Source organism: Limanda limanda, chromosome 7 (assembly GCF_963576545.1).
Source record: "Limanda limanda chromosome 7, fLimLim1.1, whole genome shotgun sequence".
Lineage (NCBI taxonomy): Eukaryota > Metazoa > Chordata > Actinopteri > Pleuronectiformes > Pleuronectidae > Limanda > Limanda limanda.
In genome coordinates, this window is record NC_083642.1 from 12,824,871 (window position 1) to 12,896,959 (window position 72,089).

The 72,089-nt window shown below is 41.7% G+C and overlaps 4 protein-coding genes across 4 annotated transcripts; 2 read left to right on the top strand and 2 right to left on the bottom strand.

Annotated features, from left to right (window-relative positions):
* The first annotated feature begins 8,011 nt into the window (after nt 1–8,011).
* On the top strand, nt 8,012–9,712 carry LOC133005013 (thyrotropin subunit beta-like). Its single transcript, XM_061074601.1, has 3 exons — nt 8,012–8,022; nt 8,257–8,419; nt 9,413–9,712. Exons 1-3 carry the CDS (start codon nt 8,012–8,014, stop codon nt 9,710–9,712), a joined length of 474 nt encoding a protein of 157 aa, XP_060930584.1.
* Nucleotides 9,713–11,811: 2,099 nt separating this feature from the next.
* Nucleotides 11,812–14,180, top strand: slc25a55b (solute carrier family 25 member 55b). Its single transcript, XM_061075351.1, has 9 exons — nt 11,812–11,834; nt 12,069–12,194; nt 12,387–12,442; nt 12,888–12,978; nt 13,065–13,183; nt 13,275–13,470; nt 13,566–13,723; nt 13,831–13,906; nt 14,021–14,180. Exons 1-9 carry the CDS (start codon nt 11,812–11,814, stop codon nt 14,178–14,180), a joined length of 1,005 nt encoding a protein of 334 aa, XP_060931334.1.
* A 4,245-nt stretch (nt 14,181–18,425) lies between these two features.
* Nucleotides 18,426–31,743, bottom strand: LOC133005338 (CD9 antigen-like). Its single transcript, XM_061074995.1, has 8 exons — nt 31,556–31,743; nt 23,306–23,408; nt 20,546–20,643; nt 19,798–19,872; nt 19,600–19,683; nt 19,444–19,500; nt 19,224–19,307; nt 18,426–19,138 (listed from the first exon to the last, which is right to left on the bottom strand). Exons 1-8 carry the CDS (start codon nt 31,622–31,624, stop codon nt 19,073–19,075), a joined length of 636 nt encoding a protein of 211 aa, XP_060930978.1. The 5' UTR covers nt 31,625–31,743; the 3' UTR covers nt 18,426–19,072.
* A 6,163-nt stretch (nt 31,744–37,906) lies between these two features.
* Nucleotides 37,907–46,228, bottom strand: ngfa (nerve growth factor a (beta polypeptide)). Its single transcript, XM_061075542.1, has 3 exons — nt 46,213–46,228; nt 39,783–39,890; nt 37,907–38,808 (listed from the first exon to the last, which is right to left on the bottom strand). Exon 3 carries the CDS (start codon nt 38,795–38,797, stop codon nt 37,907–37,909), a length of 891 nt encoding a protein of 296 aa, XP_060931525.1. The 5' UTR covers nt 38,798–38,808; nt 39,783–39,890; nt 46,213–46,228.
* Between the last annotated feature and the right edge of the window lie 25,861 nt (nt 46,229–72,089).

Sequence of the window (72,089 nt, forward strand, 5' to 3'; positions counted from 1 at the left end):
CTCAGAAGAGGAGAATTTAATTGATGCAGCTATATTTAAGTTGTAATGTAGGGATGGAAATGCCTCCTTGACTCCAGCGCTGGGTTGGGACAAATTTACATACCTTTAAAAAGCAATAGAAGCCTGATAAAAGATTTCACCAGCGATAATGGAATAAAAGCATCAAAAGAAAAAAATGAACACAAAGGAAAGAGTTGTGACTTCAGTGGGTTGTTTTTCCTCAAACCTGTCTCTTAGATCAGGTCTCGGTCACGCTACCGTTTTCCCTTATTTTCCCCCTGAGACCGCATCTTAACTGGCAGGACGACTCATTAGTTAAAGGTTGTAACAGACAGGAGTGGGGACTGTTTGAAGTTCGTCAGCTGGATGCATCGCTGGAAACACTGTCGCTAATTACCCAAACTAACGAAGACGAGACGTTTCAGCGTTGGCCATAGGCCAGCGTCCTGGAGCTATTCTTATCCCTGGTGATCAGGGATATTTCTTCAGCTGTCTGAGGGGTTACAACTTACTGAGACAGGGTCAAGCAATTATGGGGCGCCAATAACTTTTATTTCCGTCCTTTTTCAGAAAAGAGGCCGGTTTTAAACACACACGCAGAGTTGGTGAGTCATTTTGCACTTACACTCACATTACATCACCAAAGTATATCGGTGAATTCATGCATGAGTCCAGTAGGTTTGCTTTTTTTGGAATTAGTGACCATTTGTTTTGATATGAGTAAGCACATAAAAAAAACAGATGTTTGTTTGTGTGTGGTTACTGTGACAAATAAAAATAATTAGAACAAAATTCTACAATCCAGCAATCTAACTTGAAATCTAAACTATAAAGATGAATTGTGAGCTAACACAAAAGTTTGAATCAAAGAAATTGAAGAAAATCTAATTAGAGAGTGCATATCTCTGCCGACGCTAAAGCTGTACATGTTAAAGAAAGAGAAACCCAGGATTCTGTTAGACTCATCTCTTGGGTAAAGAGTTTTTGATTTTTGTTGGACTGTTCGAATTATGGACTCTATTGGTTATTCAACTTTAACCTTTACTTGTTTTCAGAGATGTTTTCATTTTGTGTTTTATTCTGTGTTTAGATTTGCATTTCATTCCTTTGTGTGTTTCCCTTCAGTTTTGTTGCCTTGATTTGGCATCGGATCAGTTTGTATTTAAGTCAAGTCCTCAGTTCTGGCTTTGTCGAGTCGTCTGTTTAGTCAGGGTCTTAGCCTCTGTAACGTTTGTCTCCAGTGTCTCCTGCCTTGTTTTCTTTTCCTGGACAGTTTGAGTTTTGCCTGCTCCTTGTTTGAAGCTATTTGGAATAAATGCGTCATTCTTTTACTGGATCCTGCCTTGCTCCTACTATTTGGGTCCACCCGCTCTCTTCACAAACCCTGACAGAGAAAAAACAACCAGGGTCTGCCTGCTTATCTTGATCAATCAGTCAGACAGTCCCGTCATGAAACCACATTTAAATTCACTACATCTGGGTTTTTCTTTGGATCAGCACCAAATCGCACACACTCATGAATATCAGTCCTCTTAACGTGTTTGATTTTTCAAGATCCACCAACTCTTTCTTGTCTCACTCTTTCTTCCCCCTGATGAGGCTCCAAACCAAGATATAAGAATTTGTTTCCTTGGGTCATGCCCCGCCACTCCATAAAAGGTAATAGAAACCAGTTAAGTAGTTTTTGCTTAATCCTGCAAACAAACAGATAATGCAGGTGAAAACATAATTCCCTTGGCAGAGGTAATAATTGCTATTGAGACCAGCACTGAAATAAAAGGAAAGCAGAGGCAGTGAGCTATTGTACACGTTACTGTTAAGCCCTCCTCCTCAACTAGGTTGATTATTTTAAGCACTGTGAGACAGATTTTTGACACCCTGTGGGGGTCTTCTGGGTGTGTGAGATTGATTGTGAAGGTGCACACACACACCCCCAAAAAAGGGAGGCACAATGAGAGTTAGGACAGGAGTGTGGGGTGGGATGGACGGTAGAGGATACAAGATTCCTCAGGTTATTAAGTGTGTGTCTTCGAGGACACCGGTGATGATTTGGGTCAAACTATTTCTTCGTCCTCCTGAGGTGTAGCAAGGTCACTCCAACAAACGGCCCTGGAAATATCTCCCTCCCACTCCCATCTTGAGATAGTCACCTTTCTTGTCATGTTGGCAAGGAAGCAAAGCGAATGCATTAGCAGCTGGTATGAGCAGAATCCTATAGGTGACACACACACAGGCATAACAAGCTATTATATGACTATCATACACTGGCCTTGAGCGATGCTCCATATTCTCGGAAAGCTTGCCGCAGCTCAACAGTCCCAGTTTGCTCTATCAAACCAGTTGGAAATGTGCTCTTTGTGGCTCTGGGACTTCGACTTGGTCATTTGTATATGAATAAATACAGGTGAATAATGAATTATTAACTGTATTGAATGCAAGATGTGATCGGGTCATGTTCTGACCTTCTGCGCAGGTGAGTGAGACTGTTTGTTTTTTGCAGTGGACACGACTTGAACAACCTGATGGAACGATGCAGCCTCAGCAGGGCATCTTCTTCATGTTCCTCACAGTCTGTAGCTACAGTTCCACAGCAGAATGGGAGAGAGCGTTTTTCTTCCATCTGGTGGCAAAATTAAGTCACAACAGGGAGCATGTGGGACAATGACTGACTGCTGTACGCGAACTGTTTCTCCTACAGTCGGTTCAAAATCATTGAATTTTATGTAAATATTAGAAAATATATCCCGTCAACCCTCAACTTTTTTTACCTAGAGTTGCGAAAAATAAGTTTGGAGGGTGGAATTATGATTTGTAAAAACTGTTGTTTCTTGAGTGTTTTCTTTCTCTTTATTTATTATACCATGTAAATAATAAATAAAAGATAGATGAAAGCTACAATAAGCACCATGCTCCTGAAGTCGGTGTGTTCTTTACACAAAAAAAGCTGTATATTACGTTTTATGTTTCATTTGTAATTTACAGACGCCTCCTGCTTTAAAGGGAGGGGCTCTAAGGATGGTTACAGCTGTATTTCCCAGCATGCCACGGAGTTCATGTCATGTTAAGTTAGAAAGAATTAGAATGCAGAAAAAGTAAAACTACAAATCAAACTATGTTTATAATGTTTTTTTGGATCTCGTACATCTTCACTGTCACGATATTAGACACATTATTGTAACACCATAACAAAGAGTATGTGTAAACTCACGGTACTATATATTTCATGTTGAGCCTGTGTACTTCCGTGGGCGGAAGCTCATTGTAGAGGTCACGTGCTGAGTGCTCGTCACTCCGACCAATCACCTCGGGGAAGGTCTGAGACAAGAGCCAATAGTTGCCCTCACAGGGTGTCACCTGATTCGGGTGAGCGAGTGCCCAGACATAATGGTTCCTGTGGACTGTCTTAACAGGAGATATCAGGCGGTCCGTTAGCGCCGCCTGGTGGATGTGACGTCCACCGGATTGGAATCACTCGCGGCTGGCATATGAGTGCGATGTATGAGGTGTTGCACAGCTCCACAACCCAATTCAGACTACTCTCCCCCCACTTTTACCTGACAAGTTAATACTTTTTACAGTACTTTTACTTTTATCAGACCTCAAAACAACAAGTTCAACGGTCTTAACGCACACATTCTGAACAATTTTAGAATTTTTTAGATTAGATTCAACTTTATAGTCATTGCACAGTACAAGTACTTATACACCGAAATGCAGTTTAGCATCTAACCAGAAGTGCAAAAAGGCAGAAGAGTATTGTGCATATTTAAAGTGGAATATGTAAATAAATAAGATATGTACAGTAGAAATATATATGGAATAGTACAGTATTAAGAGGTATTTTATGATATAAGAATGATGAATACACTATGAGCAAGATAAATATGAATACAATACAGTCGGGATAATACAGTAGTAAAAAAATAACAGTCTGGTGCAAATGTTCAAATGTTCAATGTATCACTGCCGTCGTCGATTAATTTGTCTTTCGATACGATTCAAAATTAACAAACATGTCTAATTTCGGAGTGAGATCATAGACCGACAATTCCTCCTGCTTTGCTGAGAGCGCCAGTCCCCTCCCTCCTTCCTACTATCACAGCCGATTATCTTTTGATTAATCAGAAATAACAATTAACAATAAATTCTAAGTAAATTCAGAATTTAAGAATCAAAAGCATCCCGATTAATTAACAATCTTGTTAGAATGGATTTCATAATAAACACTAAGAATTGGCTCTATCAGGCTGCAACAGGTGATATTTTTTATCTTGTGCAGACAAAAGAATTCACCAAAAATCCATATGCATCTCTACGACTACAGACGCACCCAGCCACCATGATGGAGAGAACTCTGTTGAGAGAGTTTTATTTTTTTCTTTAAATTTCATATCGTTAAATTGCATAATGTTGACTTGAAAAACCTGCTTTATCTGCAGCTTAGGTCTGTTATTTGTAAAATGTATCATTTTTGCAAAGCATTGGCCATTTCATGATAAAAGTTTTAAATTGCGGCAATTCACTTTTTCTTTATGTAATATGAATAAAAGTGGGAGAACATGTGTTCACATATCCCAACTTCTTTTTCAAACATTAACTTATTTATTTTGAAAGTTCACATGTTTGCAGCCCCTCTTTCTAAGTGCTGTGTATTCATTTCTATTTCATATCTTTTAGTATTTTTATTACACACAACTAACAACTAACAATGATGCCTTTACTAAATATATATTAACTTGTTCCCACAATGGAACTATATTGTAAAGAAAACATAATATAAACAAAATTAGTCTGTTAGTCTAACCCTAACCCTAAAAAAGCCGATGTTCTATGTTTATTTAATGTTGAATTTATAATTCTATGCAAACGCCTCCTGCTTTACAGGGAGAGGCTCGGATGCTTAGAGCTGGATTTCCCAGCATGCAACGGAGTCCATGTCACGTTATGGTAGAAAGAAAAGAGGAAAAGGAAGAAAAATAATAAAACTACAAATCAAACTATGTCTGTACTTGATTACTGTATCTCGTACATTCTCACCGTCACAACAGTCGACAAAACAATCCAACACCATAACAAAGGCTATACGTGATTTCCCTGTGCATTATACCCGTCGTGTTGCACACATCTACTTCCGTGGGCGGAAGCTCATTGTAGAGGTCACGTGCTGAGTGCTCGTCACTCCGACCAATCACCTCGGGGAAGGTCTGAGACAAGAGCCAATAGTTGCCCTCACAGGGTGTCACCTGATTCGGGTGAGCGAGTGACCAGAAATCATGGTTCTCAGTGGGCGGTCGGAGCAGGAGAAGCCAGGCGGTGTAACAGTGCCTCCTGGTGGATGTGACGTCCACCGGATTGGAATCACTCGCGGCTGGCAGATGAGTGCGATGTATGAGGTGGTGCACAGCTCCACAACCCAATTCAGACTACTCTCCCCCCACTTTTACTTGACAAGTTAATACTTTTTGTCAACAACAACTAACAGGATAAAGGACATGTCTACATCCTGCAGATATGAAATGAACATCTGGAAGAATAATCACAAACTACTCTCCCACATGTGTATTTACTGCTTACTCATATCAACTTTTCACGTAAATGTTTCAAGGTAATGATTGTTCATTTCAACTATTTGATGTTTCTAGTTTTAGTATTGTTATTCCCATGCAATACAATATTATTGATAAATGTTGAAAGTACGACATCCAATAATAAAGAATATGACATGGATCAACTTCCAGAAGCACATTTGCAACTGTGAATCATAATAATCATTATGATCACTTTAACTATTTCTTCCTACCTCATCCTGTGATGCTGATCTGCTCATCACAGATGATTTGAGTTATACTGTAGCTTCCCTGTCACCTCTGACCTCTCTCATCCACCAGGAGTTTCCATGTGACTCGATGTGGTTTTGCTTTTTGAATCGTCCTCAGTAAAATTTTGAGAGATGTGAAATCTCTGCAGTTTCTGTCAAACCATCCAGCAACAATTCATCACATCGGCGTCAAAAGATTCTGTCTTTCCCCTGTCTGATGAGTGATGACTCTTTAGTGGCGATCCTGATCTGTGTCTGCTTGATTTTATACATTAAACATTGTAAATTAAAGGTTTCCTACGTCTATAAAAATGACTTGATGACTTGGTAGACTTGGCGGAGTGACCTGTTGACCTGGTGGCGTGGCTCGGACATGGGACCCATAAAACAAAAGAGATTCATGTTTCTGTCTGACCCAGTTCAAGGTCCTCATTGGGGCGTGTAGAGTTACCTCCATCAGTACGATCTGAAACGGAGCGCACGTCACCTGCAGACATCATGATAAAAAGACGGACAAGGGTTGAACAAAAGGGCAATCAAAGAATCAAACGCTGTCTCGCCATATTAAACTCAAATAAATATGAATCCAGGACAAGGGAGTTGGTGAACTGTCCATGACCCAGTTTGTGTTGTATTTATCTGATGGATTTGTTACGTAGCTCTGACCCACTGTGAAAAATGTGGAGCAAAAACAAACAGAAGGTGACAGAAACGTGGCTCAGGTCAGTCACAGGAAACAGCGGCAACGTCTCAAAGCAGTAGTCAGGTTTATACAGCGAGAAGAAAGTATACGACCTAAAAGATTAAATACATGGAAAAGTTGATCAAATTACTATAATCCTAGTGTAGACGAACGGAAATTAAATAGTGTGATCAGATTTTATATAATACTTGACAATCAACACTTCAATTAAGGATAACTGGAGATTTTTCAAAGAGCATTCTACATTTAACATTGATTTCGATCATTTGGCGCAGAAATACGACAAAATAGTCAGTTTTCAATGGTCAAACGCACAACTTTAAACTCAGGTGCCGCTGAATATTGTGGTCACAATAAAACTACCACAAATAAAATCATAGAACGTCACAGTTCCTGACTCTTGGTTTACCTGAGGTGCTGCAGAGATTTATGGGTCGTCTAAGTCTTAAATGTTTGCTGAGCATGTTCATTGACTAGTTTGTGAGGGCAGATGGTCCCTCCCTTTAAGAACAGATGGGAATAATGGGAGTATTAACGGCTTAGATAAAGAGGGCATAACCTTTTCACTCAGGGACAGAAACATGTGAGTGCTGACCCAGCACTCGCCTGAGGAAATCACTAATAACACTTAATGCAGAACAATTTTAGAACAAATCAATTAAATTTAACTTTAATATACATTACTAGTAATGCTTCATTTATTTGTATATTATAAATGTATAATATTTTTTTACATCTTCATATATTTAGATTATATGCCCACAAGTTGCGTTCATTCTACAAGTGAATTCAAAATATTGTTCTAATGAGTCACCAATCTACTTAATAACATGGGTGAGTTTGTGACCAGCCAAACACGTGTAAGGGTTGGGGTTGCAACTCTATAACTTGTTGTTGTCCGAAATATTGTCATGCATCTTCGGTCGGTGACATTATGTAACACCTCGTATGATTCCCTTCTCCTCACAAGTTGCATGGTACACGGCTGAGCCCGTATTCTACAGTTTGACCGGCGACAAAGGAAAAAAAAGCACATTCATAGACACACACACACACACACACACACACACACACACACACACACACACACACACACACACACACACACACACACACACACACACACACACACACACACACACACACACACGCACACTCACACACACACATATACACACACACACCCCGCAAGCAAGTAATACCTGCATCACATGCACAAACACACACGAGTAAAACCTGGACCACATGTGCGCAGACACACTCTAAACAAACCTACGTCCTCTGTGTTTTGAGACCACCTCTGACTGTAAACACTAGTGTCGCTGAGTGAGCTGACATGTGATTTGTGGAATGATGTTGCAGACTGAAGTCTCTCAGGGCAGTCAGGGGGGGGGGGGGATTAGGGTTTCCATAAAAGAGGAAGGACACCCATGATATTTTTCAGATATTCCCAGCAGAACAGGGGAGAGTTGGGGAGCAGAGAAGCCACAATGAGAATAAGGTAAAATACAAACATTATTCTTCTTACATATTTGAACTCTTCCCATATACATGCATTTTGTCGTCTTTTGATATCTCTACTTTTATGAACTACAAATCATATTTCAATTATGTGTGCTGTATGTGTGCTTTTAAATGCAACTCTCATGTGAAAATAACAAATTAATATCATTGCAGTGATTTGTCTTTTTTAATTTTGACATGTCTCCCTGCGTGTTTTTTTATGCACTTCCAGCATGCCTATGTTTGTGTCACAATGCACGCTGCTGTGTGCGCTGATTGGTGGGACAGCGTGTGCCTGCATGCTGAAGAATCACACCTTATGGATTGAGAGACACGACTGTGCCCAGTGTGTGGCCATCAACACGACCATCTGCAGTGGCTACTGTTACACACAGGTGACCCCCGCCAACAAAACACACACATTTTGCACATGATGCAAAAAACTAAGACATGATCGAAGGTCCAGTGTGTCAGATGCAGAGGGATCGATCGACATAGATTGAAGATAATATTCAAAATATGTTTAGAGGAGAGAGGTAATCATGTGGCAATCTGAAAATTCCCCACTAGATGTCACTGAATCCCACACGCTTTACCTTGAGTAATGTAGGCAAAGTAATGCACATTATAAGAATATTTGACACTTTTGTTGCATGGATTCAATGAGGCATGAAGGTCAATGCATTTGTAATTGAGTATGGTGTTCTCTGAGTTGTAAGTTTCCTACCACAATGACAGTAAAATGTCCTACCTCAAAGCTTTTGTTTCATATAAATGAGAAAGATAAATGGAGGAGAGTCTGCTTCACCCTCACAGACACCATCACAGTATGAGTTTAATAAATTGGATGGAAATACCTTAATATCACCACTAGATGCCACTAAATGCCTCCTTCACGCTGAATCTTTTAGCGATGTTGGTAGATTGATGAACAATCTAAGAATATCTCCTTTAACCATTGTTGCCTGGATGTGGAGGGTAAATGTTTTTAAATGTATCTATTTTATTTCTTTACTCTTGTGGGTTTTGCTTAGTTACAGATTCACTATGTTGATGACAATGAAAAAAATACCTCAGAGGTTTTGTTGTATAAGATATATTGAGGTGAATAAGCATTCCTCTCACAGACGTCATTATGCTGCAGATAAGATAAATGTGATGCACATGCTAGAGCTTCACCACTAGATCTAAATAAATCTTGCAGGAAACCTTTAAGCGATGTTGGTCAAGTGCAATGCAAGTCCTTTGTTGCTTGGATGTCCCGAGGCAGCACCATTCTGTTAGATGTGATGGACCCCTACTCGATCGTAACCCACCGTGTCACACACACTGTCTCATTGCTCAGTTAAATTCCCTGCACAGCCTCTAACAGTTCCCCCTTTTCACAGGACACCAATTTTAAGGGCCGCTTTGGGAGGGCCTTCCTGATCCAGCGTAGCTGTGTGCCTCTCTCCCTGGTGTACCGACCGGCCTGTTTTCCTAGCTGCTCTAAGGATGCCGCCCCGCAAGTGTATTATCCCGTGGCCCGCTGCTGTAGCTGTAAGCGCTGTGACACACGCACACACAACTGTGTCCGCACCAGCCAAAACTCCTACGACCAGTGCCCCAGGACGCACGGCAGCCTGAAGAACCAGAACCAGTCTGCCTCTGAAATATCACAAGACATGTACACACAATGCAAGTTATGAAGCTGTAACGCAATGGAGCAGTTTCTGCTCACTTATATTACTGTAGTTCAACTTAGCTCCTCAGCTGTTCATGTTATGTTTTGTTTTTTGTAATTTGTTCGGAAATATATTGCAATAAAACCCTGTGTTGACCATGCATTTTAGCTTGAATGAATGTGAATTGTATTAGCTGTGCAAATGACAGTGTGTGCGTGGTTTAAAAGAGAGAAAGTGTGTGCGTGATCTTGATCTTGTTGATTTGTATAGACTTGTCAGGGTGTGTGAATGGTTTAGCACTTACACAGTATGGGTGGAAAACCATTCAGACACTTCCATCCATGTTGTGATTGAAAGTATTTTACACACATATGTAAATATCAAATGTTTCGCACAGAGGACACAGGTGTAACTATAATGGTTGTGTTATATGACATGCTCACCCATTAAAAGCATCATTCACCAATGGACTGTCATCACAGTAATTCGGAGTAAATTATTCAGTGTAAAACATTTGACAGTAAAACATCCTGATAGTACTTTGGTCTGGAAGTATCATCCTGACGGAAAAAACCTCCTCACTGTAAAATAAGAGCTTTTCCCTCTTCAATCAAACCATCTGATCAGAAGTTTCCCCAAATTATGTCATCCCAGTTTTAGGCTAGTCGAGGCTTTTGGGTGTATGTATGTGTGTGTGTGTGTGTGTGTGTGTGTGTGTGTGTGTTCATCTATGGCAAAAGCTCCAAAATGTATTCTATCTACAGAATAGAAATTCTATGCTGTTCACAATAAATGTAATTTTACCTAAAGTAAGATACTGGGTCAGTGCCTGACAGTAAATCATTCTTTCAGGGCTTCCTGAGAGCATCAACCAAACAAACATGACAAGAACATCTTGATCGCCCCTTGGCTGCATTATAGGCTGGATCATAAACCGTTTACAAATAATTGGCAGAATCAAAATATTGGAATTATAATTGTGTAAAATGTACAAGTTTCCCCTCCTATATAGATGTAGCCCTCCTGGAATAATCATGTGGCCATTTAAAGTAAATTTAGTGAAGTGTGAAAAAAATACACACATCAATAAAACAAAAACTTGTTCGACATAACCAATAATAGCTTTTAACAACTTCTTTAAAAGTATGTGCAAGATTTCATCAGAAATTAGTGAGAGGTAATCTCAGCACACAGTTGCATCATGCTCACCTGGGTGGAAGGACCTTTTACAAAGAAACTCTTCCTATTAGTCAGGAAGTCAGGTCTGACACGCCCCTATGCTGCACTAAAGTATTCATTCTTTTAGTCCTGCAGCTGCACAGAGGGAGAGTCTGCAGCTACAACTGAGCCACAATAACTTAAACCTCTGACTTCATATCAAGGTGGGTGCTGCATGCCCTGGTACTTTCTGTTATAATTGTATTTAATCACCGATTATGAACTGGAATGTGATAGAAGCTGCTGCTGGTGACATCAACACGTGCTCATAGCTTCGGTCTTAGAAGGTCACAGTTTACAAGAATAACTTTGTTTTAACACATGACCAGCCTGAGCCAAACTAAACATCCATTCAAGTGCATCTTAGAAGCCTGAAGATCAATTATGAGGGAAACGCTTGAACATTTTAACTTGCAATCGACTTTATGAATGACTGTGAGTTGTGTGTGTGCATAAATTACATAAGCCGACATTGCACTGCAGCACCTTTCCCTAGCCAACACTAGTGCTGCCCTCTCATTAGCGTCATCATCCAACCACCACAATTTTCATAAGATAATAGATAATAGAAATAATGAATGGACAGAAGCCTCTTTTTGCAAATCGAATGAATTGCCTGACACGGCTGGCAGGTGTATCCAGGGGAAGCTATTTGCATTGTAGGTGGATTTTGGTAAGGTGATGACTAACCCTGACTGCAGTTCTTGGCTGGCAGTGCAGGGGGTGGAGAGCAATGTGGATTCTGTCCCTGTATCTGTGGGGCTGGTCCTGCCTCTATATATATAACCCCCCGGGTTTCCTTCTGCTCTTGCCTTGCTCAGTGTCTCTCAGGGACTCTCAGCCTGCTCTCCCTCCGCGGCCTCCACCTTTGTGCTGAACAACTTGCACTAAGACAACCAAGAACCATGGCCCAGCAACAACGGATCAGGTACGGACCTAACCAAACCCCCAAGCATGATACGAAGGATGGAAGAATACATGCTTAGATTATTTCTTCCCATTCATGCGATACTGTAAACATTTCTAGTTTGCAATTTGATTTTTGACTGTAAGTTTGAAGAAGGCTTTGGAAGCATACTGCCTCACGTAGGTTTATGCTGTTTGATGCACTGTTTCCCAGAGGATTGGACTGATTGTCTGTTTATGACTCATCCCTGAACAGCCTCCCAGCCAAACTGATCAATGGAGGGATTGCAGGGATGGTGGGAGTCACCTGTGTGTTTCCAATCGACCTAGCCAAGACCCGCCTGCAGAACCAGCGCAGCGGGCAGCAACTTTACAAGAGCATGTAAGTGAATAAAAAAACCCTGATACCTGCAAGAAACTGAGCTTGTCTCCCCATGTTGGGAACAAGTTAGAAAAGTTTGATTTTCAATAACTTCTGTTTTCTGTAAATAAGCTATATTTTATGATTACAAATAATCATTTTTCATAGCAGGCCTTCTCAACATGGCTCATCTATCTTTCTTTTCTTCTTCAGGATGGATTGCTTAATAAAGACAGTAAAATCTGAAGGCTACTTTGGCATGTACAGAGGTAAGACTGGTCATTATGTCCATGTCAACAGTGGCCTTGAATACTTACTGGCCTAGTTCATATCACTTAACCTAGAAAAGCCAATTTGTATGATCAACAACCTCTGTGATCCGGTGCTGAATTTAATCATTAACAGACATCCTTCTGTCTGTAGATTTATATTTCTTCCTGTTTTATTCAGAAGTATAAAGTATTTGATTCATGTATCTCGGACATGTAAAATAATATTAAACTTTATTTATAGCGCACTTCAAAATCCACGTTATAAAGTGCTTTACAATTAAATGCATAACAAACTATTAGAAAACAAAAATAAAAAAATAAAAGTCATTGAAGACTTTCCAATAAAAGAATGTATTCACACAAGACTTAAAATGAATCACTGACTCACTGTAAATGGATTATCCGATATTAAGGTCGATGTGATCACTGCTTGTTTTTGTAGGTGCTGCCGTAAATCTTACCCTGGTGACCCCAGAAAAGGCCATCAAGCTAGCTGCTAATGACTTCTTCCGCCAACAGTTGAGCAAAGATGGGTAAATATGCAGCACCACTTGGATTGCAATGTCACTCTTGTTTTGTTTTTAACTTTTGACATTAACCGTTGAGTCTGTGTCATCAGCGGCAAGTTGACGGTGCTCAAAGAGATGCTGGCAGGATGCTGTGCAGGAATGTGCCAGGTCACTATCACCACACCCATGGAGATGCTCAAGATCCAGCTGCAGGATGCTGGCAGGCTAGGTAACTACGAGCAAGGCAGCAGAATAGTCGACTAGAATCAAGTAGTAACAGTTTTGGTGTCAACCCTATGGTTTTCTGTGTCTCCTGCAAGCAGCCCAGCAGAGGGTGGTGCCCAGTGTGGCCACAACTCTGAAGATGGGGGGGACCAGTGCGGTTATTAGCCGTTCTTACAACACCAGGCCTGCACCTCAAGTGATGCGCGTGTCTGCCACACAGATTACCAGAGAGCTGCTGAGGACCAAAGGTGTCACAGGACTGTACAAGGGGCTCGGGGCCACGCTAATGAGGTAAAAATCACATTCAACCCTTGATCTTGCTCAACTGGTTTTCCATCGTTGATTGATGGTTTCTAACCGTAGGGGACATGCTTGTTTGTTTCCAGGGACATCCCCTTCTCCGTTGTGTACTTCCCTCTTTTCGCACATCTGCACCAGCTCGGCCAGCATTCAAAAGAAGACCCGTCCGTGCCCTTCTATTGGTCCTTCATGTCAGGCTGTTCGGCTGGATGCGTTGCGGCAGTGGCCGTCAGCCCTTGTGATGGTGAGTGGCACAGTCTATCCAGATAACTGGTGGATCGGGAAAATATAGGGATCTGCCAAATGTTTCAGATTTCATACTAAAATTACATTTGTTTACGTCTTGTGCAGTGGTTAAGACAAGGCTACAATCCCTCAACAAAGGAGCTAATGAGGAAACCTACAGCGGAGTGGTGGACTGTGTCAGGTAATCATATCTCTATCATTGTAAATGTGACTGGGACGGGTCCCAAACAAAGTACCTTCCCCTCGCCGGGGTCGACAGCTTCACGCTAACCCGGCGCTCTCTCCTCCATTGCAGAAAGATCCTGACAAAGGAAGGTCCCAGAGCATTCCTGAAGGGGGCCGGCTGCCGGGCCCTGGTTATCGCTCCGCTCTTCGGCATAGCCCAAGTTGTGTACTTTGTTGGAGTGGGAGAGTTCCTGCTGGGGTACACCCCCTACACAATATGCTCTGCATAAACAACAAGCTGTGTCTTGGTCTTTTTGCCGCTTCATTAAATAACAGGCAGCTATGGAACCAGCTCTTGGTTACTGTGAACCTCTTTATTGTTGGAGGTTTTCAGAGTCAAAACAAAACGCTGAAGGGACCAGAGAGACGCCCTTTTATCTCACAATGGCTTCAGCTTATGCCTTCAGCACAGCTGTCTGTTATTGAGGAGACAGAGCTGGAAACGTACCAGTCTATATGAGCTTCAGTGGAGCCTAAGACTTCTCTCACTGAGGGACTCAATGGTCCAACGTTGATCACCAGTTCACCCATATCAGACTTAGCAGATATAGATATCAGGTAGAATATATATAAATAACTTATTTTACAAATTGATTTCCCCATGCTGTCGTCAGAACAACCCGGCTGGGAAAAGACCCTGTGGCTTCAATCAGGGATTTTCTCTGCCTCCAAATAATTGACCCACTTTCATTGGGCTCTGTGACTATTTCTGTGGCAGCCAAAACATCTCTGATTACATAACTTATAAGTTTGATACTCTGCAGCCGAACGGCTCAGCGAGGCCTTCTGCAGTGGACTAATAGGAGAGCAGCTTTTGTTCTGGGGTGAAGGCGATGTTGTTTGATTGGTGGGGAACCAGGGCGATGATGGACAAGACTTTATCGACGGGATCTGCAGTGCTTTCGGGACCAAATCGCCTGAAACAAAGCTCTACATGACCTACACTTAGTCACTTTTTCTCAAATTGACTTTGGTTGTCCGACACCAGTCGGGTTTTTCCTGTCAGTCAGAGACTGAGTTGCTCACATGGATGCAGGACGTCAGGCTCTCAGAAGCAGGGCGCTGTGAAACGTTGGGCTGTGCTTTTTCTCTGGTCAAAGTATTGTTTTAAAAATTTTACAGATGTAAAACATCAGATGTAAATAAAACTGTGCAAGTTGATTTCAAATGAAAAGGTTCACCATTTGAACATTTAGAAGGTGATTATTTATTTTCCATTTCATTTCAGACTTACACATGTAAATACAGATTTCTAAACACTGAATAAATTTGTAAAAATGCAGAGTTTATTTGTGTTGTTTCCTGGAGTGGGTGTTGCTACAGTCGTGGTATCGGAACCAGGCCCCAGGTGTTCTTTTATCTGATGCAAGCCTGAAAGCTGTTGCCCGCCCTGCTCCTCTACACAGGCATCGCCAGCATGGTCAAGTTGGTGTCAGTTAAAAATGCTCAAGCTGCAGTGTGGGGGAAACTCTACACGAGGCAGCCCTTAAGTCTCAGCCGCCCTCGGGCACGTAACTGTCCCAACGACTAAATATTCAGCTGTCCTCAACGCTCAAGTGCAGAAAGGTGACACTGTCGACATGTAAACTCATGCGACTAAAGCTGGAAACCTAGTAAATCACAAGAGGATATCATATATGTTCTGCCGGAAAGAATTATAAAAGAAATCAGTTCTGGTGTAATGGGTTATCAGTTAAAATGTCCGCTCTATATATAATTTGTATATATGGAATATAGAATAAATTTTATCCTGTTTTCTAGTGAACGCTTCACCTTCCTTTACTCCTACAGAAGCAATTATTACAAGGCAAATCTTACTTCTCAAATACACAGTGTAGGAAATATCTCATGTTGAATGGTAAATATGCGATTTTTGTTCTTCATAAGCTGCATTAATACTATAATCTGTTTAATATAAATGATTCCTAGCACTCATGCTCCAGAGTCACCATACTTAAGGTTAGGATTCCCTGACTCCTTCTCTATTTATACCATATATTCTAAATTTAGAAATCCAATCCAAGTTTATGTATTTTTTTCCAACAAAATAAAATCCTATCTTTTCTTATGTTGACCCTACACAATCTGTGATTACTCCTGACGACCTGACAGTATTAGTCCGTGTTAAATTACATGCAGCTTGGTGTGGAGGTTGGATTTCAGGAAGTGGACTCACTGGAATATTCTCAAGGCCTGAAACTATGCAGCAGGCTGCGTGTGTGACTGAGGCTGCCTGTGTAATGGTGGACTCTGACGCTGCCTGATATCATGATCAAAATATGTCCGTGAAGCTAAAAGAAGTTATTGGATGTAAACTACTGACTAGAATCAAACATTTTAAGTGAAAATACAAATTAAAAGCCGATTGAATCTTTGAACCTTTTCCAAGAAGCAGATTTACTGGGTTACTGTGACAGCTTTGGATAACAAGTCTGTAAACCTGCTGCCTGGCACAGGCCTCTGGAAGAAAACACTTGAAACACTGTCCCTTCATGTCAGTAAAGGACCGGTCTGTTCTTCTTGTATAAATAACTATAAATTTCGTAACATGAAAGAAATCTGACACAGGAAACTCTGTAAAACTTTAAACAATTTATTAAACTTCAATCACCGATCTTCCTGAGAAGCCTGGAATGGTATTAAAATAAATTAACACACAACCAACTATGAAAGGCTTAACTGTGTACACAGATTTTCTTGTCTTTTCGATGCACCTACATTACATCTCCAGATTTGCTTTAATATGAGGAACACAGCAACACCAATGAGGATCGAGTAACTTTTCCTCGTTTATCCTGTTTTTTTTGGTGACTGTTGTGTCATCTCAGTCCTCAGAGTAAATAGTGCCAACAGCTTGAAGTCTTGAGGCCTTTTTTGTCTCTTCATGTGTGTAACATCACACGGAAACGTACAAAAAAAAAGTGAAAGTATTATTCTCGAGTGCTTGTGTCCCATATGGTTTCATCATCTGGACTCAGCTTTGTTGTGAGGGTCCAGAATAGATTTGTATCAGCACCAAGAGGCTTTTGAAATAGCTGGAAGAGAAACTGTTGCTCTCAAGAAGAAACAGTTGAGTGTGACGCATCAAAATAGGAAAGTCGAGTCATATGTGATACTCGACGATTTAATTGCAGTCCGACTCTACAAACATATATATATATATACACTTCTGCTAGGTTCCGACAGCCTGTTGTTTAGAAAAAAAAAAAGAAGCTTGGTATCAAAGAAAGGCACGTTTAGAAACAGGTGTCAGCTGCAAGGGTCTGTTTGGACTACACTGTCTTTACTACAACACTGTACATCTACTGCAAGCCTCTGTCTACACACACAGCATGTTAAATAGTAACAGTTACATCAGCCACAAACAATGTACATCTACAAAAAAATGAAACTGAAACATATTTACAAACCAGAGTCCTGACACTTGGAATAAACTGATCAAATTCAAACGGTGGCCTGATTCACCCTGGATTTAAGGGTTTCTCTATCCAAGCCTGATATCCGCGGAGGTTATTAAGGTGAGATGAACACCGGGGGGGTTTCTTGGGTTTCTGTTGTGGGTGGTGTACTTGTAAGGCACACAGGACAGGGGGGGGGGACATGATGGTGGCCGGGAAGCGATCGGAAGGCCTGGATAACTCTCCGTTGACTGGGTGTAAGTTGTTTAGCGTGAAAACATGATCTGGGTCTTCTTGACATACTGTATAGTCAACAGAGACTCTCCTATGTTATAGTGCATAAGGGGTTGGAACTAGAAAGTGGTATCGCCGTCAAACAGCCGAGGTTTTCCTTTGGGATGAAGAAAGAATTGGGTTTTTGTGTCCTTAGTTTTAGCTCCTTACATTAAAACCATGAATATGTCATGTTTCAAATGCAGCTTTTTTCACTAATATCTCCTGAAACGTACTTGAGTTGCGTAATCGTGAAAATCTCATAAAAATATTGTTCTCATCTTAAAATGTGAACTGTGCATGATTTGTAGAAAATGGGCTCAAACAGGCAAAACCCAGGGGTAGAGTAATTTAAAGGAAATGATTGGACTTCTTGGGAAATAGCCTGTGCTTTCTTGTCAAGAGTCAGAAGAAGAGATTGACAGCTGGATGCTGGATATAAGGCAGCAGCTGTCAGCTAGTGAGCTTTGAGTGAAAAATCAGAAACAGGGGGAGACAGCTACATTGAAACAGACCACTGTCTCCAGTCTCTGTGCTTAGCCAAGCTCACCAGACTGTAGCTTCATATTTATGATATAGACATGAAGGTGCTATCAATCTTCCAATCTCTCATCTTCTGAGCAAGAAAGTGCACAAGAGTATCTTCCAAAATAGTAAAAGGTTCCTTTAAGATAACTGTGGATTTTCCTTGGTGTGTGTGTGTGAGTGAGTGTGTATATGTGTGTGTGTGTGTGTGCGTGTGTGTGTGTGTGTGTGTGTGTGTGTGTGTGTGTGTGTGTGTGTGTGTGTATGATCACTGGGGCATTCTAAAAACATTCGCTGGCCGTTCCCCCTCCTGACACACCACTCTGATTCCACCAATCAGGAACCTACGTGCCAGTCAACCTTTTTTAAGGCTGTGGTCTCGCGTAGCACAACATTGCTGTGTTTACGTATGTGTGTGTGTGTGTGTGTGTGTGTGTGTGTGTGTCTGTGTCTTGATTTGTGTGCACACAGATAAGCAACCTCAGCTGATTTCACCTCAGATTGCCCTCCCTGGTTTAAGTTTCCCACAGCCATGGGGTCAGTGTCAAGGATGTGTGAAAAAGCATTGACACTTTGTCGACAGTATGTGGGTTAAAATTTGTAGCGACGGGCAAATGGCCACAGGAAAAACAATCGGACAGGTTGTCAGGGCGGAATCAGAAAATATGCAGTTCCCACAGGATGTGTCAAAGGTCTAAGTGTTATTGGAGTGTTAAGGAAGGTGGAGTCAGCTTCTTGGTTTGTGACGGCAAATAAATAAAAAGAGAATCGAGATCAGGCCACCGTAGTGGAATGGAATTTTTCAGAACATGATCAATTTCCTGGGTCCCCGTACGTGATGGACAGGGCACGACATTTGATCTGAAGGCTGTACAGTCTCTCGGGGGGTCGGCAAAGTAAGGGTGAGGGGGTAGAAGTCGAGGAGCTTATATGACCTCCCTGGTGTTGCGGATGGCACAACAGAGAACCATACTGAAGATCATCCCAATGATCTGTTGAGAGGGAGAAATATTTGTTTCAGTAAAATCCTCCTCAACCACAGTTTGGATGTGAGTGTGTGTTTTCAACTCGACTCACCATGACGCCAGCGATGCCGATGCCCACATACCCGATGATGTAGAGTTTACTGTTGAAGAAGTCCTTGATGCCCGTCTCACAGTCCTGCAGAGCCAAGATAAGAGGAGCGGTGTTAACTTCCACTGAACCAGGATGTTTTTGCACGCCACCGCGACGCATTCATTTCAACAACAAAGGATTTGATTTCCATCCTGAGTCTGGAGCTGGTGACAGATCTTACCTTGGTATCGGGTTGGGGATCAGGGCAGGGGTCTGCAGAGGTTCCACAACAGTTCAGCTGAAAGTGGAGGAAAAAAATAAACATAGGAAGGTTAAAAACATTATAATGTCACTTTCCTGCCAAAGTTTACCCTTAATCTACTGTTTTTGTACTTACTATTTTCTGGTATGAGACGATCAAAGTGCTGTTATTGTCCTCGTTGTACGTTGTTGAGTAGAAGGTCTGAACGTCTTCGATTATCTGTGCAGAGAGGAAACACGAGTGGTGTGTGATCAGGGATACTGCACTTACTGTCGTGTGCAAAAAAACATATTACAGCAGTGACCTTCTCATGCTAAATAATGATAAATGTACCTTGTCCTTGTTTAAGAATCCAAACACTCCTGCTGCCACCTCAGCTCCAAAGATGATCAACAAGCAGGCAAAGAACTGAAAAAGAAATAAACACTGTAAGTTTACAACGACAACGTATATAGGCTCACAGAATCAGAGAATATGAGAATAAAGTCATAATTATTGGTTGAATGTCATGCTAGAGGGGAAATAAAAGAAGATCAGCCTATCATCTGAGTTAAAATGAGGAACGTAAAACATCTTGTTAAGTTATACTTAAGTGCAGGATTAAAAAATTTCGAAATGCTTAATCTTTTGGCTCATCAGCACATTAATATAAGTATCGGGACTTTGAAAAGATTGAGCAAGAATTCTGTGTCTATTCTGAAAAAAACAACAACACATGCTTGGAGGAAATTGCACTTTTTTGAGGAAGAGGAAATGTTTGATGTAGTAGTCTGTAAAGCTGTCGTTGTTTACATGTGTGCTATCAAACCTAGGTTCTGTCATTTTTCTGATCCAGAAGGAGTCAATCTCTGGTAAGCATAGGTTCTCCTTGTTGCTTTTAAATAATATCGTAGATTTTTTTCATAAAAAAAACGACTTTATCCTTCTTATATTATGACTGCCACCTCAACAACTTAATTCTTGTTATATTACGATTATACACTTGAAGTGTCCGATTTTTCCCCAGTCAATATGGCCCTAATACTGCGTCGTAGTATTTTGTACTTGCAAATAGGACCGATGTCTTTTTTGTGCCACTTACTGAACCCAGCAGGCACTGAGATTCCCGCACAGCTCCACAGCAGCCGAAGAAACCCACCAACATCACCAGGCTGCCGGCACCAATCAGTATATAGACACCTGCGGGCACAGGGAAATTAAAGTTTTTATTTACACGCAGTAATGGTAACTATAAAGAAAAAATAAAGTAAATAGCACCCAACAAAAAGCATCATATTGTAATCTATTTTGATAGATTCTATTAAAACATAATAAAGATATATATAAAGTTTTTGGGGGCTGATCACACAAGCTTCTCTCCTCTAGTACGGAGAGTAATTTGAATTGACTCCAGCAGGGGGCAGCACAGAGCCAGTAATGTCAGTCGAAACGGTCACTATCTACAGTGTGTTTCCAGGAAGAGCTCAGACACTGGCATAAACATTCCAGACTGTACTATTTCACAAATGGGAGCAAAGTGATTGGTGCTCGGCCGTATCCTTTTTCTGTGCTGCCTGTCCTCCTCGTAAAAAGATGCCTTCTAAAAAAAAAGCTTTGTGAACATGAGCCTGCTGGATGGGGGGCTCCACGAGGGAGACTGCCTGTCCCATAGACGCCCTTATCTCCAGTGAACCCTCTCTGGGGAGGGTCCGCAGGGAGGAACTCTGCAACAGATTGGTTCCACAAGTGCGCTCTCGTACAGGTGGGGTCTGCTGCTAGGCAACGGCTCGGCAGATCACAGGGTGCGACAGGTCGTGTCGGCCCCCGGGCGACGTGGCCTCAGGTGGGAATGAGCGAGAGAGACGGTTCCTCTGATCCCAAGGCGTCAACTCAAAGACTTGATGTGATACAATAATTTAGTTCTTTTCTTTTGTTTGTTCGGAAGGAGAGAGGTTTAAAGACTTTGTCAGTTAAAGGTGACGCTGCTTCAAAAACAAATAATCAGATTGTGTTTTTACTTGTGTTTCTACTTCCCCCGGCTTTGTCTCTTTAGTTGGCTCCCAGTCTGAAGTTGTTCTCATTTTCTAAAAATACATCAATTCAAATTGCAGTGAAGTTAGGTCTGGGCTCGACGCCATGGGAATGAGGCATGGCAACTTGTTGAGTGCGCTCTCAGCTGTCAAAGCCATGTGGAGCACTAAACTCTCTGAGGACCTGACTGAAGCCTCTCATCCTCATCCTCAGTCATACCACATGGACCTCTGAGACTCAGACACACACATACACACTCGGGTTTGTACAGCGATCCTTATTAGGACTTTCCACTGACTTCTATTTATTGTTGACAGCCTAACCAAAACCTTATCCCTAACCTTAACCATGAGTGATTCATACCTAACCATAATCTTAACTTAACCGCAATCCATCATTTACCACTAACCTTAACCAGGAGCTCAGAAACCAAGTTTTGCCTCATTAGGACTGTGCTTTGGTCCCCATGATGTTTACTGGTCCTGACAAGTTCAATGTTTATACTGGAAAAAGCTCCCTCACGAGGCAATAAAAAGGAGTACACACACACACACACACACACACACACACACACACACACACACACAAACACACACAGTCACGTTTCCATGACTTCAGACTATTGATTTCCTAGAGACTTTCCTCTTAAAACTTAAACCTTAACCTTAACCCAACCTTAAACCATGTCTTCACCTTAAAAGTTTATGATCTGAATTATAGTGACATGCTTTTTGTTCCCATGTGGAAGACAAGTCCCCATACTTTGACTTTTTAGGTCCCCTCAACATGAGAAATACCTGGACCACAAACACACACAGACAAACGAGTAATCCATCCATCCACATTGGGCAGCTGAACTTATCTCTCCTCTCCCTGCCTGCACTGTCATCTCATTTCACGTCCCATCTTGTTTTCAATACAAAACTTTGCCTTGCATCTGTTTCTATGATCGTCCTCTTCCATACGCCTCTTTAACCGTCCCTCTGTTTCCATCTGGGCAGGGTGACTGATAGAACGGTGGTTAGACGCCGTGTGGTTTCCCTCGTGTGTTTATGCTCTATGACACAGAGTCTATGTAATGCAGTCTTTTCCTGTTATTCACAATCATCTTCATCATACTTTCTTATAATAGAAAAGGTGTGAGCGCAGGTGGAATTTGTGACAACATGTATGTATTTGCGTAAACTAAGATACACACAAATTCACATCCACACATTTATATAAGCAGTGGATTGACAAACTTTTTACACCCACTTTCTATGTGTGTGTGGGCTTTAATATGAGGAGTGTGGATTTGCGTGTATGTGCGTGAAAGAACGTCTGTGGTAGGAATATTCCCTCTTACACAGACGAATATTTATTCTCAGGCAAATGGAGTTGCATGAAAACATGGCAATTAAAGACTGGAAAGCTCTTCCCCCGGTCTGAGGATGACAGAGCGGAGAGCAACGTGACATTAACTGGGTTGTTAGAAGTCTGTAACTGACACACTATCTTCAATCCAGCATAAATAAGGAGAAGGTGCCTTACATTTCCATTTTGTGGTTTCCAGTCTTTTATGTCAACATAAAAATCGAATCGCTGAAACTTCATATGGAAACTGAACTTTCCTTGGCCTCTTTAGAGTGGTTTCCTAGCAGCAAACCCTTAAAACAAACCCAAGCAGTGCTCTACAAGAACAACAAACCAATGTGGTGACAAATTGACGACAAAAAGCACTTAGATTTCAATACAACCTTGGGTGAATTATTCCTTGCATGTATTGAATTGAGGGTTTTAGCGTTGTATACTGTTGGAACACACCCCCACTGTGAACTGTTATGGTACTCACCAATGAAGAAGGTGTCTGGAGCTTTGTCCCCGTTGAGCAGAGACACAGTTTCTGGGTCAAAACGCAGCCAGAGTCCCACTGCCAGGACAAATGATCCCATCAACTGTAGGGAGATAAGACAGAAGGACATGAGACAATGAGATGTACTGCTTGTGTAATACAGGGAAATAAAACAACAGGACAAATGAAGCAAAGCGAAGGTTCAGTCAGGGACACTGTCTTCCTGCACGTACACAATTCCCGCTATCGCAAGGCTTCACCAGCTCATTCTCTTTCCGTCAAATCACAACCTCGCCTTGAGCCAATCTGTCAATAGTTTAAAATGTTTTGTCTTTGTTATTCAGCTGTGGGTTTAGAGAGTGAACCACCTCCACGCCTGCACCACCTCAACTCTGGATACCTGGTCATCAGCTCAAACAATCATCCAGAAGCCCATCTTAATCCACTTTTCCCCCGGTCAAAAAACAGAATGGATTCAATTGTCATTCACTCCCGGGTCAAAGGACTGTGCAATAGACAGATCAGGGTTTTCATCGGCTCCGACTCGGATTAGCGCCTCGGTTGTCAGTGCGTTAAATGGAGCGAACCATGGGAGATAGTCCAAGGCAGCCAACTCGAGCTGCGCTGCTCCAATCGTGTGATATGTATCATTCTCCACAATCCTCCATAATACACACCCTCCAATTTTGCAGTGTATTCAAGCTGCAAAAAATGTCCCATCACTCCCTTAGCTTGTCCCCCCCAGCTATTTGTTTCATTACTGCTGCCTGTTGATACAAGCCCTCCACCACCCCAGCATCCACCTGTGGGCTCCGACAGGGGGGTTACAAATATCTGCTCATCACTCCCATTGTATCTATGTAATCACATCTGGGGGAGTGATGAAGTCAGAGCCTATAGATGCCAAACACTAAGCATGTCCCACTGCAATAAACATATCAAATGTGAGTTGAAACAAATAACAGTTTGTATGAAGTCACTCACAGTTGAGTTTTTAATTGAAACAATCTCCTCGTCCTTTCTTCCCATTCTGATTAATGTTAGCTAACTATAACATTGGCAGGTGGTGCAGAAATACATTGGCTTACAAGTAGAAAACCAGTTCTCTGTTATGTATTACACAATGAAACATGTTTCTCATATCATCTATTTCCTTGACCTAAGATGTGACATCATTGCTGTTCATTGGTTTCAGCATCAATGACAACTGTAAAATGGCACAACAGTGTAAGTGCATGATTCTCAGGCCGTCAGAGGGTTACTTCAGCTCTTCTGAAATGTGATGTTTCCACATAACTACAGCAAATGTTCTGTGGAGTTTCCACTTCAGCCCTTCAACCACAGGCCAGATGAGAGATGCATAATTTCATTAAGAGACAGTTAAGCTGAAAAACGTCATAATTGCTTTAAAACAATAGATGGACCGCGTGGGTGGATAATTAAAGTCTCCTGGGGCAATAGTCCCCAGCAAAACACAACTTAGGTAACGTTGAAACACTGTTTAGTTGGCTGTGGCTCCTCAGGAGGGAGAAAATGACCCTCTAGGCTGTGGGCAGCAGTGTGGCACCTTGAGTTTTAACAGCCTCTCCTGCTAGTTTGGAAATGTGGTTTATATTTTCCTTCATCTAAAGCCCATCACCGTACGTCGAGCAAAATCATACTCCCTGCAGTGCCGCTACTTTCTAAGGCTGTATGACTAAAGCAAAAGGAACTTATTAGCCTCTCCAGCGATCAGACAACCTTGAAGTAAACACTTCTTCTCCAGAGATCTGAGACGCTCGGGGGGAAAAACTGTGGTGGGCGCTCCAGCGAAAGATCAATAATGAGAGGTTTTAATGATCACTCAGCCCGTGCCCCCCCCCCCCGAGGATAATCCAGTCTGAAAACCTTTTTGAGCGGAGCTTCACAACAGATAGTGTGTGTATTGGTGCATGTGAGAAATAAAATGATTTGTCTAAATGGAGAGTATTTAGCAGTGCTGGTCACATGGGCTCCCTGTGTCCTAGATCTCAGAGTTTAGACAGACCTCTGTGTTTGACTGTTTGCGTCCTTGAGTGAATTGATGTGGCCGGAAAAAAAACTCCAAACACTGCCGCCAAGTTCAGGCAAAGACAAACGGTTCTATGTCTGTGTCTTAATTTCACCCTGTGACCTGTTGTTCATCAAATTCCCTCTGCCCTTTCCTGGATCTGCCTCTTATTATTCATCTTCTGTATCTCTTCCTCACTGTTTACACTCCTCTCCTCCTCAACTCCAGCTCCACAGGCTATAGTATTTAATGGTTTTGTTCTGAAGAAAAACAATAGACTGTAAATAAAGATGGATGAGGCGTCTCCACTTCCTCCCACTGTCCAGAAATCAAGTGCCATCTGGATCATTTAGAGTCACAGTCTGCACAGAAGCGATCGAGGAATGGAGCCGCGGTCCCGTCGATACAAGCACTTGACCAGACGCGAGTCAGTCTCAGCTGATTCACCCCATTTTTATAGCATCAAAGAACTAGATAAAACTTTATCAGAATCATACATACTTAAACATACATCAGTGCGATAAGAACTAACCCTAAAATGACAGAAACCATCTTGCATAAAAATGATTTCCTGTGTATTTTGACTTTTCAGTTTGGGCCATGTCCCGTCCACTAACATGGAGGAGTCTGGATTATCAACCTGTACTGCAAACAGCCACCAGGTGGCGATTGAGATGCTTTGGCTTCACTTTTGGGGAGGCATCACGTCGTCCATCTATACATATAGTCTCTGAGTAAAAACAGTAGCTCAGTTATAAAACATTTTGGTGGGACAGGTGTTGGGACACTGGTATCCCACCAGACTGAGGATTTAATGTGATGTGCAGTATGTGAAAGCCGAGCTGTTGTCAGGATTAGCAGGTACAAAATGATCAAGTACAGAGAAGCCAAGGCTACGGATCTGTAGACTTACTGAACCGTGCTGGATTAGTCCAGACGAGGGGGTCTGACTGGATCTACTTAACACTGGTATTTGCCAGGACACTTGATGGTGAGATGGCGTTGGCAGAGGTGTGAGCTGAGGGCTGTGGTACCAGCTGAGCCGACAGTTGGAGAAGAGCCGGCTCACGCAGAGCTGCACTGTGGATGGTGCTGGTGCTGCATGGAGGAGCAGGTGGTGGTTTCTCAGTTGAATAGAGCTCAGAGCTCCGCCAAACCTCATTACTGTTATGGCTAAATTTAAAAGCCTTTTCAAAACCAGATGCATAGATGGATCTCACTTTAGACCGGGGGCGGTGGGGGGGGGGGGGGGGGGTACATCCTTCGCCGCATCCGTGGCCGACACACTAAATGGATTCAAGGCACTCCCGAGCCTCTCCCAGAGGTCCCATTAACCCCGTCACTGCTTGCATACTCCCCCTACTTAACCCCCCCCCCCAACAGTTGTCTGCCTTCATTACCCAGGCTGACACCAGACACACCCCTCCCTCCCTCCTTTCGGCTTGCCTCTCTACCTCCCAAATCTACAACCCCCCACCTCACCCCTTATTTATCTCTGTGTACTCCCCCCTCCCTCCCTCCCTCCCAACCTCACCCAAAGGACAAAGACCCAGTGTCTCCCTGTGACTGTGTGCTTTGGCTCACAATAGGGGGGGTAAAAAGATAGACACAATGAAAAAGAGAATGAATGGAGGGAAGGGAGAGAGGAATAAGTTGTTAGAGGAGCCATCATAATTTTTTTTTTTCTTTGCCATTATAAACAGACCACAGGAGTTCGTTGAGAGACACAGATAAAACTTTAATCTGTGTTCGTACGTCCTCCCTCTAGATAGTTTGTACATGTACGTAAGTGCCTCAGCTTTATCTGAGGTTCTTTTATGCCGATGGGCCTACTTTCTTTTAACAGAGCAGTTAAATAGTCTTTTTGTGAGAGGAATTTCCAGGAGAACAGGGGCTGAGTTGACACAGAGTGCTCAGAGACAGTCTGTGGCATAATATCCACTTTCTAGGTTAGAGCTTATGTTCAGGAAAGAAAAATGGAGTCTAAGTGTGAATTAAAGCAAAGGCAGTGTATGAAACCAAAACAGTTGTAAACAACATCTTTAAACCCGGCGCTAATTGCTGAGTGGTTTTTCATGACAGACCGAAATAGTTCTCTGTCTGGCCTGTGTTTGTGAAAACAGATGTAAGCGCACATTAAAAAAATGATGGGCAGAGGGAAAGTGCAAATACGGTAGAAGAAGATAATTATGGGTGGAGTGAATCCCATTGTACTCCTCCACAGGGCAAGGGTGGGGGAGCGCCGTGGCGCACATCATCCTCCACAACACACACACAAACACACGCACACACTCACGTGCCTCTAGGGATAAACAATATTTAGTTTCTACGTCAGTGCCGATTTTAATGTCAGCACCATAAACCCTCAACATCAACAAATGAAAGAGCAGAGTAAAAAGTTTTTAAGTTGATTTCTTGCTTTTAAAATACTTAAAAATTGTATTTCGGTACTTCAGTTTGCTGCAGACAGTACAGACAGTCGCATCTGTTATGGTCTTTAAATATTAATTTCAACTGTAACACATTGTAGCACTAATATAAACAAGTAATTGCATCAATAAAACATGACATCAACAAAGCAAGTGAACTCCTGCCTGTTACAATCTTACTCTGTGAGATCAGTGGCACTAGAACCTGTACTGTACTGCATATCATTTGCATGTATAAATGTATAATCAGTATGGTTGGATCTGTCATCCATCCAGACAGAACAAGCCGATTGGCCCTGCACCAGACCCTACGTCACAATACATATTCAATATAAATAATACACAATATATGTTGTTATGTCAATGTTATGTGAAATAGAAAACACAAGCTTATTTTTTCAAATCTCAGTTAAATGTCTTAGTTTGGTGCAGTATTTGATGGACTTTGTTTTGTTATTATAATTCATATAAATTATGTTATGCTAATGCACAAATACAGTTTTTACAATCTTGTGCAATCATCCTGAACCACTGCACTTTACTGAAATACTTTTTCAATACTCTTTTTCAGTACATATTCTGCATTTTCCCGTGTTGGGATCAATAAAGTGTTATGTTGTTATCTTATCGTTTTGAATGATATTACAGTTCATTTAGAGCTATAAAATATGCAATGATTAACTTTAAGTTTCAAATATACCTTATCATATTTATGAAGTACCTTTTAAACGGGGCATATTAAGATTAAGAAACATTTGATATGTTAAATAACTGTTTGTATCAGCCAATGAGTTTATGTTTCCTTCCTGCATTTGTGTGGTTGTCTGAGTAAGTAGGATCATGCAAAAACTACTGAATGGATTTCCATGGAACTTGGTGGAAAGATGAAGTATGGGCCAGGAATCCAGGAATACAGTTTTTTTCACTTTTGCAAGATCAGACGTTTACAACATTTCATTCATTTCTCCAAGAACAATTTATCGATTTTGCTGAAAGAAACCTGGCATGTTAAGAAGACTGATATTTATAAGTTTGAACAATTTAGTGCAGATCCCATACACAATACAAATAAGAATTAAAAAAACATCTGAAATCAAACATATTGTAGGTTCCCCTGAGACGAGCCTCCCATGTCTAGTGCAACACATCAACCCGTTCCTCGTTAGGTTGTTGAATAAACAATTTGCTCTTGTGCAGAAAACAATCATTAACAGTTACTGTATGTGGCCTTTTCAAAATCAAGGTTTTTGGTGGTAGGTGACAACATTGTTTTTTGTTGGCAGGCAAATATCAAGTAAATTAACTAAACCAAATTAATCATTAATCCAACAGGATCCAGGACTTTCGCAAACCGCGTCCTATCAGTTGTTTTTGATCAGGAGGAAGATGAGTGTGGGGAAAATGTGTGGGAAAGACACTTCTCACAGCATCTTCCACACACACGCTGCTATTTAAGTGCTGTTTGCCCTTCACTGTTTACCCTTCGGATTCAATTTTTGACCAAATAGGGCAGTTAGTGAACTAAATCTCTCACAACCAGATTCCAGGCAGGTCAGGGAGGCACTGCTGGTCTGTCGAAAGCTGCAGCCATCAGTGTAATATATACAAAAGTGAGGCCTGTGTTACATTAATGACAGTTAGAGTTAATAGAGTCCTGCAGGAATGTCAGTGCATCACCACGCTCATGTCAGAAGTTTTTAAACAAAGCGCCACTTTGCATGTGTTGATTGATAACTGTGCTCATGTGCATCACTAAAAACAAGTTCATTCTAGTGTTTGTGTGTCAGTAACAGCTCCCATCATCCCGTCCACAGGAAGCATCAGTCTACGCTCCACTGTCCACTAAGGGGATTTGAGGGGAAACATATCAGCCCATCCTCCAACGGCTTTCATCACTAAACAGACACACACAGACACACACACACACACACAGACACACACACACACACACACACACACACACACACACACAAACTGACAGGACACTCATTGACATAATGCATTCCCTAGCCCCTTCCCCTAACCTTAGCCATCACAACTAAAGGCCTCACCCTAATCCTTACCCTAACCTAAACCAAATTATAAACTTAACCCTCAAACATTTCTTTGAACTTGTGAGGACCGGCCAAAATGTCCCCTCAATGATGGTATTGAACCCACATTGGGCCTCATAACTACAGAAAGACATGCGCACTCACAAACTGCTCATCATCTCTCACTCCACCATCAACACAGGAGCCCAGAGGGGATGGTGATGCAGTGATTGTGATACACACACAAACACACACACACACACAGCCCTATATCCCCACTATCCTCACACTGATCTATTTTCTATCTTTATCTGGGTCAACTTCATGCCAACTGTCCCTCTTTTGCCATGTGAATGCGCACGCACATGAATATCCCTCTCAATCTCCCTGTGACCCTCTTCTTTCAGAATTGTTGTTTTCTTCTCTCCGAGCATTAACTCCTCTCCACTCCACTCATCTCCCTCATCTTCCTCTGTATGTCTGCACTCAGATGCATCAAAAGAGACATTTGGGGGGACGTCCTGGTTGCAGGGGCGACTGTGGACAACTCAGTGTTACCACTTGGGCCGCCGTGTCCAGGGTCTCCTCTGCTTAGCCAGGGCAGCAGACTGAAGTTATGCTATTGTCCCTCGGTCACAATGGATCCATTCACAATGCACTCAGCGCCTGATCCACTCCACAGATGCTTGTTGGAAAATGCTCTCTCTCTCTCTCTCTCTCTCTCTCTCTCTCTCTCTCTCTCTCTCTCTCTCTCTCTCTCTCTCTCTCTCTCTCTCTCTCTCTCTCTCTGTCTCTCTCTCTCTCTCTCTCTCTCTCTCTCTCTCTCTCTCTCTCTCTCTCTCTCACACACACAAAAATACATTTCCCTTGGAAAGAGTGTGAACAGTAGCAGACGTGTGCGTGCTTGCACATACACACACACACAAGAGTTGTCCATGGGGAGACCAACTTGGAAATAATGCGCGTTCATTCATAGGTTGAAGTATGAATGGACTTTAACAAGTATTGTAGGGTTCATGTGCAAAGCATGTGTGCAGGACACACACACACACACACACACACACACACACCTTTCACATGCACCTGCCAGTTTAGTCTCGAGTGACTCTCTTGAGGCTCAGTAAGAGGGAGCAGTGTGGGGGGGGATGTGATGCTTCACAGTGGTTGTAACTTCTTTTGCTCATCAATCAGCCCTGAGCTGTTTATTAATGGATCGATGTGGCACATGAGCCAATGTGCTGAGTTTGTTTTCCACTCTCTCTCTCTCTCTCTCTCTCTCTCTCTCTCTCTCTCTCTCTCTCTCTCTCTCTCTCTCTCTCTCTCTCTCTCTCTCTCTCTCTCTCTCTCTCTCTCTCTCTCTCCCTCTCCCTGTCTTTTCATTCAGTCTTCCTTTCAAAAACACGCTTCCCCGGGAAGAAAAGGGGCGGGTTTTTTTCCTGTGTGGAAAATCTGATTTGAGCCCGGTGAGCCAAAACCCTCGAGCCGCTCCGGCAGTCTCCCCTGTCAGCGCCACGCAGGGCAGTGAAAACCCACACGACTCTATGCTCCGCAGACGCGCACAGAACGCAGACAGGAGGGCGAGAGAGGAAACTGTGATGAATGAAACAGTCACTGAAATAACACAAGGGAATAACACTCCCTAACACGAGGGAGGGAGAGTCTGCAGCGAGAGAAGTCTGCGCTGCTGCACTTGCTCCGTGCGCCGTTTACGCACAACTCGCGTCTCTCATCACCTCCCAGCCACTGAACGTGCACTTACCCAGAATGTGAAGTTGAAGACGAACAAAAGGTATTTCACACACTTCATCCCTCCTTCCACTTTCCCCATGACGGCAGAGAGTTGTCTTTATCCTCGTGGAGGGCTCTGAAGGTTGAATAATGGCTCCGCACGACGTGACAATAACGGACCTCGGTCACAGCATCAAGAAGCAGTGTCAGGACAGCCTCTCTCTCTCTCTCTCTCTCTCTCTCTCTCTCTCTCTCTCTCTCTCTCTCTCTCTCTCTCTCTCTCTCTCTCTCTCTCTGTCTCTGTCTCTCTCTCCCCCCCCCTCTCTCTCTCTCTCTCTCTCTCTCTCTCTCTCTCTCTCTCTCTCTCTCCCCTCTCTCTCTCCCTTTCCCCTCTCTCTCTCTCTCTCTCTCTCTCTCTCTCTCTCTCTCTCTCTCTCTCTCTCTCTCTCTCCCCCCTCTCTCTCTCAAAACACCAGAGGATCGGCTTAGACTCTTTCCAGACCGCCCCCTTCAATAATACAGAGGGGGGCCTGAAGGGGGGAGCGAGACCACACGATGGGAAGTAGACAACTTAATGTGTAACCTCATGTCACACACACACTAATACACTGTTATATCATTTTAACAATATATTCTTAAAACATACATGGGACTGTATTTGTTTCAAAATATACTTATTAGGAAAAAATATACGTACCATCGTGATTTCGAGGGGGGTCCCAAAATGTATCACAACCACTGCATAACAAAGCCATTATTACCACCTTTTAAACAGGGTGCGAGTGGATCTACCGATACTAAAATATGTATTACATGCATACATACAGTGACAGCTTGGTAAATTCATTGTATGTTGTGATTCCTATGAAAGGATGGCCTCAGCTAGTTTTAGTACAATATAAAACAAGCTTTTTTGTCATTTTTCTCAGCAGATTACCACATATTTTGCATGACTACAGTACATTTTGTAATTGGTCAACAGGTGATTCAGGCATCACACGCTGCACAGAGCCTATGTGGAGAAATTTAGTGTTTTGGATCTGATGAAACACCTGTTTTGTTTTGTAATCGCTGTATTAGATAACAATTATTTTCTCAATTTCCTTTTACACGGAAAAAGCTTGATGGCAATATGCCCAAGTATTTCTTAACTGCACTATCACAACTTTTTACAAGACTTCCCTGAGAGTAGCAAAACGCTCTGCTTCACTCAAATGTGTGATTTATTTCAGTGCAACGGAAAGATTTAGAATAAGAAACACAGATATTTCTTGCGAGTTCTGTTTTAAAAAGCGAAACACAATGAAAATCACTTCAACCCAATCTGGGTTGTTGATATTATCTATTTATGCCTCCATGCTGGTGAAAGCCTTCCAGCTCTCATTAAGATGATTTTCAAACAAGACTTGAGGGATCCATCCATCCATCCATCCATTATCAATAGGCCTACTGCTTATTATTCTTAAGGGTCACGTGCCTGGAGCCAATCAGCTGACATTTCTTCACGTTTGGGACAAAAATTCACTTGACGTTTGATAATATGACCTCTGACAAAAAGGTTTTTGGCCATAAGTAATAGTAAAAAATTTTTTTTACACAATTCAGTAACAGGATACAATTATGACTTTAGACTTTAGATCCAATGGTCAAAGGTCAACTCACTGTGACATCATACCATTCTGTGAAAACAATTTCCTGGCAATTATTCACACCACTACTCAGGAACAGAAGAAGAGATTGTGACATTGTTTCCAGTAACTTGACGAGTTGACACACAACAATGAGACGCAACTCTACTACCTTTCTCATACCTTTGTTGCATTGGTTGCATTTCGACACAAATGGGATCAATCTGAACCCTGACCGTAACCCAGTGATTAACTGACTTCTTGTGACTTAATCCAGTCCTGAACGAATCACCAGCTACTTCAAACCAGATACAAACTAAATCTACTGGTAATGGAATGGAAAGAGTAAGCCCTTGTGCTGGATTCCCTCCCTCAGTGTCACCAGCGACTGGGAGCACGCCGCTCAGCAGCGAAACCATTTTTTAACATAAATATTTTCCCAACAACCATGGAGAGCGGCTGGAACATCCAAACCTGCAGTTAATTTTATCACCGGGAAATTAGGCCCTGGTTAGAAATGGTCCCATTAGAGGAACAGAGTGGTCTGGCAAGCTGAGCATCAGAGGGAGGAGAAGTCAGACAGGAATGAAATGATGAAGAGAGGAAACTAAGGGCCTAGAACCAATAACCTTGATTCACTAACATGTAGCCGTTTTCCGCCATTCACACCTTTCTCTCTTTGAGCAGAGTCCATGCTGCGTGAGACTCATTAGAGGGGAAATGTGGAGCGCCGAGAGAAAACAGAGAAGGTTTGTGTTTGGATGATAACCAGAGCGATTCCAAAAGAGGAAACGCTGATAAGACTGGGACGAGGCCGCCGAGTCCCTGCTGACTGCTTGTTGTTGGCTCAGTTGCTATGTTGCTCCAAACATGTGAACATGAAAAATGTGTTCCAGTCATAACATCCAGTTAAATGGATAACAACAATCTGCAGCATCTCTTTACAGCTCAACACGATATTTAATGGATCCGTTCCCCATTTTTTTTACAGATAGGTGCATTAATCATGTGTGTGAGCCGTATTTAAAGAGAGCGTGTTGAAGTCATTGCTGACCTAACAACCGTGATGTTAAGAATTTTCCTTTTCTCTCTTAAATGGGTGGGGTCAGTCATAGCTGCTGGTTCTATTTGAGTCAGTGCCTGGACCTTTTCCCCTCAAGTCTCTGAGGTCAATATTTAGTAAAGTCAGTGTAATTGTTACTTCTCAAGGTGAGGGTCAGCTTTGTTTAGTAAGTAAACTGAAACTCATTATTATTATTAAGTTGTTTTAGTTTAAATGTATATATGATCATAACATTTTGACTCATTATTGCAGCAATAAACTGAGCCTGACTTTAGCTGTGACTTCTATCTGTGGCAGGGGACCACCATCTACTGGTCAAGCTGTAAACTTTGCCCTTGTGGACATTTATTTTCCATTTCTCACATAGTTCATGCACTGGGATGTGAACAGTACAAATGCAGGGGGACAACAGAGAAGTTAGTGCTTTGTGATTGTCTGATATTTGCACATTTTTTATCATGAAAGTTCATTCTGAAAACCGTGAGTGATGAAACAAATTACGAGAGGAAATCTTGCACATTTCATCCCTTGTCTCTTGTCAAAAGACTGTTCAGAGTTTGCCGAAATCACCTTCATCTTTCTCTCTCTATGTGCAAGTTTCCTCCATGTACATCTTCACAGCCACTGCTGCAAAACGGAAAGAAAACGGGATTGTGGTTAACACATGACACCCTCTCTGTGCTTGATCAGACAGCCGAGCTGTGATGAGGTTTCCTGGCAACACATCGAGAGCTGAAAAAGCATCTGTGAGGCAGCTGCTTCATTAAGGTGAGGAAAAGTGCAGAACTCAACTTTCAGAGAAAAGACAGAGATGTGAGAAAGGAGGATGGGGTCTGTGCTGACACCTACCTCTTTACTGGCCATAGTTTTCTACATGACCACAAGAGGGCGGCATATACTCACAAAGAGAGATTCTTACTGGAAAAACATGAGATATGAAAAATGTACTTTATCAAACTCAAATAATAGGAGACGTGAGGTGGATCATGCATTATTTGCTGTATTGCCTACAGGTCAACATTCAGAGGCCTGTACCAAAATGGTTATCTTTATATTTATATGTTTGTTTGTCCGTTAGTTAGCATCATTACACCAAAAACTCTGACAGATTACTACAAAACTTGGTGGAAGGGTTCGGTATGGGTTAGAGGTATTTCACCCAGGTATTTCTTTTCACTTTCTATCTGTTTAGATACTGATTTTATTATTATTTTCTTTATCAATTTCCCAGGAATCAGGTATATTTAGGGAATGTATATCCAAAAGTGCGTACGATTTGGTGCCGCTTAATTTTTTTTTTTTACTATTTGACAAAAGTATTACAGACAGGAATCAGGGAGAGCCCCAGATAATTTTCTCATCCTCTTCACAGTGTGATTATGAACCTTTTACTGCCCTTATTTTGACCTTTCAGCCTGATTACTTTACTCAGTAACCAGCATCGCTGAGTTCAGAAACATAGCAAATGCATTTGCTTCCATGCAGGGGAAACTTAAGTCACTATGGCTTTCACTGTGACCACATCTCAGCCCAACTGAACACCACTGAGAGACTTTGACAACAACCAGCAACACAACCCTAAATAAGGGAGTAATATCACTTTGAAGAATAGAGTCTCAGATATTAATCGCAAGCAGCAGTGAAGCTGCTCCAGTGGCTCGTGGTGGTTCAACACCTCACTGGTAACGTTCTTTAACATTCTGCATGTGCACATTATTTCCTCACACAGACACACAGTCCGTTCACACAGCTGTTTTCCAGGGTGTGAGGAATTCTTCTACACTGTTATTAACTCAACAGCCAATCCGTCTTCCTCCGTGTGTATAAAACACAGAGCGGGAGTCAGTGTGAACAACATTCCTTCAGCTCCTCGTCCAACTGTGGACATACAAGTATGAAAGGGATGTTCAGTCTGTCTCTGCTGCTTTCCTCTGAAGTCAATCCTGTTCGGCCATTGGCTGTTTTCCCGTACTGGAACGAGAATGTCACCAAGTGGAGTGCAAAGCTCTGTCAAGGCCCAACAGTCCCGTTAGGAAAGCACATTAAAACCTGTTAAACCGGGACTTTCTCATCAATATCAATGCATTATTACCTGGGAATTTGGTGAAAAGGACAGAAATCACTCATATCTAGCAATGCTGAAGAAAGATTCCTGGAACCATCCCTTTAAGAGGATCCATCCCAAAATGAGGTCTTTCTTAGAAATCAAGTTTTATAGAAATCCATCCAGTAGATTTTTCCTTGTAAACAATTATCAGAGAGACTGATTCATTGTCTGAAGGTATCACAGGTCGTTCCTTCCCGCAGCAGTAAGACTGTACAACCAGCTCTACTCCCAGTAGAACTACACGCACCCATTATGAACTGTCTGTGCAAATGGTTCATGTGTAATCCATTCACTGTACATGTTCTCACACTGCTCATATTTTTTCTTGTTTTTACACTGTATACTAGTTTTTATTCAAATATTTCTATATTCTCCCCATTTCCTTAGACTTAATTATAATCGTCCTTACACTAAGATTACTTATTATTACTAACTGATGCCTATTTTGGACTCTTGCTGCTTTACTATTATTATATATTATATATATTATATATTAAAATTATTTCCCCATTGTGGGACTAATAAAGGATTATCTTATTTAATCTTAATCACAAAAAACAAATAAACCAACCAACAAACAAACCTGTGGACACACATGTAAACTTGATGGTGGTAATAATGCTCCTGACTGAGACATAAGTTCTCTGAATTTTTGAAAGAAACAGTGAAGTTGACATTGTTTAGTTTTAGGTTTTTAAGGTGTCGACTTTAAACTGCAGTCCCTTCCAACATGTAGTGTTGAGCAGTCACTGAAGAATGTTTGTACTTCTAATAACAGGTAATTTTCCCAAAGAAAAGAAAAGATTACACAAAAGCTAAAAAAACCTGTAGTAGAAATTAGATCATTTCCTACTAAACATTTCAATACCTCCCTTTTCTTTTGAAAGCAGTGATACCGAACCACAACAGTAAAGCTGCAGGTTATTAAAACAAAATAATAACTGAAAGATGCTAAAAGTGAGCTAGAGTTGAGGGGAACCACACAATTTTATGAGGATTCTCTCCAGTTTCGTCTACTATGTCTTATCTGATTTTATATTGCATTCGTTCAAATAAACAATATTGTTTCAAGCAGTTTTCACAGCCAAACTGTGAAAATCAACTCTTTCTAACAGTGACACAACAAACCAGGCAAGTACTGAGGTGTTTAATAAATAACAGCATGAACAACACAACAACAACAATAACAACATCATTAAAAGCTTGAATTCATTTTGTATATATACACATAACGTATATATTTTCATATTTGACTGTATAAACCATAAATATGACATGCGGTCCTCATAACTTAAAACAACCAGGACTTCTCAGACTGAGGTAGGGTCAGGGGCCAAGAGATTGGATGGGTGAAGCTGTTTGTGTGTGTGTGTAAGTGTGTAAGTGTGTGTGGATTGCATACAATGGTCAGTGTGTGTGATGATGTGTGTGTGTGTGTGTGTGTGTGTGTGTGTGTGTGTGTGTGTGTGTGTGTTTGGAGGTGGGGAAGAGGATTACAGTATTGGCAATACATCTGCAGTGGCTGTTAGGGAGAAGTGTGTGTGCTTGGTTCGTAGTTCAGTGGTCAGGAGTCGTCCTCCCCAGTCAGTGCCCCACTCGCCCCCCCCAGGACTTCCGACTGAGGACACACACACACGCGGCGTTGATGCGGATGAAACGCCAGGCTGTCCGTTCCTTGAAGATGGTCAGGGCGCTTACGAATATGTGTGTGTTGGTGCAGTAGGAGTTCCAGTGGCGACTGTCGATGCCCAGACAGCCCGAGTTGCCCGACTTGGAGCCCTGCTTGCCTCCCCGGCCCCCCGGCCGCCCCCCATTTGCATTCCCGGAGCCTCTGTGCGTGGGGTATCGGCAGGTGGTCTCATAGAAGAACTGTTTCTTCACCACGTTGTTGATTGTAACGTTGGGCAGCACGGTGACCTCGTTCCCGGCTATGTCTGTGGCTTGTGTCAGGTTGCCCACCCAGGTGTTTATGCTGTCACATACTGAGTACTCCCCTCGGTGCATGGTGTGCGACCCTGCTCTGCGCCTCACCCTCATCCCCCGCACCCCTTCAGTGTCATAGCCCTCACCCTCCAGGGCGTCGTGGGACGGCAGCACCTCGCTGAAGACCACGCGGGGCGAGGAGCGGTAGCGTCTCTTGGAGAAGAGCTTGGGGTCCACTACTGGGATGGAGGGGTCAGGAGGGGAATTGGACGTAGGGTGCGTGACGACAGGGCTCCTGTCCTGGGTGCGAGAAGCTGCCCGATGGTGCTTCTTGGTCCTGTGGTGGCTGGTCCTATGATGCTCCTGTGAAGAGTGGTGTTCAGAAAGGTGGTCCCCCGCTGCTCTCTGCTGCTGTCCTGCTCTTTGATTGGCTGCCGTCTGCTGTCCTGCTTTGTGGTTGGCAGGCCCGGCACTCCGGGCCAATCCACCTCCCATGTTCAGTACAGCCTGGACGCCGATCAGGAGGAGCAGGACCAGTGGTGACGACCTCATGGGCACACGTCCTGAGGTGAATACAGGAAAAGGTCAGGTATGTCATGCTGGTTTCTAAATACATTTTTGAATCTTAAATCGCCACTAACCATAAAGAAATATTTTGAGATTAAGGTCATAATATAAGAAGATAATTTAGGCAATGGGTCATTTTAGATTAAAAGTATTAGGAGCTTCAAAAGATTGTGCTGTGTCAATTCCGAAGACAGAACAGGGCCTCTTGCCCATTTTGTTGATGCTGGTATTTTCGTAAATATTGTTTTTTTCATATTTTCTCGAAATATTACGTCTTTTTTTAAATTAAAGTCCAACTTAATTGTGATGATATTTTCATGATACAATTTTTATTGATATACCATAATAGTGATATACCATGACCTTTTTTTGTCATTAAATTATTTAGTTATTCTCAAAATCAAGATTTTGATATATATGGACAATATGGCCCTAGTATGAGTCATACTGTTGAAAGTGACATTACTTATCAAGTAGAAATACCAACATTTTTGTAGATGCACTATCCAGATACTCAAGTGTGAAACACAAAATGAGCAATGTTAAATGCTTCACTGTGATTGGCCCGTTCACTGCTGTGTCAAATCCTAATCATGCAGGTATGAAGTGTGGAAATTCTAACCTGACACTGATCACTGTTACTGTGTCGACTGTGCTGATGTTGATTTACAGCTCCCTCAACCCACCCTCCTCCAGTGTGGTGTTTTGTATTATTGATATGACTATGATTGACTTTAATGCTTGCGATCATTAAGAGGCGATTCTCTCTCCCAGCAGAATCTGTGTCACGGCTTGGATTTATCTAGAACTCCCTCAAACAGCACAGACACAAAGGAGTAAGTGGTAGTTAAAGCATAATTAGTTTTGCCCATTTTCTCCCTCACACAAGCAGCTTTGGTACAAGATGATTAATTTATCTCATTTTGTGTGTTGCGTTGTGTGTTGCTATGGTGAGATGTTTGATGTCTACCTTTGGAATGTGTCCAGTTGAAGTAAGAGCCCCTGTGGACTCTAGAGCCAGACTCCAGTGCAGGCCGGGCCCCTCGTGCCTGCCATCTGGACCCCCTGAACCACAGCTCTGTGACACACAAACACACACACACATTTTATTGAAACAATTTACTGATTCAAATAACTCACATGCATTTATGCATATATCATTACAACTAAACTTTACACACAGGACACATTGATATAAATATTTGAAAGTTCTAAAATCTTGATTTCTAACGTACGTAAGATGGATTACACAAGACAGTGCTTTATATCAAACATCGAGAACTCAACAAGACACATTTCAATGAAAATATACAAACAAAAAAGCAAACAAAAGGGAAAAGAATATAAATCTACAATGTGTGTCATTTATCCTAATGTCAAGTCAACTTCATGTTAAAAAGAATAAGAACAAGAAGGAAGGTTATCATATTTATCAGTGTAGATGCAATTATTTCCACATCACAGTGCCCTCATCTCTCTTCTCCTGATCACCACTACTCCAAGGCATACACAATTCATCATGATCCTACTTTAAGTACACACACACACACGCACACACGCACACACGCACACACGCACACACACACACACACACACATAGACACACAACATGTTAAACTCTTAAGAGCTCAGGCTCACACACACTGGAACGCGTGGCATTTCACACCTCATTAGATGTTACGTGTAGATGCCCGACGTGAAGCCCCCGGACATGCGTTCACATCATGTGTTATGAATGTAGGTGATGTGAACACTTGCACATATGTGCACACACAAACTGCCACACATGCAAACAGCATCTTTCCACACATGCTGTACATGTGTGTGAAGGAAAGCATGTGAGGTTGTTTTTTATGAATAGTTTGCATACTTGGATGCCATGATGTGTATGAATACACACACCCCCTCCAACACAAACACTACACAGGTCACAGGGTGAGTTGAAACTGGAGTGTCAGTATTTTTTGACATATCTGCCGCGTTGTGTAAAATCCAGCTCACTGGTACGGTGTTGGAATACCGCAAAGTTTTGTTGTAAATATTTGCCTCCACATGTTTAATTTAGGGGCAACCTTCTAAGCTGGGTATAAAATAGTTCAGATAGTGATTCATGGTTATCTTTTTTTAAAAATGAAATATTATTTGTATATCTTTTTGTTGGCACACAGATATTAGTTTGCTTTGAAATCCTCCTTGTGTTGCACATAATAACCTGTAGAGGTCAGTGTTGGCTGCTCAGACCTCGATTCAAGGCCGGCAGCTGAGACGCATCAAAACATCATTGGCTCTGATCCCTGCATGAGAGAAGTTTGGCATCTTCAATAATTTTTCGGTTATTTTCCCACAAGATAAGACTTTTTAAGTCCTTGAGATGTTGTTCTTTTAAATTTACATGGTTGTTTAACAGACAGTAGTGGAGAGCAAGAATAGAAATATGTGCACGCACTGTCATGCTTTATTTAGTAAAATGTTGAGAGTAATATTGAGAGTCTCTTGAGTATTTAAAGCTACTTTATGTGTCTCTTTAAAAAAAAACACATTTCAGATGGAGACATTTATTTTGTACTCCTCCACATTTATATGATAACTGTAGTTACAGGTTAACTTTTTATTTATGTGTCATGCCAATGCATTTGGCCTCTCCCTGCTCGGGATTATAAAAAACCTTTCATGTACAAACACACACTGTACAAGGCATGATATGTAAATGTGTATAAATCATATAGCAAAATTTTAAGTATGTTTAATAACTGGACATTAAATTACCCTATGTGCTTGAAGTATTTACTTAAAACAGCCACAATAGTACCCATTGTTGTAATTGAAAGTATCATTAATGATGAATAATCTAATAGTCTTCTTCTTCTTCTCTTAAAGAGTGTTGTAGTCTACATAATGACTATTTTCACATTTTGCAGATAAATCTAAATAGTTTTACGCTCTAGAATTGTTTATGTGTACTTAAATAAAAGAATGAACATTTCTTTTATTCACTGCCGCAGGGTCAGTTTGCATATAACAGTTTCATAACCTCAGGTGATTGAGAGCGTTATTTGTAACACTTTTGTTTTTCAGAAACCGACCTGCCAGCGATATCTTTCGGCTTCAATAAACACCATCACACACACACACTCACACACATATGGAGCTGGTCCAAACAGACAGTGAGCTGATTGATCCAGGCTGACGGGCAGCTCACTATTTACACGGCCCAGGGTGAGCCGGGAGGATCCTAATGTTAAAAATATGTGCCTCGTGTTTAATGCCAGTGGAGCCAGCGTAAACACTGCAGCGCAGGAGCACAGGGGTCAGGGCGGTTTAGAGAGCACCTCTGACTTATAGGATTACCTCAGCACTGGATCCCAATGTGTCCAAATAACACAAAGATACTGCCTCACATGCACCTCCATACATACACAAGCTCGTAAGATTTAATGGGGTTTGAATGAACTCCAGAAGCTGCTTGTTTGCGTTTTTTTGGAGGCAAAACCACACTGTTACTGCAGAAACTGTGCATTAGGAGCACTGGAAAGTCAAGATTTCTCAGCCACGCTTGCCGGGTGTTGACAGCGCCCGGAATAAAATGCTATAGCTGAAATGCTCCTATGGATTTTACATACTAACATACCTCCTATATAGAACTGTGGGGGAAAGGCGATCCATATGGTACTGACCAAACAGGAAGTCTCCCCGCACTTTGACGTGCACAAGACAGCGAGCTGCTCAGGCAGAAACATCAGAGCGCACGAGCAACACATGGTGACTCGCCCTGGAGAGTAAGAGAGCGAGAAAGAGACGGTGCTGCTCACATGAGGCTGCCTAACAATGACAAAGGGGTTCCAAATCCATTTAGGCAAATACCACAAAAACGGCCGACACTATATGGTTCACATTTCCAAACACTCCAGCATGTAGAAAATACAAACTAGCAGGAACAAAGAGGTTTGCTTCATAGCTTTTCTTCAAATCCAAGCCCCACTGAGGTTGTTTATGGCCTTCAGGAGGTTCCCTTTCTCACAATAGGCCGATCACTCCCTAGTTTCACCAAACGCTCGGCCCAGTAAGGGACCATTACCTCTGAGGCATCCATCACTTTCAAACGCTACGGTGGCACGGGCGTTCCAGGCACCACCCGACACTACCAGGTTGAACGTGGATTGCCAAAGTTGATGAAAGTGCGGTGAAGGAAGACATACGTTACACAGCTGCTAGATTGTGACCTGGAAAGCTAATCATTAGTCTGCGTGAGAGGAAAACACTTTAGACAGAGAGTAATTGCTCAGCCCGAAGCGCTGGAGCCCAGCCACACAGTTACTGGTGCTGGCTGTGTCAACTTAACACATTTTCATTTGGTCAACCAGTGAAGAGATGCACCACAGGTCAGACAAAGTGGCTCCTACGCACATTTGGCAACTGTAAAGTGCCGAGTGTTGACTGTAACAACAAAGCAGCTGTGCCGACTCACGAGCAGAGAGAGAGAGAGAGCGGTCATTGCTCCAAGGTTAGTTCACGGCGAGCCAGGGGTTCTTCCTATCTGTGTGATGCATTAGTCATCAGCTATAAGTCCTCGTTAAAAGATGTGCGGGAGCGACGTGTCAGCGGCTCTCTCAAACAAACACACACCTCTCTCTCAGGGCGATGACAACAGCATCAGATTATGAGCGGGTGTGAACGCGAGACGGACAGCTCCAGAGGAAGAGAGAAAAGAGACGAGGGAGGGCGATGAGGTAAAAAGCAGAGAAAGGTAAACAGCTTGTTCCGTGTCTCTCATCAGCCCAGTGTAGTGCAGTTCCTCCTGCTGTCATCCGCTGGAAATGATTATCAGGAGGGATGACGGCCAGGTCACCTTGCTCCGTTTCCCTTTTACTCACATCCAAATGTTTGGAGATATGTTTTCTCTTAAGAAACACTATCTCATGCTCGTTCATCAATGTTTAAAAAATGCAAGGACATGCAAGGATTAGACTTTGTGGACCATGTAAGTCTTTTTTTGAAATAAAACTCACTCACATGGTCATCAGATGTTGTTTCCTCCTTCCCTGAGTTTGTCACTGTTTCAGTTGTTGCAAACAATATGCTCAGTTTAGCTTGGCTTCCATGTGAAACTGATACAACGTCCAAAACACTGCCAAGAATCGAGTTCCTGTCACGCAAAGTGATGTCATGTTAAAAGCACAATTAAGTTACGCTCGCTCGAGAGGCTGTCAGTGAGATGGCTTTTCTTGGAAAAGCTTTCAAAGTCTTGTATATGTGATACACCGCACAGGTCAGAGAGTCGGAAACACTGTTAAAGTAGAGGTGGATAATGTTTGTTTTTCAACAGCCGGAAATTTTGTTTAAAATAACAAACCTTATAAATGTCGCAATCTTTATAGTTGAGCTTAAGTTAGTGTTACACAGATCCATAATCACAGATATTTCTTGTCCATTATTAGAGTATGGGATTTAATTTAAACAAAATTATTAGTTTATTCTTTACAGATTTAGATCTACTATTCATCACTGCAAGAAAACACAGGATTTATCATTCTGTGCTCGATAAACATTTCAATACAACTCAGCATGAATGCATTTGGCTTCTTATTGTGGCAAATAAAATAAGAAAGCCAAAGCATTAGAGTAAAATTGTCTCTCTCTGTTGGCCAGGGGGAAATCACAGATAAAACAGTCGGTAGAAACAAAGAGCCAATTTGTGGGACCTTTGTTTCTAACCCTGCCATAGTTATAATTCCAGAAAACCTGAACGCCATTCCTTTACACAGTCGACATTTATAATGTGACTAGCAGAGATGAAGGATCATCTGCTGCTCCGTCTTTCACCTCTTGTCTTCCTGTTAAAAAGACATTTCCTGTGAGAACCAAAGCACCTGTCGCACTTCAGGGATACTTCAAACAGTGAAACTCAATTGTTGCTCAGGCCTCGGGACACAGGGGAGAGAGAGAAACTGACAGGCGCACACAACCTGTTAAAGCACTTGATTCCTCAGTGTTACAACAAATTACGCAAGATATGCACAACAATAGAACGTTTACAGGACAAATTATTCTATTATGTGCTCACAAACTGCTACAATATGGATGAGAGAACACATGCGCCGCTCTTGACATCAGTTTGAAGCGTTGGTCAGCAGCAATAAAATATGCTTGGCGAGTACAACAAAGATATACGCGTTTTCAAATGCATTTCTTTTAAAAGAAGTGGCTGGCCTTTTACTCAACTCAGCTTTGTGATTCTGGCAGCCATGTAGATGCATGTACTGCAGATGAAGTAGACGTCCTGCCAACGTCTCTGAAATCTAACAGGTCTGAAGTTTTACGAGCAACTGCTTCAATCTGATTTACCTGTAATAAAACTTGAAAAGAAAGCGGTACCATGCAGTGAGCAGGGAAGCCCTTTGTAGGTCATTTCTTGTTTTGATTAGCAAAGTGTGTATTATATGTATAGTTATATATATATATATATTATCATTTTAAACAGGTGTTTCTCTTCATCAGCTGTGGTAAAAGAAAAGCCTGTTTATCTAGTAGGTATCTTGAGAATATCAGGGAAGCAGGGTGGCAAGGTGTGGAAACGAAAAGGAAGGGATATTGGCTTTTAGCCAGTGTCTTCATCCAGCTGTTTTGTGTCTTTCTCTCCCTCTGTCTATCTTTCTCTGTCTGTCATTTATCCAGGTTCTCTCCATTTCTGCTCCTGGAATCTGACTTAAAGCTCGGCTCTTTTTTTATATCTTGAGGTCAAAAGCCAAAGGTAACTTCCTGGGTACGCAGCGGTGTCTAAAAGGGATAACAGACTTCAACACACGTGCATGCACATGCAGAGCACCGCTGTTTGTGGGTGTGTTGGATTTACTTGTGTTTGGGGGAAAACTACACAACAATCCATTGATCAGATATGTAGGCCGACATCTGATCTCTTTTCCAAATTGGCTGTATCAAAGCGAGACTGCGCGCACGTACTGTTTTGTGCTGCGGGCTACAAAATAATTGTCTACTGCTTCAGAAGTTGAAAATTGAATCCTCTAGTTTAAAGACACCAACACCACACAGGAAGTACGATTTCAATTAGCATCCCCTTGGAAACAATTTGTCTTGGCACTATTGATAATTAAAACAGTTGGTCTTGGCTTCAGTTTACCGACTCCCCCAAAGCAAACTTTCCAAGAAAAGTAGATGTCAAAGAATTGCTTAAAGAGGAGAAACGTGTGCCAAAGAAATTTAACTGAAAGTAAATACCCACTGATTCAGTATGTCCCATCTATGCATCAGACCATTGCAACGAAAATCATACAGTATGTGAATTTTCTGTCTCCATAAAGTATCGATGCTTTCCGCTGTCATTGATGTAGCAAATTTCAAAAGCACGTTAACCCTGATATGGCTCCTATTCCCGTCCAAGACACCAAAACACAGTTCCAGGAACAACAGACCTTCAGTTGAAAATACACAGTCTTTCTCCGGTCTGAGGGGAATTTTTAAATCTGCTTTTTAGCTGTGATTTCACACGTCTCTGTGCTACATGTGGTTAAACTTACATATCTCATCTTGGCACAATATTTGTCCCAGGGTCGTTTTCTATTTGTCAGGGCAACCCTGAGAAGAAGCAGAGACATGGCTACAGTGTAACCTCACCCTGCTCTCTACTGTCTTACAGTAAGTCGAACAATGATTCACAATAGAAAGTCTGAGTCCTTGTGGTCGGTGTGAAACGAATCCAACACAAACAACATTTTAGTTGACGTTCTGTTCAGCATTTGGATGAAAGGGATGAGAATCAAGTAGAATCCGCCAAGTGGAACAATGCAGCTCATTGGAACCAAGGAAAATCTTCTTTCTCTCTTTGTCTTAATTATGTGGTTTTGGACTCTTTCCCAGAATAAAATCAACAACCTGATTTGTTGATGTATGTTATGTAATAGAGATTCTGGGCTTGTTCTTTTACAGGTGGGTTATACTGTATATCATACTTGCTTTTATAAACGCACAATAATTGACTTACCTATGAGATTACAAATGAAGTTAGCTTTAAATAATTAGGGTTACACCACAAACTGAGAACTACTGTGCAAGAATGAAACAAAAATCCTGGTTCGCATTCCCCTAGTTCAAATCCATTTTAGCCTAATTTAGGGTTTTGGAAGTCAAAGACAAAAGCCCCAGATCCCAGAGCTTCATCACAGACTCGCAATAGATTTCTCGCACACAACTACAGCCAATCAGAGTGAAGGACTAAGTGAAGGTGGTGAAGGTATATGTGGTAGTGAGGTGCCCCCTGACTTTGGAATATTGCTTTTATACAAAGTGCTATAGAAATTAATTTAGAAGTAGACGGTATTACATTGTTGATGACAAAATTGAGAATAATTACAAAGATTTGCCATTTCTAAACAACTGGGATGAAGCGTTTCAACTCCTCCAGGTTAACGTGTCCTTACAACACTACACAATCTTTATTCTGTAGAAAGATTGTGTAGTGTCGTATGATCTGACAACGATCTGCCAAGTTTAAAAGGAGTGTTCTGTCTATCTCGAGGTAAACTACGAATGCCTGTGTCCAAAGCTTGATTCAACAGTTCAACCGATTAACTTCTACCGCAGTTACTTTCATGCTTCAGTTCTACTTTCACTGCATCAAAACGGCCTCACACACTCTGACTTTGAGTCATTCGAACCCCAGCTAGGCATCATGCTCCTTTGGTACCGAAGTAAAACCGCAGTAGGGAAAGACCCTCTCCCCTCTGTCGCCCTTCCTACCCGGGCCCATCCCCAGTCAACCCACCCTCTCCCTGCACTGGACCAGCAGATGTGGGAGGCCAGTCATCCAGGCCATGAAGGCAGGATGAACACAATGAGTAACATTTTTTTCCAGACCCTGGTATTTTATGACCTTGACATTCAACAATCTTCTCATGACAAGTGGTTAATCTTTTGGCATGGCTGTGGTCACAAACTCCCCCCTTCCTGGTGAGAAGTTAAGATCACCCAGTGGAACAGGGAGCGGAGGAGGACCAGAGGCAAGAATGCCTGAATGGACACAGAGAGAAAGAGAGAGAGAGAGATATGGAGAGATGGGGACAGAGGAGTGGAGAGGAAGATAATCAGTGATGTCAAGGGATGGGGAGAGGCAACAAGCAATGGAGGGTGGGGAAGAGATGGGCAATGAGAAGTCTTGGGAATTTGATAAATAAGAGAACGTGCGATGGGAAGAAGGAGAGCGAGGAAGGGCAAGTTCACAGGGGGTCAGAAATGTAGAGAAAGAAAAAAAGGATATTGAAGGAGGGAGGAATGAAGGGATTTGTGACGAGTGAGGGACTGAAGGAGTGTTTCCCTCCCAGAAAATAATATTCATTGATGTTTGCTCAAGTAGACAGAAAATGAACTTGTGTAAGAAATGTAGCAGCTCGTGTTGCATAACAATCTCTCCAATCATGCTCATAAAATTCCATGTACAGCTACTGTGTATCAGCATGTATTGTATGTGACAGGTATTACCATATCTGTTTGATAAAGATCAGAACTAATGTGAGTGTGAGTCACACAGCTGGCTAATCTGTTATCTCTGTGCTTTGAATGCGTCTCTTGCAGCTCGTTCCCTTTGCCAAATTGAGCATATAGGTTTACATGTCAGAGGAGGAGTAAACTGACAAATGCACTCACTCAGTCAATCAAATTTTCCATTACGTCCTACACCATTAGCATGGGTGTTGGCTATATGTTCCATCAGGCATTTAGGCAGTTGGGCTATTGTATACTGTCAGTGTTCCCTCTTGGACTCTGTAATTAAGTGCATGAGACACTAAACATAAAAATATTCCATTCTTCAGGCATGTAACGGGTATCAGCTCATTACTTAGTATTAGGTTGATAGAGTACAGAGAAAGTGCTCATAATTGCAAGGTCGCGCTTTTCCTTTCAACTGGCATAACCTGGATTTGATTTGATGAACGTAATTTAATTTTCTTCAGGACCCATGGTTTGGGGGCGAAGGGTCAACCAACTCCAGCGGCGCCCCATTGAAGAATGAAGGGATTAAATATCCTACTCCAGGAGACTGAGGGAAAACATATCAAGACGGGAACGATGAGGTCCCGCTGCCATGTGGCCTTAAAGAGCCATCATGTTAAACTGACAGATTCCTCACCGTAACCTTGAATCCTATAATTTAGCAGCTGGATGGTAAGTAGATCCTGACCGAACAATCTCAGTATTCGGTGAATGGCCATTCAATTTTGTGCAGACATTCAGGGTTCCCAGGGGATGGATCCTACCAAGATTCAGAAAGTATGGAAAAGCAATAAGTGCTGGACAGAATCAACAAAAGCCAAAACACAAGAATTGTCTGCCCCCCAGGTAACGTTTTTGGGCACAGGCCCTTCTTCACACAATATATACAAAATATTAAAATTGCCAGTATTTATTTTAGACTTTGTACAGTCATGTTTCCCAGAGGATGAACCCTAATGACTAATTACTGATCCCCAGAATTATGATTTAATTTTCATCTGTACTTTACATTAGAATACTATATATAATTGCTAATTAACATTAAATCTCATGATGGCTACGGATATTATACCAGGTCACAAAGAAACAAAGAAAAGAAAAAACAAGGCGACCAAAAGGAAATGTCCTGTTACATTGAATAAATTTGGCGATTTCTCTGGTATTTAAACATTGCTGGAAACATTCTGGATAATGTAAGAACACAAACCAACAAAATATGTAGCAAAGGTGTAGTTGCTTTTAGACATTTTATTGTTATATATTATATCTTTGAGGATTACTTTTTGTTCTCATACAAATCAAACTTTTACTGTTACTGTTACAGACGGCATTGCCAGGACTGCACCGAATCCTCAGAGAGCGTAAAAAAATGTTCATGTTGTCGTCACTTCCAGCCCTTGTTTGATTACCGTCTCACCCTTCTCACTAAAGACTTGACCCAGCCATTTTCTGTTCTGTGTGGTCTACACATCGTTCTGTCATCTCCCCCCCCCTCTCTCTCTCTCTCTCTCTGCTTCTGTCTCCCTATCTCCCTCCGGCCCCTCCCTCTCTCCCTGGAGCTGATGTCAACCACCTGTCTGCGTGGGACCTCCCAGGCCCATCCTCTGTCTGTTAGCAGCATGCCATGTCCAGTGCGTGAGCGGAGCTATGGTGAAAGAGATAAAGTGACTGCTTTCCACACGACCGTCATGTGCGTTCATGTGTGTATGTGACCTGCAGCGAGTGTTTAGATACATTTGTATTTACTGTGGCTCTTGATGCATGGACTTAACAGAGATATCAGCCGAGAAAAATGACTTCAGACGTGTTCCTCCCCGAAACTCCTCTTGACACAAGATTAACCCTTGGGTTTGAAAAAACTTGTCTTGTCTGACTAAAACAACTCTAAGAAAAATTATGCCTGATGAGCCACTTCAGTGGATGTTGCATCACTGCAATTCCTGTGGGGGGACGGCAGCAGAAGCAAGTGGAGTGAAATGTGCAAGATCCCCAAAATAAGAAAGTAAAAATGTTTTATCATGTTGTTGGAATGTCCGAATAGGCAAGGGAAAAAGAGATAAAGATAGCAACAGTAGCAGAATCGGAAGTAGCATGAAAACCATATTGTGATAGGCAGTTTAGCTATAAATGAATGGGAAACACAGTAATCTTAATTTGTGATATGACATTTGCTTGGATCCAGAAAACCCAGTTTTTCCCTCATTAATAACATATTTAATCTGTCATAATGGCAAACCATTAAAATAATGGTGTACAAACGATCCATCGACACCTATAACTGTCACTTTCTGGCACCAGTTTGACTCTGCTCACAAAACTCATTATTGCTGTTTACAAACATAACCAAAAATTGGCTGATGATTTTCTGCGCATTGTGTTGGAGAGCAGTCCGCTAAGACCAGCAAATGGGTCATCCTCCTAAATACTGTGTATTTCCAAATCAGTATAATCCCAATAAGTGCATAATAAGTGGTTTCACTATCCTTTGGGCTAAGGCATGTGTGTCTGTGTTTGATGCGTATCCAACACAAACCCACATGTGTATCCACAAGTACACACATGCATGTTGCTCATTCACACTCACTGAAATTCCTGTAGTGCTGGAGTGGTTTCTGTTTCTACTTATTCCGTCTTTTTTCTATGTTTGAGGGAATGTGATTCCTCAAAATGAGTAGATTATTAAAGTGTTTTACAGTGAAGGCTTTTTTTTTTTTTTAAGGGATTAGCTTGAATTTCGATATTTGAATAGATCCGATCATTTTCTTCTGTTGTTGGCAACAAGTGAGAGTTTCATGTCCGGGCAAGCTACACTGTAGGCCACCTAATTGGGATAAAGGGGAAGGAGAGTGAGAGTGAGAGAGTGTCATCACGCAGTCCAAATGTACACACAAACACACACACAAATGAAAAGGGAATGAAAAGAGGTTGGGTTGCGGTGAAACAATTGTAAAACAACAGACGTGCACTAAATCAACAGATTAAGACCACAACTGTGTTATTCTAGCAGTCCTGGTAATTCGGTGATTTATCAGCTTCTGTGTGTTTGGTCTGCGTGCACATGCATGAGAGGAAAGCCAGCAATAGCTGAAAGTCATAGAGGCATCTAATTTGGAATGAGCGGACATGTCTGCACATTTTGTTGTCATTTTTTGAAGCATTATGTAGCGCACACTCGCATGTGTGCACACAAAGTAACAGAAAGACACGCAGACACAGGCAAACACAACCCTTTGATGGAACACCTGTCGAAATCAGATCTGCAACTGTCAAACACACAGACACGAACTTGCATTAACAGCCATGGATTTGGTTTTCAGTGTGTGGAAAAGTCCAAACACAGGAGTGCATAATTCTTGATGCTGTACAGCATATATATAGGAGGTGAAAAACAGGTCCATATGGGAGGAAGGTGCGGGCGGGGACAAAAGAATCCTGTTCACATCTGACAAATATTCCTTTCAAATCCAGCAAGTCGCAAATGTCAAACAATGTTAGCTGTGATTCCTGCAGGATGAATTCTCTCCCAAACATTGTGAGAAGCTGTTTGTAAAGGAAACGTCAACAGGATTGACCCCCGGACCAGGATTTTTCTCCTCAAACACAGACGTAACCCCCAACACAAACTCTGACCTTCTACCTCTCCCACTGAGTCCAGACAGAACATTTAATCTGGTTCACTTTACGCCAGATGTTCTTACCCCATTCTGTGCTCTGACCTGTGCCAGACTGCAGCTCCAGCAACCCAGAATATAACCAAAGCAGGGCCTGCGTTTACATTTTGGCCCATGAATTATTATATCCTAAATTTTCCCCGGGACTGGAGATAAACTTGCTGACAAGCGACCGCACCGTGAATGTAATTGTTCACATACTTGCACTCCATGATATGGAGGATACCTCTAGAAATGTAGGTTTCTCTCTTGGTTTATTATCTCTTGTCAAAACGTTCTGTCATTGTTGCCGCTGCTGTTGTCGCCTACTTAGTCATATCCTCACATTGCCCTTGCACTGCCTGATCGTGTGCTTATTGCATCTTGCGGACACAGTGTTTATTTCTGACAAAATGCACAACAAATGCAACAAAACCATTCACTCCAAAAGAATGCTAGATACGTGAGGAAGCCACACATCTGTGCCGAGGACAGAAACTTTGTTCCAGATGTTCAAACTGTATCTACTTCTCTCAGAGACACATTGGGGTGTTTTTATTCTTGCTTTATCGGATGTCAATCATCATATGTATTTCATGTAACATTTTATGGAATCTAAGTTCCAGAAACACATGCAGTGAAAGAGAAGATAACAAAAAATAAAGATTTTCTTTCAAGTTTGTTCTTCTTGTTAAACCAATTTTCACGCCGCTTTTTACATTGGATTTTAAATTCATAAGGGACAAAGATACAAATGACACAATATGCAAATAACCTTTCGTTGGACTGGTTTTACAAGCCAAGTATGTTCTCATCAGCAAGTCATTTCTCTTGGACCAGGGATCAAAAACAAATGAGATATTGTTTTGGTATCTACTGTCTACATAACAGTGTCGCTACTGTTGCTAATGTCAGGACGTCGAGAAGAGACGATGCGAAGAGGAATCACTCGTCCCATTGTCAAAGGAAAAATCTAGAAAAGCAGTTTAGAGGAAGTAACACAGGCATTTTGGCATAAAGAGTATGCTGGTAGAGTAGAAATATTTTATCGTGGACAGATCAGGCAGCATCCTTCTGCATGAGGAAACCCTTGTTGTCATTCCAAAATGATGCTCAGCCTATATTAGGTGACAAAGAGAGGACCAGTGCTTTAATGTTTACACAATAACTAGGTACTTTTGGCCTCGGTTGGGTTGTGACCTGATCTGCACTCTAATAGATAGAAAATCTCAAACAGTGCATCACCAATAGCAACCTGGTATAAACAAGATTCATCATAAAATGACATATCATAACATAGCATAAGACAACACTGTTAGGTGATAGGTTAGAACCATTATTTTTGTTAAACTTCTTTTATTGTATTATATCATATATTATATATATTATATTATATATATGTATTAACTGCATTTTATGTTTCAATCCTGGTAGAACTATAAGCACCCCTGTCTCCTAGGAATGTCCTAACAACAAATACATTTTAAAGTAAATTCTATGATTTCTATGTGGCGTGACAGCGGTATTTACCATTGTTGGTGATTCAGCTGTCAAATCAAATGAAAGCAGCACTTCATTATTCATTAATGACATAAAAAGAAAAACTGTTGCCTCTGAACATGATCCAGCAAAGGATTAAACTGTTACCACAAGATATCTGGGAAAGCTGTTTAGTCGTATGTGGACACAGGAGCGAGGGCTGCTTTGTGCTTTGCGGGTTAGTGCAGTCGGTATTAGGCCCTCGGGTTAAAGAGCCACAGTCAAATTGACAGTCCAGGTGTGCTGTCGCGGCCTGTCCCTGCCCAGGTGTCCTATACAACCCTCTGCAGTCTAGACAGCTCATATCATTCCATCCTTTATGTTTTTGAGGGGTGGAACTTCTTCCTGTCATAATCTGAATGTGTACATTTTAACAAATATGCCTGCCTATTGAGATGGCGGCATTATGTCGAGTCCTCACACGGGAGCAGCGAACAAAACAGCGGTCGAGTCCAAAAACTTCTATTTATTACGTGTTTGCAACTATATGGCAAATACAATTATAGTTAATAGTTATCTATGAATAAATGCACCTATACACCTTTGTAAATGCATAAGTGCACTCACGAGACAAAATACAAAGATACCAAAGATCAAGGTAGGGAAAAATATATCAACTACCGTCTAGTTAACTAACTAACAAGCATCTAGCCAGGTTGTTCGAGATAATACTGATATTATATTAATAAAACCTATGATGTCTCTTTTTAAAGATATGCTCCCTGGCTTTAAAGAATTACGAGAAGTGTGTTTTTGACTTTGTCACACCTGTTTGACCTGGAGGTTACAGCAGAGGCGGTCAAGGGCAAAGAGGACATGACGTTTTCTTTATCTAACATTCAATAATTATAATGTTTGTTACAATGTAGTTACTCTAGATTTCTTTACTTTATTGTAAAATGTTATTTCTCCTATCTCTCTCTTTCCATCTCTCTCTCTCTCTTACACACACATGCACACACAAATACACTGGTGCTAACATAGGGAAAGCTGTAATTCAGCTTCAAAGGGAAACCTGAGAGGGTCATGAATAATCACAGACATCTTTGTGTGCAAGGGAAAACAGCACTGTCCATCTGCCCTCTACACACATACACACTGAAGTTCTTATGGCTTAGGCTGTTTTTAGCAACGCCACGTCAGAGGCTACAAGTGTGACCATTTCAACTTTAAACCCCAAACAAAAACTAATTTCTTCAGTTGAAAAAAAACATGTGAAAATGTATTGATTATATTGAAATAGAACAAAATGAACCCAGTTTGGTCTTGGAGTTTCTGGATCATTCATGAAGTGAGTCCAAAAAGGATTTTTAAACAGACAGATTCAAACGGAGATTTCTAGACAACGGGCAGCAGCTGACATTTAGCAGTGGTGGTGGTTTAAAACAAAGCATACTGCAAAATAACCTTTTTTTTTAAAAGTTGACTATTTGTCTTACAGTTTCCTAGCAGGTGTTAGACAGGAAATGTAGCTGATCAGCTATAACTAGATATACTACAATGATTTAACTGAAACCAACAGACAGAAGAGTCTCCCTTTTTATGTGATGATTTTCCGCATTAACCGGACACCTGTCATCAAATGCAACTGATACATATACAAGGCAACAAAATAATGTCAGTTTAATTCGATTCTGCTCAACAATATCTGTTGAAATGTCACATTAAGTGTAAACAGTGTACGACTGCTGCAGCTCTGTGTGTTTACCTCCTCTGTGGACCAACAGGGAGGTGATGAAAACGCAGTCAGCTCCCCTCCGGCACACACTGGCAACAAAACTGAGGCTCGTAAACAATCTTCAAAAAACTCTTTTTGCACAGGCCGGAGCACCTATCTCTGGAGAGAGCTTTGCTCAGCTTGCCTCTGCTCAGAGTTCAGATAAGTTTTCTTATTCAACACAGATGTGCACGCAAGCAGCAAAAGAAGTTGTAGAAGCTGATGATGCACAGATAAGAAACTTTATAAACCCGAGCTCAACAATGCCGACCTTTCTTTTCTTTTCTACATCTGCTGCAGATTTGGATGAGACCACAGCTACAACTGGTCTAATGAATTTAGTGCACGCACAGGACACTGTTGAAGCCTTCGGTGTGTGATGTTTGTCTGTGAGCGTAAATGTTCGTCCATGGTGACATTCCTCCCCTGTCAAAGCCCGAAAGGAATTCCCTGGTAGGAGTGGCAGGCATGAGGTCTGTGTTTAGCACACACGCTTGTATACACATAAACTCACGCACACACACATACAATTACAGACAGATATCAATTTTAGAATATATAAAACGATAAGCCGTACAAGAACCAGGCCCCACCCAGACATCAGGATAACCTCAGCAACATACCTCATGTTGGACATTGGAGCTCAGCAGAATCTACAAGTCCTTTGAGGGTTGTGTAACATGATCGGAGAGAAAGACAGATAGAAAAAGAGAAAGAGAGAGAGAGGGATAGAAAAAAGGGGGGAGAGAGAGTGAAAGAAGGTAACCTGATGACCCAGGAGCTTTCTGAACACTGAACTGGTTCCCATTGAAGTTTGGAGAACCCCCGCTATTTTTTCTTTCTGATCCTCACCTCTATTCTCTCCTGCTCTCTACACCCTGTCCTCTTCCATTCCCTCTCTCCATCTGCATGTACCTGAAAAAACCTGCTGCGTGGGACTGAAGACGTTGACAGGACAGAGTAACACAAACTCCACATTCAGCCCCTCAACAAAACCTTTTCGTGGTAACCTCCTGTGTGCTGTGGTCAGCTGGAGTTTTCTCCCCCCCAACAGAGGTCTTAAACTGGGCTGAAATTCAGAGGCTCCACTTTCACTCAATGACAGGTATGACGAAAACTTTAAATATCCTTGACATGAACTCACCTTCTCTCTTCCCTTAACCACACACACTCCACACATTGATATCATTTTCTAACTAAGAGGGTTTTTTGTTAGACTCACCAGCCTATTAAAGCTCCTTCTCTCCCTTCCCTACAGTGAGTGAAAACTTCCAGACAAACTCAGCTATATTCCACCTCAGGCAGGTCTCGCAGACTTATCCCAAACTCCAAATCCCGCTCTCGCGTTTAAAGCTGTGACTCCAGGTCTCGGGCCATCCACCTCTGTCTGTCTCCCTCACACACTCTTTGGGAAATGGATTGTTCTAAAACTTTAGTAAGAGGAGTTCCAAAGCTGCTCCCTCCCTCCTATATATGGCACACGTCAGGTCCTAGTGCCGACCCCTTCCACGTGCTTCCATTTACAAAAAAAAAAAAAAGAAGCCCAGCTGCTGATGAGTTACACCGAGCTGCTGTTATTCTTTCTCTCCTTCCATTCACCGTTTCATCATGGTCGTCCTCTCTGCGCAGACCAGTGGAAAAGAAAGAGGATGAATCACACCGAGATGATTCAACTTCTTTTTCGTGACATCACTCTGTAAGTGCAGTGAAAGCTTCCTGAGACTTGTCAGTGTTGTTCCACTCCTGAGTCACTGCTAGGTAGGCGAAGATACCCCTTGGATGTGGACACAGTGGTGCAGCGTGTCTCAGTCACGCGTGTGGTCCTTGACTTACTGTGGGGGGGCCCTAGCTTGGTTAACATCTCATGGTCTGTGCCAGGAGTGCAGTGCCGTCTCCAATCAGACGATATTGTGAATGTGCACATGCATTTGCAGTTCAAACATAGAGAGAGTGATGACATCCCAGCAAGATTCATGGATTTAAAGATGATAATAGTTTGATGGTCTGTTGCAACTAGGAATCCATGATTCGTCAATGATAAATGGAGTTAAGAAAATGGATAATGGAACAACAAGAACAGTCAAACCATGCAGCTCTGATATCCCCTCACCCCGGTGGAGATTAGCCACTCCCTTTCAGGGCCCCCAGGCTACAGTGTCACAGCAGTCCCTTTCTGACATTTTTCTCCCTCTCTTGTTTATGCATCTTCACTTTCCCATCTCTCCGTCTTGCCTTCTCATCCTCTCTCAGCTTCTATTCGTTTTCTCCCTTTCACGGCTTCTCCCTGACCTGAGCCGTATCGTTGTCAGTGCCTCTGGCGCTGAGCGGGACAGACACCCCACGCCTCTGCTCCGACAGACTGAGAGAGGAAAGAGAAAAAAAGAGCAGAGAAAAATTTGAGAAAAGGGAGGATTGTGTGTCACTGTCATCCTCTTCTCCTCCTCTAGGGGAAATGGAATGCCTTCACTTTTAGCTGAAGCGTATAATGCTGTTTGGATGTTAATGAGAAAACTTTATTGGGTGCAAATGGGGCATGGAAGGAATAACACGGGTCAAAATTTGAGAGGGGTCTCTCTCGTCTCAAGAATTTTGACCCCAACTTACGGGTTCAAACCAAACCCAAGTGGGCATTTCCCTCAAGCTGGCTTGGCGCTTGTTTCACTGTCAAAACTGCCTCGGCCCTTGTTATCGAGATGGAGATTGAAAGGGGAAACCCCAGACGATGAACTTTGACTTTGCACCCCACGGGGTTGGTTAAGGGTGAGAAATGCTGAGGAGGGGTGAGAGCTCACTTTGGAGGGTAGAGGGGGGGTTAAGAGTGCACCGATATCCTCCCATTTACGGCATTTTGATGCTGGGAGTGCCTTGGAGGATCTGTGTGCGTGAGGCTGAAGTTTTGTGATTTAAAAATGTCATTGTTGATCAGGTTTCTTAAGAGTAGACACAGTTAAGGCTTAAATTGAAGAGCTGAAAGTTGCTTAATCACATTTGGAATTTATAAAAAGTCAAAGCTTTTGAATAATGATGACAAATTAGTTTTGTGCTTTGGGTTTTATTAAAATAATATTCAATGTATTCCACCCATCCATGGATATGAAAAAGGACTCTTTGTGGTTGCGATAGGGTTTTGGTGCAATGTGTGGTCCTCAATTTACAGCTCTATAAATTCCAGTAAATGCGTGCTTCATGAACTCTGACAAAGTGTAATCATTGCAATGCATTCTGGATAATGCAACATCATACCTATTATTTTCATGCTTCCAAACAGCTTGTGAGTTCATTTCTTGAAGACATGTAGCCGCAGGGCACCACTGCATGAAATCCACATACAAATACCCCCACTATTTTCTTCCAGGCACTTAAAATATTATCAGGTTAATCCCTGCCATGCTCAATGTGTTTGTCAATGACATCTGAGGGAAGTGGTTGGACAGGTTTCTCCCACAGGGAGACACACAGGCCTGCCGAAACAGTCACACACTCTCGACTCGTGTTGAAGCACATGTCCCCATTCATCTCAATCATTCCAAGGATGATGTCATACTTCTGTGAATGTCATGTGTCTGTGTTTATTTTTGATGCTCTGTTATCCAGGTGATGGGACATGTAGAAGTGCAAGGTCAAAGTTGGCCTTGGTCATTTCACCCAGAATAACTCCGCCAAGGCCAAAAAGCCCCTCAAGAAAATAATTCCTTGATCTGCACCTCAGAACCGGGTACCTACTAAAAATAACATAACATAACAGTCAAAAATATCAAAAGCCACCATGACAGTTAATCTGTAAATAATGTTAATTCAGGTTCTTTCTTGGCCCATGTAAAATCCTTCCAACAAGTTCTGTGGGAACTCGTTGAGGTGTTTTTGTGTATTTCTGCTGATTAACAAATCATCAAAATACCATGATGTATTTTTTGTATATTTTATGATTTGAAATGTCTATCCTTGAGAATTAAGGTTAGAGTGGTTGTTAAAAACATAAAAAAACAGCAATTAAGTTGATGTTTGGGGCAAAAACACGAATGTTTGTATTACGTCCATCCCCAATTGGCATCATTGAACCCTGCTCAATGGCCCTCGAAGTTCTTTTTTGAATATTTGCTAGAGCCTCATCTGCTGCTGCCTCACTTTCTTTTCCTAGGTCTTTTAAATAAAAAAAATATTCAAAAGCTAAAATATCCGTTGCTTTCTAGCATTCTCATAGAAATAGCATTTTAATTTCTTAAACAACTCTCTTCTAAACAATTACAGAAATGACATAAATGTGACTTCAGGGTCAACTATATCTACAAATTACGAGTCTGGTGTGACTTCTTATCCCTGTTTCTCAGACCTCAATGGACATTGTGAGATCATGCATTAAGCAGTCTGAATTATGAGCCTTTCCCGTTTCAAATGAGCACTGTTCAGACTCTCCTCCGTAACTGATGACACATCTCCCGTCTAATATTTCCCTTAGTATTCATTGATTCTTTCTTTTCCTAGTTAAACCTACGCCAAAAACATCAGTCACCGACTCAGGCGTTCTGGCTAAATTATCGATATGTCATGGGGATGGTGGTTGAATGGCAGAATTTCACCTGCACCTTTGTTGACTGTGTGTACCTATGCTTGTATGACTGCGTGTGTGTGTGTGTGTGTGTGTGTGTGTGAGGTGACTGAATGGCTGTTCCCTCAGCACATTGTTGAATTGGAGAGCTCATCCTCCTACACCCTCATCATGGCCTCGTGTTGACGCATCCCAGAAGCCTCTTCACTCATTGACTCCTCTGTCCCCTTCCTCCCACGGCTGTGCGAGGCAGAATCCTGCTATTGTCCCACCAAGGACGGACAGTGGTGCACACATGCTAGCAAACAGACGGGCTCACACTCACGCACATCCTGCACCATCGCAACATGTACAGATGGGTTCAGGGCAACGGCAGTGCTTACCTGGACCTGAAGAAAAACCATTCAGCGCATCATTTGCAGCATGATGTCAAGAAGTTTCATTTCCCACAATTTGCTCTTCAACTATAATCTTCTCTCAGGGGAAACCGAGCGCTTTACTAAACCCTAAATCCCTGTGTGTGTGTGTGTGTGTGTGTGTGTGTGTGTGTGTGTGTGTGTGTGTGTGTGTGTGTGTGTGTGTGTGTGAGCACGCTTGTGTCTGTTACTTTGGTTCCGTGTGTTTGGTAAATAAGTCGATTAACCTTTCGCCTCTCTCACCATAGTTTCTGGGACATGCCCCACTGCTACTGAAACTTGTTCCCAGAGATTCAGGCAAAAAGTTGAATCTGCGGACATCTTGTGTTAATTTCACATCTGGGTCTGTGCCAAAGTCGAGGGATAAGAGCCGGTCTTAAGATCATATGATTCTGTGTATCCCACTCAGGAGATGGACACTGATAAAGAGCGCTTTTCAATATTGTCATATGACTCAAACTGTCGCAAACTTCTCATCTTTGAAGTTTTTTGTCAAGATTTTAATAAAGAAAGGCTCTTGTAGTGTCTGAAATTAAATTCCGACGCGTGTTGTCAGCGTTATCGTCATTCTGTGACGATAGATTCATACTTACCAACGTCCGACTAACGCAACTTCATTGCAAAGTTCTTGATTGGCCGGTTGTCTCTCACACACATGGGGCATTGTGTCCTGTAATGAAGCTGTGGCCTCAGGGTCTGTTGCTACACAGCTCACAACCCATAGACATGTAGGCTTAGACCTCAGCCCCGAAAACACATTGCTGCAGTTTGATATCCTTCTAAAGTGCGTAGTGTATGTTTCCCATATATGCAGCTGTGTGCAAACTCTCTGAGACAGGAGTCTCTCATGAAAGTATGAAAGTACGAAAGATAACAAAGATTTTTTCAGAAAATGGGGGACCGAACTCCGGAGTTGCTCTAAACAGGAAATCCCTGGGCTTGCATGCTCACCCACATATCAGAACCGATTTTGTGGTAAATTTTCCAGTAGTAGTCACATGTAAGTGCCCAAGATGGTGCAAGAATGTTTAAACTTGCTTATTTTTTCGGACAAAATCCAATTTCCATGCAGATTTCCCAGTAGTGTCTTTTTTTACCCGAATTCCATCGCTGTGAGTCTCCAAAACCACAGACTTTCACCTAAATGTGAAACTTAGGTGACTCACATCCTACCTCAGCACACGTCAGAACCCGTCACCCGATGTCTACATATTCCGTGTGCACCGACACTAATTATTTCCTTTGATCAAGGAATCTTTCCCATTCTCTTTCATTTCATGTCATTGGTCATTAGCAGAGCATATTATATGACTGAGCGAGTACAAGCAGGTACATGTCTCGTTGTGTTGTTGCCAGTAGACACTCAGTTTCATTCAAAATACAAACAGCATGTGACAACCACTGAAACCATTCCTAGAATGACACAGCGCAGACATCCTTCTTTCCTGCCAAAATGTATTCCCTTGTATTTTTCCACACTGATCCAACTTACTGAGACATCATAAGGGACAATGAGAGCTGTTGGGACTGTTGTATCATGTAAATGGAAGTGTGCAAACTAGGCTCTGTCATGTTTTAGCCTTTGTCAGCTCATTGCTTAGGGTTTATATGTAGTTTCTTTTTAATTTTCTGCTTATTCCCAGGTTCAAACAAGAGATTAAAACTGACCTGCATGCAAATATACTAATAATCAGCTATATATTCTAATTAGCTACAACATTTAAGAAAATAGGAATTCAATAAAATCTAGCACTGATACAGCTGGGGGAAAAAAACCTTTCAAGTCTATCTATCTATATATCTGTCTATGTCAGTTTCTGTTGCTTGGTAAGTAAGGCAACACTAAATTTAAGTCAGTGTGCAGAGTTGGCATAGAAAGTCATGAAACCATCTTAAACATGAACTAAACTGCCACGGGGACAGAGCACTTCATCCACATAGCCTGTTGGGTTTTAAATAATGGTTAAACATTACCCTGTGAAATCAAATGTGTTGCAAACGTATAATAACGTGTTATTATATTGTCAACAGTATAACAGTTTTTCAGCAATTATTAACAAAAGAACGACTGACAGCTTAATTTGAAACTTGGAATAATGTTTTAGGGTTAGGTTTTATGACATAGTTCTGTGCCAGCCCAATGCCGGCCACTTAATCAGAAGGTAAAAGGGTGTTGTCACCATTGTTTTATTATTATATTGTCGTCACACCTTGTCCACAATAAAGGTATACTTTTTTGAAAAAAAGTGTCCTAGTTATTTTTAATTGTGTCTACGAATGAAGAGTTTGAAGGTCAGACAGAATCGAGGAATCAGCTACTTTCAGACATGCGCTGAACTGAGATCTGGCTGAATTTCAGAATGAGCCCATTTGAGAATAGAGCAGGAAAATGTCCAGAGAATTCTCCATGGGTGAGTTAATTATGTTTCTATAACATCACAGACACAAAACTGAAAAAACAACAACCATAGAACACAAATATCCCGCGACGAAAGGTGTTTGGAGGTGCCCTAGAGGACGTGCAAGAAGTCGTCCACTAAGACAACAAGATTCGACTGCTTTTGGGGATAAAGGCCGACCTAGGTGTCGTGTGATAAAAATAAAAACAGGGGATTTCTGCAGCCGAATTCATACATTGTGTCCTGCCCCCTGCATGAGTTTTAACCTGTTGAAAGACAAGTGAAAGTCTGTTCTGGACATTTTCTGGAGTTCATGTTTAAAACCCCTTCAGAGAGCTACAGTGTTGAGGTTCAACAGAGGGTTGGGCAATGTAGGTGAGTTGCAGAGCTCGAAGGATAGATGTAAGGGGGTTGGGCGAGCAGGTTACAAGAGAGGAGCGAGGAGGGGTGACAGAGTGAGACGTGAGGGGTGAGTTTAAAGAGACACCTGGAGAGAGAAGAAAGCTGCAGCTGGCTTGGCTTTATTCCTCGGAAACCCTGTAGAGGGTTTTTAAAAAGGGGTAAACCAGGTCAACATGTACACTCACATTTAGAAACAGACAGGAATTCATACACACACATTGACTGATCCAAACCCAACCTGCATGGTGAGATGTGTTTTCTAATGTAGGACTAAGATGAGGTGAATCTTTCTGTTTTCCACCATGTTGATATTGAACTTGTATTCATAGACTGCCTTTTGTCATATGGATCTAAAGCATCTGACATGACAACCAGATACACTGTTATGGCTGCAGTAATTGGTCACAATAATGGGATTGTGATCCAACAGGCCAAAGTCGTTTGCCAGAGACGGGCCAACCCTACAGATCACGATCATCTACGAAACTATTTTAGTTTGCATGTCATGTTATATAATGACACTACGGAGATCACATTGTTTTACCATGTCTGACTAATCGCAATATATTCCAGGTACTAAGCGGAAATTGTGTTCGAGCCCTGAGGGGGATTACTGTTCATAATTGGAATGCATAGGAGAGAAAATAACGTGGTGTGCTTGTTAGCGATCACTCTCCTACGGAAAAGCTCCATTACCACCCCCTCAAAGCTCCAGGCATGACCTCCCACACCTCGAACCAACAGTCAAAACACTCCCAGTCTGTGAAGACATGTGATGAGACACACCCTCTCCAATCTCACTGGAACCACATCCAACATGCTCTACGTTTAGAGAAGCACCATGTACTCAGCTACTCTCACCCATGTTCATAGACAATACACTAACGTAGAATGGAATTCAGTAGAGCGCATACCATAACCAAGACCCAACAGTCCCCTTCGATTCAATCAAGCCACACCAAATTGGACACACTCAGTTCCCTAAATGTGCCATTATTTTCATCAAGATCCATGATTGAAAAATGTAACTATTCAATGTTAAATAAAGGGTAAAAGAATTCCTGGCTTTGCCTCTGATCTGGAATCGCATCAAAATTGAATGGGTTCATTCCTGACCCATACCACATACTTCCAACAAACGGACAGGGGTACAAACATAACCTCCTTAGCAGAAGTAATGAAGCATTTTCCTGTTTAAAATCTGATTGGTGAATACAAGACGTCCCAGAAGGAATACAATTCATCATCCAGGTAATATAAAGGTTTCTAAAAATGTTTATCATATCATTCTGGCTTAAAACTGGATAAAAAGTCAATTTATGAAAACTTCTGGCCGCAGACCGCATGGGCAAGAGGTAATATGTGTCAAGGTTTGTGAAGATAGCAGGTGGACTCAAAATGTAGGAGCAAGGCAGGAGGCAGATCCAATTACAATAACAGAATATATTACACATAGCTCAGAAGAAGCAGGCCCAGGAAGAAACAAAAGCAGAACTCAAACTGTCCATGAAAGAAAACAATGATGAATAACTGAAGACGAGTGGCACAGAACAAACAGGTGAAACAAATCAAGGCGGGAAGTAAATGGAACAGAAACTCAGGGAGGTCAGACTTTCAAAAAAAAATTGAAACACAGTGGAACACAAATCTACCCAGAGTGGAACACAGAGTGAAACACAGAAACAAGTCTGAAATCAAGGAAACACAGGATAAAGGTCAAAAAAACAAAAGTGTCCATAATAAACAAACACTCTTTATCCAAGAGTTAAAGTCCAGAATCATGCCAATATGTTACCATTTGATACACAACCAGATGTAATTACACAAAATAAAATGTATTTGTCTCTAGATTTGAACACTATAAACGTCTCTAGGTTTGAACACTGATGGAAATATTTGTGTTGTATGTATCTATGTAGCCTACACAAGTCAACACAATAAATAACATTTGTCAAATTGTTTTGAGTTGTGTGCAATGCTATAGGAATACGTTAATAACTTTGATTTTGGTTTGAGATCACAATCAATGGAATGCAACTTGTAAGCCCTTCAGCATATGTGAGTAGACGCAGAGGGGATATTGTGAGCAAAGCGTGAAACAAAGCTTAAAGTTACTTTCTAAAGCAAATGTTAGAATGCAACAATGTATCATGCTGCATCTTTAAACATGCCCTGTGGAGTTTGGAAAGAAAAGTGACATTTACACTCAGCGTTTCTCACCAAAACACACTGCCAAATTTTAATGTATTATATTGAGCAATGTTTACCAGTTCTTCTTTTTCTGTGCCGGTGTTGACACATTGTTTTGTTTCTTGATGCATTATCGCCAGCTGTAGATCAACGGAACCATGTGAAACAATCGGCAGGAATTGCATCATCTGTGAGTCTATAAAATTGCTCAATAGTGCTTCTAGAAGTCAGAAACTCCACAAATCGTCTTAACAGTGAGTAACAAATCATTGTGTTCTCTGGTTACACATGATAAGTCTATGCCTCAGCCTTTATGTGTGTCAAATGCAGACAATAAAATAGAAAACTGATATAAGTATTGGTATGATGGAGAAGCACACATAAAAAGGGAGAAAACAACCAAGCACTCATTGACAAATCAAGATGAGCGTGTGAATAGATTGCATTCCACAAGAGTGAGACATGACTGAAAGTCTTTCGTCATTCGTAAACTATCATTGAAAATGAACTTTGTTCATCCAAAGGTTTTATGGGCTTTTAAGCTTTTCCTTCATTTTCCTTCAGTAAGTATCCTGAGACAATAAATGATCAGTGTTAGACTGCACAGGAGATTAAATAGGACATACCACCATAACACAGGGCATGCAGCTCACCTGCTTCCAGTGGAGCCGCCAAGGGACTGGAATGATTGTATAAGTAAGAGTAAAGATACAAAATAATTGGCATACTCACCAGCAGAGATGGGACAAACACTGTGTCCTGCAGGCTTGTATAAGTCTTTGAGATTATTTTCATAATTTGTTTACAGCCCTTAGTTTACTGGAAAGGCCCTGGACATTGTGAATTACCGATATAAACAGTAGCTTCAGTTATATTAGGGATTCCTCTGAACCTCTCGGTTAGATGCACCTGATTCAGAAACATACACTTGAATGTTTCCAAACAAACGGCAAAATACTTTTTTCCTACACAGCACAAGGCTGCTACTGAAATCATTGAACACAAATATTGTCCTCTTCTACCACCCACTCCTCTACAACTATGTAAGATTGAGAACAACTGCCTTTTGGTGTAATTTTATTTATTCATATTTTTTCTGCATGGTTCAGATGTAAAACAACTGCAGCAACCACCTGTACCTGGGGCTGGTATTTTGTTAATCCAGTGATGTGTTTCATCATCTTTCTCTTTTCTACTGTCTCTCTCTGCTTGTCTCAATATTTCCTTCTCATTTTGAGTGATAAAAACCAAGTTACATGGTATAGCAATCATTTTTCTTGTTTGCTAATTCGCAGCACTACCTACCTAACGAACAAACGAGTTGAACACACTGTTTTTTATAGACAATTCACTGGGACTATTTCCTTTTTATTCCTTTTGAATGCAATTCTATGAGGCAGCTAAATGGTGAAGCTCCAAATGCTAAAGACCGGGGCTAAAGACTGTGGCTAATAGAAGTAGGCCACACAGTGCTGCACTCAAGTGAGTCATTGCAGCACCAGGAAGGATTTACAGAATAAATCGGAGTTTAACACTATATGAACTGTAAAATTTGGTAATTTTGACAAACATACATGTGGATGTAGGTTCTATTATGATACATTAGCTATGGTGAGAACTTTTCAAGTCTTTTAGTTAATTCTTTTAATTTGTTCACGTGAGGTGAAACTAATGATCTGGATGGATGTTAGGGATTAAAATGCATTCGATAATTATAGCTCCAGTTCCATGAATTGGGAAATGAGAGCTAGTTTAACATCAGTTTGAAGTGTGTAGGATTTATTGGGCTCACAATGTGTAAAACCACTGGTATGGTCCTTTAAGCTACTCAGTTCCTCTGTGTGTGGCGACATGCAGTCGATATCTGACAGACAGCAGGGCTGGTACCGGCCTAGAGGGCTTAGATACAGCCATAAACAAAAACCCAGAACACAGGACACATCTGGTGCCACACAGTAGCCACTATATGCTACTTCAGAACGGCACCTGTTAAAGTCATTACAGCTCCATAGTGAAGGATGGACAGAAAGCGAGGCGGTGAAAAGGGAGGAGAAAGAAGTATGGAGTTAGAAAGCAATATGCAAGAAGACCCTGAGTGGTCTTTCAGTAAAAAGATAAAGGAATCCGCAAAACATAATATTGGAATGGAGGAAACGCTGAGTGTATTCGATTGGAGTTCAGGCAGATGTCAGGAGCATCAGGGTAAAAGATGCATTGAAGGGACTATTTCACCGGTAGCAGGCCGACGTCAAAATTTCTTCAGGTCACACACTAGAGAGACAGGTTGTGACAGAAGGTAGAACATGGAATACGTCCTGCACCATATGGACACTCAACACAAATGATGAAGCGTAAATCATAGGCGAATCCAGTCTGAAAGTATGCAGCTTGAAATGGGTAAACATGCGGATTCTGGTGTTTGTTGAAGTGATGCCAATGTTGGTTTGTCTGTCGCTGGCCCAGCACTTTGGTCATGGCTGCAAATATCTCAACAACTATCAATTGTATTGCAATAAAATGTTAGATATTTTCCTTGAGGATAAAGCCTGATGACTTTGGTTATCCCTGAAAGGTCTTACGTTTCCACCATGGCTTTGATGTTTTTGGTGTTTAGTGATTTCTCAGCAACTAATGGACAGATTATGGATAGACCTTTCATCTAGCATCACGCCACATTTCTTAACTTTTCCATGACTGTATGACCAGATGCTTGACTGCCTTGTCTGTGTTGTGTTTAGTGCTAATAAACAGCAGCTAGCATGCTAACACGCTACACGATAATAAACAGAGTAAAAATCTGCATTTAGCTCAAAGCATTGTTATGCCTGATCCTCACAGAGCTGCTGACGAAATATTATATATTATATATTTTGTCAGCAGCTCCAAAAGAATGGGATTATGAACACAGACATTACTACTATTGTCGTCATTCAATAGTTTGCGATGTACTTTGTCATGTTTTGATTTAGTCTCAATATTATAAAATATGACATTTGGAAGTACTGGAGCCACTTACCCATACTTTCACTTTGACCACATTTCTAAATCGATATTAACAGATGTTTGCAGCATAACTGATTAATTTGATCATGATGTCTTTGGTAATAACATTGTGTTGATGTAGTTCATTCCAGAGATCTGGGAATTCAGGGGAAAATGTTTGTGTGACAGAGCAACAATATTGCTCGGTACATCTGTTTAAGGAAACTAATTTAGAATATCAAACAAAGGCAGAAGGTAAAATCATAACTTACAGTGACAGCTGTAAACATCCATCACAATATAAAGACTGACTTATGGTTCAGCTTTGACCTGACATACCTATTCAGAGGTACAAGAACACACTTCTCCTGTGTAATGAGAGATCTCAACACACCAAACTCCAAAATTGTACAATTGTCCAACTACTCGGTTATCGTGATCAATAGAAATGTTGGCTTAAACCGTTAAAATAAGAGCGAAGCTGCAATAACTGGGGAACCAGCTTTAAAAAGCCAGCTGTACTTAGGTGGGATGGAGCAATGGGATGTTTTCTGTCAGAGCATAATTTATTAATGCTAACCTTTGAATAATATCTTGAAATGTGGTCCCTTGAGTCGTTATCCGCCTCTAAATCCAAAGTATTGTTCAAAGAAGACTGAATTCCTAATTTATTACTTTTCCCAAAAATCTCTGATCCTCTGGCCTCTAGATGGCTGGAGACCCTGTTTGCACATTCAGCCAAAAAAACCTCAAGCAGCATCCAAAGCTACTCAGATAGCTGGAGCCAGATTACAGGAAACTCAGTCTTTTGAGAGGAAATCAGTGTCTTATTGTCAACTGAGGGACCTAATCACACACTCAAAGCCAAGTGATAACTTAAAAAGGATTTTTTTTCACTTTTCCTTCCACTGAGAAAAAGAAAACCTTTGAGTTTCATTGTACTTGGCAGCTCATTTGACACAGGGATCGCTCTGGACAGATGTTCCCGTCAAACACACATCTGTCTTGTTTTCTTCGGAGATATTTGATGTGCTTGTGTCATTGTGGGAGAGGCAGGGTCAAACACCCATGAGGTTTCTATATGCTGAAGTAGACGATGGGCGAGGCGGCAGAAAAGCAATGATGAAACAAAGAATAATTTGGAAAGATGTGGTACGATGAGTTAATACCCTTCTGCAATTATCCCGGCTTTGTGGTTTTGGGATTGGCCAATGTGAATATACTCTAGATAGAGTTGTCTTCTCAGTGGGGTTTCACTCAGAGTGACTTGTGTCCCACGCAGTAGGTAAATACAGCAATCTGCTTTGTGCTGCAGAAAATAGCCAAGCCAGAAAATACAGATATGTACGCCTCCTACTCTGTGAAATCCCACGCAGAAAAGAAACATCAGTAGAATGGAATGAAGCAGCTAATTGATCCTAAATTACTGGAAATCGTGTGGAACCCCAGACTCCTCCTTCCTGCGGTTTCTATTTTAGGTATGAGTTCCAAAAATTACAACAATTATATTTTCCGGAAATTCGCAAAGTAACAAAAAAGGCGAGTACGTTTTCACTTAATGTGAGTGTGTGTGCGTGCATACGTGTGTGTGTAAAACTTGGGTGGTTAGAGTCTGGCAGACACACCCTGCCTCAATGCCAGACACTTCTGTAATCATCGCAGGTCACTGGAGTTAGATGGCTGCGCTCTAAGCCTCTTTAAATGGGAAAAGATGTCGTAGCTTCGGCACAGAGCTTCATCACTTCCCTCAGAGATGGGAACTGTTTCCTAATCATTCCGTTCTGAACCCCAAAGAGATTTTCAATATCCTGTGTCTGCACGATGAAGGTGGTGCTGCTTACTGTGTTACACTCAACGTTGCAGTATAAGCATTTCCAGCCTGTGTTTATGGCCAAGCTTAACTTTCACAGTAATTGCTGCTGTATTTTTCCACTCACTCTTTTCCATAAAAAAACTATTTTGATAGATGAAAAACAATTCCTGATTTGATCCTCCGCGATGTAAAGTATCACATTTGCTTTATCGCTTGAAAACCTCGGAGTTCATAGAAAGGGACTGGAAACTTTTCAGAATTGGCTGCCCTTTCAAAATGTATTCTCCTCAAAAGGTTGTGGGGCTGCAGATGGAAATCCTCTCTTCACGGAGGAGGCCACTGCACGCACACACACGTTTAAATGCACACACGTCACGTTCTGGGGCTCCCTGCGGTCTGCAGAGCTGAGTTTTCCTGGTGTTTAGGGTTGTCTAGTGGTGAGAGAGGGCCTCAGAGCCATAAAGATGTCTAGTCCACTCCATTCTTAAACCTCTGACTAACTCACTCCTAACCCAGTGGGACCACACAAGGCAGCTTCTTAATCACCCTGTGTCCAAACTGTGCCCAAACTAACTTCCTGTCACCCATCCTCCCCAAAGGGTAAAGTTGTTTCTTTTCCAATCTTAAAGCTTGGCTTAGTAATCCTGGAAAGTTAGCAAGAGCAGGCTATACACACACGACGGTAAACCACAATGAATTATTGGTCACATGGTTTTTTATCTTAATTTTTTTTCGGGACGCGAAGAGGAATTTAACAAATAAGTTAAAAAGTTTTTTCAGGAAAAAATGACCAACCCTTTCTTTAACAGCTTTAACAACTTCTGTAAAATGTGATTAGAAACTCAGACCAAAATGGTATGTAGCATTTTGTCATGCTTTGCCATCAAGCCTTCATTTTTTTTAATATGTATATTAGAGTTCTTTCAATTCTTCAGATTTCAGTAGAACAAAACGCAACTTTCCAATCAGAATTCACCGAGAGTTTGAGTTTCATGTCTGTAGACAGCTGTTTGAGGCTGGGCTGAAGAGCACAGAATATGAAAAGCAATCCAGGGAGGAATGTATCGTCATTCATGTGATACCAGAGCCAGGCCTTTTCTGCCTGTGGACAATATGTTAAAGCTTCTCACAAACTTCCTGCACTTTCATCTTCATAATCTGAACAAGCACGCACCACTGAATTCTAGTTAAATGACATCACCATAAACCAAACCACATATAAGGTCATTCCGCCCTGTGATTGTGTAAGTGCATGTGTGCTTCAAATGTGTAAGTGTAAGTGTCCGTGTTAAAGGGAAGGGTAGAAATAGAAATTGCAATGATTGGAAATGATGGGTGACTCAAGTGTTTATGTATGACATCATCAACACCAGTAGCCTGATGCGCAATCGATATGTGGACAGACAAGAATTTTTTCTTGACCTACTTTATTAGATGACACACAAACACAACACAATAAGAACAATTCTCCTTTGTTGGAGAAGTAACCTGCGAAAAGCCCCTTTCAGCTTTTGGCATGTGATTTTGTAAATTTGATTTTATACATCTACAGGTCTACAAGGACAACTAATGTGAAATAAAAAAAAAATAAAAAATCTGATAAAAGACACAATCATTAAATACACAACCAATAAATGTATTGAAACCACCTGGAAAAAATGAAGACAATGTTAGCTTGTGTGTTAAGTCCAGCATACGTCACGTGAGAGCAGCTCTGACCCACCAATTTGTTGCATTGTGGGCAATATAGGCACTGATTATGACGAGAAAGAAGAATTTGTTGAATAGAAACTAAGTTTACAATAAATATGCATTGATTTTGATCCCAGTCATGACTTTATTCATCTATTATAAGTCTGAAAGTTGAATAGGATTGTAACGCTTTCTTTGCACGTATAATGCCTTGATGGATGTGCACTTTTTAACATCCTGTTTTGGGGGGGATCAGTTCACAGGCTCAGTTCTTCAGCAAACAACCCGGACACTAGTTAATCACTGAATATTGCTCAAACGCACAGTGTTTGCCAGAACTGGGAGTCAAGTCCAGAATCTCCTGGAGGGATGAGATGAAATGAGTTTTCTGTTTCCTCTTAAGACACGCTCCAGATAAAAGATCAACTCT

Coding starts and splice junctions, on each gene's coding strand:
- LOC133005013 (XM_061074601.1), top strand. Junction 8,420..9,412: donor GTGGCTACTGTTACACACAG/GTGACCCCCGCC, acceptor CCCTTTTCACAG/GACACCAATTTTAAGGGCCG.
- slc25a55b (XM_061075351.1), top strand. CDS start 11,812: ATGGCCCAGCAACAACGGATCAG. Junction 12,195..12,386: donor CAGCAACTTTACAAGAGCAT/GTAAGTGAATAA, acceptor TTTCTTCTTCAG/GATGGATTGCTTAATAAAGA. Junction 13,471..13,565: donor CTCGGGGCCACGCTAATGAG/GTAAAAATCACA, acceptor GTTTGTTTCCAG/GGACATCCCCTTCTCCGTTG.
- LOC133005338 (XM_061074995.1), bottom strand. CDS start 31,624: ATGGGGAAAGTGGAAGGAGGGATGAAGTGTGTGAAATACCTTTTGTTC. Junction 20,644..23,305: donor TCCAGACACCTTCTTCATTG/GTGAGTACCATA, acceptor CTGTGCCCGCAG/GTGTCTATATACTGATTGGT. Junction 19,501..19,599: donor TCGTCTCATACCAGAAAATA/GTAAGTACAAAA, acceptor CTCCACTTTCAG/CTGAACTGTTGTGGAACCTC.
- ngfa (XM_061075542.1), bottom strand. CDS start 38,797: ATGAGGTCGTCACCACTGGTCCTGCTCCTCCTGATCGGCGTCCAGGCT.